Here is a 72,089-nt window from a genome sequence, read left to right on the forward strand (position 1 = left end):
TTAGGCTACTGTACCAAAGTATCTAGAAAGAGAAAGCCATAAATTCAAGTGCTCGTCAAAATGGTAATTATGTTTTATTTTTACAAAAATAAAACGTACAATATGTCTAGCAATTCCTTTTTCTTAATTGCCTCACATGGTAGGGATTCCAAATGCAGCACAGACATGTTTTACTGGCACAAATTATGTTTACTAGTCAAATCTCATTTTAAGGATAAACCCTTTTCAGTCTCAGAAAAAAGTAGAAATAATACACACATTAGGTTCCACGAGGCAGTTATTGCTGTATAATTAATAATAGTTCAATTTTATTGATGAGTATATTTAAAAATATGCTCATCTACTAATGGATAAAGACAAACACTTCAGCAGTTATTTTGTCCCGCAAAAACTCATACAGGCGCCTGATATGATATGATGGCTCTGTACTTCATTAACACTCATATACAATTATCTTTCATATATGTTTCTTTTGACATTATTCCTTCAATAACTTTGTACAAATGGAAAATGGCAGATTTGAAAATACAGTTATACTATAATTTTATAATTTGTTTGAATTTTAAGCCCTTGAATATTGTAGTCACTTGGGCCCTCATTCTGACCCTGGCGGTCTTTGACTGCCAGGGCGGAGGACCGCGGGAGCACCGCCGACAAGCCGGCGGTGCTCCAATGGGGATTCCGACCGCGGCGGTAAAGCCGCGGTCGGACCGGCACCACTGGCGGGGTCCCGCCAGTGTACCGCGGCCCCATTGAATCCTCCGCGGCGGCGCAGCTTGCTGCACCGCCGCGGGGATTCTGACCCCCCCTACCGCCATCCAGATCCCGGCGGTCGGACCGCCGAGATCCGGATGGCGGTAGGGGGGGTCGCGGGGCCCCTGGGGGCCCCTGCAGTGCCCATGCCACTGGCATGGGCATTGCAGAGGCCCCCGTAAGAGGGCCCCTACATGTATTTCACTGTCTGCTGCGCAGACAGTGAAATACGCGACGGGTGCAACTGCACCCGTCGCACAGCTTCCACTCCGCCGGCTCGATTCCGAGCCGGCTTCATCGTGGAAGCCTCTTTCCCGCTGGGCTGGCTGGCGGTCTGAAGGAGACCGCCCGCCAGCCCAGCGGGAAAGTCAGAATTACCGCCGCGGTCTTTCGACCGCGGAACGGTAACCTGACGGCGGGACTTTGGCGGGCGGCCTCCGCCGCCCGCCAAGGTCAGAATGAGGGCCTTTGTCTGCTGAGCTAGGCGTGTCCATTTTATTGGTGCATTGATAGAACTTTTCCTACTTAAAAAATCAGATTAGTCACATACCTACAAGTAGTCAATTAAAGAAGTGTTTAAGTGTGGTAGGCAGCACTGGCTGTGGTATAAAGGGACACTTGTGGTGCTAACAGATGTCCATGAATACCTCAGAGATTCGACTGCAGTTGGAAGTCCTTGGAAGCCAACTCAATAACCCAAGCTGCATGTCAGATGTGTGCAAGATAGGGACTCATCATAGCACTCTCTTAAGGTGATTGTGCCTAAATTGATAATAAATCTGAAAGCTTGCATCTCTGTGAGTCTGAATTTTAGAATACCCAGAGGGTGATTTGGATTCCAGCATGTCTTATTTTTTTGTCTTTTTTTATTTCAAAAACGTGTTATTATGTTTATGAACAAGCAGTGCTTAAATTTCGGAGGGACTCACCAGTGGTAGCTGGTGAGTCCCTCTGGCAATCCATTTTGCACCCCAGCACTTATTTTTCACCATTGGACATTTCCTGAGAGCAAGAGAGGGAAAAACAAATAAAGTGGAAAGAAGGAGAAAGGGAAAGATGGAAAACACTTCACAAAGGGAGAAAGTAGGAAATTGCAAGAGTGAGGTAAAAGGGGAGGAAATGTCTGGTAGTGACTTAAAGAGCCATGAGAAGAGGATTACAGCTTTGGTATTCGGCACTGTGACATCTATGAGTGTTAGTCACAGGTTTTACAAATTAAGCTCTGTGAACAAGGGCATTACATAAACAACATTAGCCAATATAACCAATCATCGAGATCTGCCTTGCAACTCATGCAAGTCAATTTTGCACCACTACATGTACAACGAGAATTTTATGTAGGGCAGACTGATATTTCTAATTTTTAAATAATTATTGACAAAGTCAATCTTCTACTTCCATCACTAATTTTTAGGCCTACATGCATTTCATTTTCTTCATCTCCTATGAACAGAAATTCCTCTGGACACCGTTTCTATATAGAGGTTCAAATTATTTCTAGTAAATTATCCCATTCTTAGCATTATTTCAGTCCCTCCTGATAGCAGACTCCTTCTCATGGATAATGGTTCATCCAATATTAACCTGATTAAAACAAAAGGAGAACTAGAGCACCGCTGGCCTCATGTCAACTTTGACAAGATAGTGATGCTCTTTATAGAGAGAAGAAAATCCCTTATAAAAATCAAGCTTACAACGTTGGTCAGCTTTTTGCCTCTGACAAAATCACCAAACCTCCAGAAGACTTTCACACACAGACCTATATAAAATATTAGGCAATAAAAGCCCAAGTGATTCCATAAATCCATGCATCCCTAATGCATCCGGCATTAATAAGTATGAATGCCTTGAGGCAGTAATGGACCTCAAAGGCCCAGATACTAATAATGTTAACACATTTAGACTGTTATCTAACACAATGGCCATTGGCAGTAACAAACATCTTTGGTTCCAGACAGTAGTTCAATTGGACCAGCCAGTCAAGACATGCCTTATTGTTCATACATCCATTCCTGCTCTGCTTTAGGTGGACAATGCTCTACTAAAATTATAGATCCTTTGTATTATTCATAGATGAAGTTGATTTGAATTGAAATTATTCTAAAATGTATGTGATGGTCTATGGCTCAAAATCCATCAGATCAAGGGCTAAAGTTATCAAGAATAAATTGATTGAGAAGATGCACACTTTCCTATATGTTGGTATATGACCTTTGATTCCTCTGGCACCTGATATTCTTACTTTCACCCAACAGAAAGCTATTTTGCAGTCTTTATGGGTTGTAATTAATATAGCCTCTAAACTAGGAAACAAGTCACAAAAACATTATATTGAAATCTATAAAGGAAAATATTTACCTGTAGTTTATGATGTGTTGGCTATTTGGGGCACATCTATATTGGCATATTACAGCACAGGGAAAATTATTTCTTTCACCAACTTTTAAGCCTCTCCTAAAAGTCCCCCTTTTTCTTGTTATGAGCCATTGGGCCTAAATGGTAAGGTGGACCTCAACAAATTATCTCCTTTACAATTATGGCTGTCAGTTGGACTTCGCCCTTTCTGCAGGGTCATCCCCAAAAGTTTTTACTTCTATTGTTGCTGAATTTGCCTTAGGACTCTGCGTCCTTTACCACTGCTGACTGGTGCTAAAATGCTTGCGGTCTCTTCTTAAAACATGGTAAGAGTGGCTCACACTCAAATGGCATATTTACTTGAATTGTAGGTCCCTAGTAAGGTACACTATTGTTGCCCAAGACCTAGAAATTAAAGGCTACTAGTGGGCCTTCACACTGGTTGTGCCACCCACTTAAGAAGCACTTTAAACAAGTCTCTGGCCTGCCATTGCAGCCTGTATATGCAGTTTTGCCATGCCGAAACGTTCCTTTTTAATACATATAAGTCACAACTATGGAAGGTCCTAGGTAGCCCATTGGGCAGGATACAGTGTTTTAAAAATGTTGGACATGTACTTTGCACATCCTGGGAGTGACAAACTCTTAAAGACTTTTAAAGTAGATACTGCAAGCCTTAGCTCTTCCATTAGATAACTTGGGAGTTGACTTATTACATTGTAAGTATAATTTCCAAACGGGAGCAGGTAACCTCTTCATGTTTGGAGTCTCTGGGGTTGTAATGAAAAATCTTGTTGGGCCTGTCAGCCTTAGAGTGGTGTTCCCTCAAACATTTTGCTTACTTACCTCCAATGTTTGCTGGATTTTTTATTATTTTGGCCTTAGGACTCTGTGTACTTTAGCACTGCTTACCATTGCTAAAGTGTTTGTGCTCCCTCTCTGAAACAGATGGTTTGATTGGCATATGCGTAATTAGAATATTTAATTTACTTATACATCCCTTGTAGATTAATATACCATAAAGCCATGGCCTGAAAATTAAATGCCGTAAATGAGCCTGCAGCACGTATTGTGGTATTCACTTTTTTTTTTTTAAACATATTTTATTGAACTTTATTAATAACAATCAGGCACTTTCAGAGCTCTACATTGATAATCTTCTTTTAACATTATCAAGATATTATTGATACCATTTATAGTATTTACAGCTTAGGATGTTTGAACAATGTGACTGTTGGTGTGAGGGATCTGTGCTTCAACAGTTATGGAAGAATATTTGCTCCATAGTTCCCTGCTTCCTCCCCCTTGCTGATCATCATGTTTTCATCTGTTGTAATTACACTTCAGCTCAGGCGTCTATCCTCGTCTTCCCACTCCCTCCCCATGTGTCCTCCACCACCCCAATTCTCTTGTGTTCCTATTATGTCTAACTCCCTGTGTTGCTGGAGATCCCCCAGTGTGTGCCATTCCTATTTTCCTGTCTGTCCCCTCAAGGTATACTTCGCAAAATATAATTATGTACTCACTACTTAACTCAGTTATGCATTAGATCATGGTGATCAAGGGGGTAATGTATCGTCACTTGGTATATTATCGGAATTTTCTAAGAGACATATTAAAACACTCCAGGCCTGGGCACTCTCAATCAAACACTGACCTTGTTTGACCTCTCTGTCCCTCACCATCTCCTCAGCCTTTGCCCACCTTACTACTTCCCTTTTCCAGGCCGCACACTTGGGGCCTCAGGCCTGTTTCCAATTCCTAGTTATCTCTCTTTTTTGCTAACAATAGCCCTAGGTCCTGGAACTGGTTGGTCACTTTCTGTCTGGACGTGAGTGGGTGCTACTCACTTTAGTAGCACTTTAAACATGTCTCAAGCTTGCCAGTATAGCTTGAATGCAGTGCCACACTGCCATGTTGACTTGACTTAAGCCCCCTTTTATTACATATCAGTCACCCTAAGGTACGCCCAGGTAGACAGTAGGGCAGGGTGCGGTGTATTTAAAAATGTGGATATGTACTTTTAAGTTTTCATGTCATGGGGGTGAAAAACCCTTAAATTCATTTTTCGCAACTGAAAGTCCTACCTCTCCCAGAAGATAACATAGGAGTTACCTTAGTAAATTGTATAAGTGCAATTTCCAAATGGGAGCAGGTAAGCAGTTCATGTTTGGTGTCTATGGAATTGTAATGAAAAACTGTTAGACCTGTCAGATGTAGGGTGGTCCTCCTCCAAGCTTTCTGTCTACTTACCTCCAATGTTTGCTGCATTTTTTTTTTGGCTTTAGGACTCTGTGCACTTTACTACTGTTAACCAGTGCTTAAGTGCTTATGCTCACTCCCCAAAACAACATATAGTTTGATTGGCATATACCTAATTGTAATACCTACTTTACTTATAAGTCCCTTGTAGAGTGGTATACAAGATGCCCAGAGCCTGTAAATGCTACTAGTATTCCTGAAGCACTTATTGTTCCAACCATTTAGGTAGCACTTTAAAACAGGTCCCAGGCCTGCCATTGCAGCCTGAATACAGTGTTACACAGCCATGTTGATTTGGCATTCAAACCCCCTTCCCAATCCTTAATCTCCCCTTTATTGCTTATATGTCACCGCTAAGATAGGCAGGTGGCCCATAAAGCAGGGTGCTGTGAAATTAAGAATTTGGGCATGCACTTTTAAGTTTCACATATGCTGGTAGTGACAAATTCATAAATTCCTTTTTCACTATTGTGAGGCCTACCCCTTACACATGTTAATATTGGGGATTCCTTATTACATTTAATACCAGTAGGCTGCATAACTTATTGTTCCACCTACTTAAGTAGCATCTTTAAACATGTCTCAGGCCTGCCATTGCAGTCTGAGTGCAGTGTTACGATGACATGTTGACTTGGCATTTAAACCCCTGTGCCAATCCTTAAATTCCCCTTTTATTGCACATAGGTCACCCCTGAGATATGCCCTGGGTAGCCCAAAGGGCTGGGTTCTGTGCAATTAAAAGGTTGGGCATGTACTTTTAAGTTTTACATGAGCTAGTAGTGAAAAATTCCCAAATTCATTTTTCACTACTGTGAGACCTACCTCTCCTGTAGGATAACATCGGGGATCCAGTATTACATTTAATGGACTGTCTTCTGATTAAATATGTCAATCCAAAGATAGGCACCAGGTAGCTCATAGGGCAAGATGCTGTGTAATTAAAAAGTTGGACAACTACTTTTAAGTTTTACATGTGCTGGTAGTAAAAAATGAAAGCTTCCAATTCGACCTGGAAAAAGAAACATTCTGCCAGGTTTAAACCTTCCTTTTAAAACATATGTTACCCCCAAGGTACACCCTAAACAGCACAGTGGGCAGGGTGCATTGGGCTATGTGTTTTTACATTTTGCTTGTACTGATATTGAAACATGTCCTTTCTTGTGCTGGTGGTGAGAACCACTCACCAATTGTTTGGTGCACTTTATTAGGCATGTAGGTTTAAACCACTTACATAAACTCCAAGTGGTCAGATATTTATCAATTTCAAAATGTTCTTGCTGAATAGGGTTCATTAATATTTATATGCATTCATTAATTCTTCTTTATATACATTCACCAATATCTGAATGAATCAATGATTGATGATATGTGTTGAAATAACAATATCATCATTATGGCACAGACATTCTCTGGACCCAATGCATTTCAGGTCAATAGACCCCTCATCAGGGGTTTCTAAAAATGATAGAACGAATGATGCTAAACCACACCAAACGGAATTGTAGCAGTACTCTTTCATCAAGTGCCAGTTTCTTGAATACCTCATGTGAAACTAAACAGTGAATAAACCATAACTGAATCATGCAAAAAAAAATCGTACAGAGATGCTGCCAAAAATTAATTAAAAACAATACAATTGCCTCTATTTATCCACAGCCGCGAAACAAAACAGTGTGAAGAAAAAGGTGCAAACAAAACAATTACCTGGAAGTGCTTAATTACCAGCAGTAAGATGCGGAAGTGCTGCCAAAGACTGTGCAAATCAAACATTGTGATTTCTTAATTTGTGTACCCACATGCTTTATGCCACAAGCCGAAGGCAATTAATAAATGTGCACCAATCGAAAGGTATTGAAACACCTCATAAATGTGTTTTTCATTAATGCAAGACCTATTTCTCCTATTGCATAACATTGAGTTACCCTCAATTAGTAAGTGCTTACTTGTATTTGGGAACAGAAAGGGATATCAAGCTTCTACTCAAATGAGTTGTAATTTAAAACCCTATTTATTGGCAAGGTCAGGTTGTAAGTAACAATCTGAAATGTCACTTTTAAAATGTTTCTTGTCCTAATCATTTACTGTGTGCTTCCTGTGCCATGGGTCACATGACTGTGAATACCCTGGCACTTGGCCTTTGTGCATTCCACCCAGACAGTGATACAAAAGAGGACCAGATATTGGCAGGATGAGACATCCTGCCAAGGTAGCTGTTCCCTGACCCATTTACATTTTAAAGGGCTGCCTGCAGCACACACACACACAAAGGGACCTGGCACCAGTCATTTGTCATGCCAGACTATTTTGAGCCTTGGCAGGAACAGGGAAAGCTTTCTATAAACAAATGTGGGGGTAGCCAAGATGTCACCCCTCTTAAAAGGCTGGCACTAGATATTAAGCAAGACTTCAGCACACTTCTAGACCTGTGGACTACAGAAGAAGAACTACCTTGTTCCCCAGGGAACAGACCTGCTGGCTGCTTGAGGCCTGCCTTTTTCCTTAAAGAACTACCCTGCTGCTATGAGAGAACTGCCCTGCTGTTTAAGGCCTGCCTTGTTCTCAGGAGGAGTGCCCTACTGCTTGAGGCCTGCCCTTCTCTCTGTGAAGGAAGACTAGACCTACTCCCTTCATCCTAGGCCAACCAGAGTGACCCCAAGGGCCAGGGACAGAAGAAGCTCCAGGGGCATTCTTGCAATTACCCAGCTGAGCTGCTGCACGTAGACCTGCCTGAGGCCTGCTGGCCTCTGTTAGAGTGAGCCCCTGATCCCCAAGAGGTGCCTCCCTAGATCCTGGACCTTTGGCTAGCATCAGAATGCAGTCCTCTGGAAAGAAAGAAGAAATGCTGAAGTTTTGGGTTTTTCGTGACTGCGAATGGGCCCATTTGTGTTCAATGTGACCACTGTGTGAAGCTCTTATGAAACCAATTTCTCATACTTCAGTGACCACCAGCGAAGACTGGAAATGTGAGATATGTGCTTTGCGCTACAGCAACTACAGCTCACAATTATTGCCAATGTGAAGCTCCAGAGTGGCCATCCACCATTCTCAACTGGCACTTCTTGCTACAGCAAAAGCAGCCGGCACCACCCAGCCTGCTCTTAAGTCTATAGCGATTACCATCAATCAATCAGGGATTTGTAAAGTGTGGCTATTTACCTGTGAGGGTCTCAAGGCATTGGAGTGGGTAGGGGGGGTGATAAGGATTAGTCAAAGAGCCAGGTATTGAGGTCCTTCCTGAACTTTGACAGGGTGGGGGATTGCCTAAGGTGGATGGGGAGGGTGTTCCAGGTCTTGGCGGCGATGTGGGAGAAGGATCCTCCTCCGGCGGTGGTTTTCCAGATGCAGGGGAAGTTGACAAGGGCCTGGTCTGCGGAGCGGAGTTGTCTGATGGGAGTGTAAAGGGAGAGCCTGTGGTTGAGGTAGGCTGGTCCGGTGTTGTGTAGGGCCTTGTAGGTGTGGGTCAGGAGCTTGAAGGTGATTCTCTTGTCGAGCCAGTGTAGGTCTGTTAGAATGGCGGAGGTGTGGCTGTGTTGTGGGGCTTTCTTGATGAGATGGGCGGAGGTGTTCTGGATGCGTTGTAGTCTTTTCCATGTCTTGGCGGTGGTTCCGGCGAAGAGTGCATTGCCGTAGTCGAGGCGGCTGCTGACAAGGGCCTGGGTGACTGTCCTTCTGGCTTCGGTGGGTATCCACTTGTAGATTTTTCAAAGCATGTGCAGGGTGTGGAAGCAACCCGATGAGACTGCGCTTACCTGTTGGTCCATTGAGAGCGATGAGTCTAAGATGACGCCAAGGTTGCTGGCATGGTCAGTGGGGATGAGGGCACTTCCAAGGGCAGTGGACCACCAGGACTTGTTAAAGGTGGAGGGTGTAGAGCCGAGGAGGAGGACTTCTGTTTTGTCTGAGTTCAGATTGAGGCAACTATCTTTCATCCAGGCAGCGACTGCTTTCATTCCTTTGTGGAAATTGTTATTGGCGGTGGTCGGGTTGTTGGTGAGGGAGACTATCATTTGGGTGTCGTCGGTGTAGAAGACGATGTTGAGTGTGTGGCTTCTTTCGGTGGCGGCCAGTGGGGTCATGTAGAGGTTGAAGAGGGTGAGACTCAGTGAGGATACTTGGGGGACGCCGCTGCTGATCTTGGTGGCTTCCGAGAGAAAGGGGGGGAATCGAACCTTCTGTGTTCTTGCGGTGAGGACAGAGGGGAGCCATTGCAGTGGTGAGTCTTGGATGCGGTCGTCGTGAAGACAGGTGCGTAGCGTATCGTGTGAGACTGTGTCAAAGGCAGCTGAAAGGTCCAGGAGGATGAGGGCGATGGTCTCGCCTCGGTCGAGGAGAGTGCGGATGTCGTCTGTGGCGGCAACGAGGACTGTCTCGAAGCTATGGTTGCTTCTGAATCCTGACTGAGAGGGGTCCAGGATCTTGTTTGCTTCCAGGAAGGTGGTGAGTTGTTTGTTGACTGTCTTCTCAATGACTTTGGCCGGAAAGGGGAGCAGGGAGATGGGACGGTAGTTCTTGAGGTCTGTCGGGACAGCTGTGGGTTTCTTCAGAAGCGATTTGATCTCAGCGTGTTTCCAACTCTGGGAAGGTGGCAATTTTAAAGGAGCGGTTGATGGTATGCCGGAGTTTGGTTGCGATAATGTTGCTGGCTTTGTTGAAGATGTGGTGAGGGCAGGGGTCTGTGGGTGCTCCTGAGTGGATGGTTGTCATGATGTTGCGGGTCTTATTGTCAGTGATGTTGTTCCAACGGAGGAGGGCAGGGGGCATGGTGAGGGTCAGTTAACGGGCCGGTGGTGAGAGTTGTGGGGGGGCCCTGGGTGGTGAAGGTGTTGTACATGTCTGCGATCTTGCAGTGGAAGTAGTTGGCAAGGTTTTTGCAGAGTTCTTGCAACGAGGGGATCTCGGTGGAGTTGGATTTGGGGTTGGTGAACTCTTTCATGACGGTGAAAAGTTCCTTGGTGTTGGGGCCATTTTTTTGTTGTTTCTAATGAGCTGGTGGTGATGTTTGACGGCGTTTTTGAAGGTTTTGTAATCTGCCATTTCCTCTCTGGACGTCTGTAGACCTGCTTCGATTCTTTGAGTGCGGGGGTGAACCAGTTTGCTTTCTTGAACAAAATTTGCCACAGCACACAGGAAGTATAGTCCAAAAGTATGGCAGGGATAAGTATCCCTGGTAGTATGATGCTGAGGTACACAGTTGAAAGAAGTCTCAAGTCTTGTATGTAGATGGTGTCTTTATTTAGTAGATACTAGAAATCATAGTGCCATCAGCGAGATACAGCCAACACGTGTTTCGTCACACAAGTGATGAGGGAGCCTCGTGATCAGTTGAATAGGCTTTGTACGTACAAACAACTCGGTGCCACGCGTCCCTATGCCTTTTCAGGTTCCGACCACAGGTGTATCAGGGCCTGTCTACCTGCCTTTTCATACTTGTCCAATTTCTTACTCAGCTACACTATTGATAGATCTACTTCAAGAAGTTACCACTGACGTTTCAAAGCCTATTCAACTGATCACGAGGCTCCCTCATCACTTACCTGCGTTACGTACCATCCTGGCCGGACGGCCCAGCCTTGATTTTGTCTTTGGGTACTCTGATACCCATTTTGGTGCCTACAGGGTAGTAAGGCACTGGGCCAGTTTGCACCAGACTCTTCGGTCACCTTGATACTTGTCTACCATTATTGTTTTACTGCCTAGATGTGCGGCTCCTTTCACCCTTACTACCCTATTGTGCTTTGCCCACAGTTTGCTTTCTTGGCTGTGCTTCTGTAGTGGGGTGTTTTGAGGGGGGTGAGGGTGTTGGCACAGTCGGTGATCAATTCGTGGAGGTTGTGTGCAGCAGTGTTGACATCATCGTCGGCTTGGGGGGATGCTGCATTGAGGCTAGCGGTGAGCTAGACTTCAGTGACCTTGTGCCAATTTCTGCGGGGAAGGTGGGGAGCGTGGTGGCAATCAACGGGTTTGTTGAAGGTGAAGTGAATGCAGCAGTGGTTGGTCCATTGGAGTTCGGTGGTGCGGCAGACGGAGACGTGGTTGCTGGTGGACAAAATGGGGTCCAGTGTGTGACCGGCCAAGTGAGTGGGTGCGGTGATGAGTTGCTTGAGTCTGGGGTTGGAGAGGCTTCGATCAGGGTGATGGAGTTGTTGTAATTTGGGTTTTTCAGGTGGAAGTTGAGGTCCCCCAGTAGGATGTAGTCCTTGGATTTAAGAGCGTGGGTGGTGGTTAGGTCAGCAATGGTGTCACAGAATGGGGGAAGGGGGCCTGGCAGCCTGTAGATAAGAGTGCCCCGCAAAGTGGTATTAGGGTTGGTTCCAATCTGGAAGTGGAGGAGTTCCATGTTGGTTGTCGAGCCTTCGGTGCTGGTTGATAGGCGTAGGGACTCTTTTTGGACGTTGGCGATGCCTCCCCAGGGGGCGGTTTGTGCGTTCTTTGCGGATGATCTTGTAGACATCTGGGATGGCGATGGCGATGTCTTGAGCCAAGGAGGGGTTAAGTCGTGTTTCTGTGAGAAAGGTGACATCCGGGGATGTGGTGTCAATGAGGTTCCAGAGTTCAATGGCATGCCTGTAGATGGAGCGAGTGTTGATCAGGATACATATGAGGCTGTGTTCTGCTTTGAGGGTCCTCGAGGGTGGGCATGAGTGATGGAGGCTGATGAATTGGCAGTGGCAACAGGTGAAGGGTCCCTTGGTGTTCCTTGGAGATGTCTGCTTACAGTTGTTGTCGTGCCCTTGGTTGAGTGCTATGAGAGCTGCTGGCATGCAGGGGTGGTGGATGAGAGGTCCAGGAGTCCTGGCGCTGGTTGCGGTTGGGTTTCAGATGGGCACAAATGGGCTTGCCTTAGGCACGCTTTTGGTGCACCAGTGGCGTGGCAGCCATTAATTAGGGAGGGGGTAGGAGAGGACAGCTGGGAGGCGAGAGCGGGAACGGTGCAAAAAAGGGGGCAGTGCTGTGGGGGCAGCAGTGGTGGGAGAATGCGAGAGAGGAGGGGGGAAGGGCCGCAGGGGCAGCAGCACTGGGGAGAATGCAAGAAAGGAGAGAGAGAGAGAATTTGAGGAGTGAGGAGAAAAATGAGGAAAAGAAGAGAGAAGCACAGAAAGCAAAAAGGCCCAGAGACATCACACTAAAAGAAAAAGGAGGAGAAAAGGAAAAGAGGCAAAGAAAGAGGAAAAAGCCAAAGCAAAATACACAAAAACAGCACACTAAAGAAAAAGGAGGAGAAAAGAGAAAAGAGGCAGAGGACAGCCCAGCAGAAGAGCAGATCTCTCCCACTAGCCACCAGGAATGAGGCACAGGCAGAAGCCTGCGGGTAGAGGAGGGCCTCGAACTTCTGACTGAGGTCAGAGTTCCAGTCAGGATGTACTTCCAGTTACTGGTGGAGCTATGCGGAGGCAGAGCGGTTTACTAACCAGGTCAGCAACATCTTCCTTGCTCCTCATGACCTCCTCCACTGCAAACTCAACTTTTCATGCCAGACTTTCAGAAGGTAACTTTTTCGGCTTGACTAACAGGGTTCCTGTATCAGGCCTGTGCTCCATTGTGATCTGCCTGAACTTGTGACTTTCCCCCCAGCTAGCATGACCAGATGACCACAAGTGTCACTTTGTGCTTTCAGGGGCTTACCTTAAAGTTTGAAATTGCATATGTCCTGTTCTACTGATTGGAGCTTTTCTCATTCTGGAATCATTTTTTAAAATTAAAATGTACTCTTTTTTTCTAAATTGGTGTAGGATGTTTCTTGTTTTGAGTTTTCACTTTGCTACTGTGTTTGTGCTGCATAAATACTTAAAACATTGCCTCTAATTTAAGCCTGACTGCCTTTTGCCAAACTACCAGAGGTTTATTTCATGGCTTCAGTGGTTCACAATGACAAGGACTGTGGTTCTTGCTTGAATAGGGTTATCCCCCACCGTCAATCAATGACCCAATTTCTTACAGGTTGTATCCTTTATGGGTTTGTTTTTCAAAACTAAATAAAGAATTGGTCAATTGATTGATTGATCAAGAGACAATGAGGACTCAAATATGAGTGCCTTTGAAATTAACAACCCCACTAAGGCCCATATTTATACTTTTTTAGCACCGCATTTACACCGCTTTTTGATGCAAAATCGGCACAAACTTACAAAATACCATTGTATTTTGTAAGTTTTTGCCGCTTTTGCGTAAAAAAAAGTTTGTTACTCTACCTTCCAGGTTTGTTTTTCAAAACTAAATAAAGAATTGCTCAATTGATTGCTTGATCGAGAGCCACCGAGGACTCAAATATGAATGCCTTTGAAACTAACAACCCTACTAAGTTTGTTACTCTACCTTCCAGGGTGACTTTGCATTTTGTACCCTTATCAAAACCCTATGGAGGCCACATATTCAGGAATCTTCAATCTACACTTTTTAGACTCAACAAAAAAATCCTTGTCCCAAGTGGAATGCTTCAAAGAGTAGAGGCCAGCCAGAATTGATGTCAGCAAAGAAACACATGTAAAAAAAATAACTATGATCTTTACAAGTAATATTTAATTGGTTTGATTCTGATCACTGCTCCCTTTACTTTGAGATTGTCTGTGCTTTTTCAACATGAGTGACGTTTTCATTCCAAGTTTGTTGTAATGTTTTTTGTGGATTAACCTCATGGTGTATCAGTTTATTTTGTTGCCTAAAAGTGTCATCAGGGATCGTGGTCTTAATCTTGAAATTATTAGTACTGTGTCTTTTTCCTTCCTTGCAGGCCATTGTAGGCATGTGTGTTTGTGGGTACGCTCTTACCTGCTGGGTACATCTTTAGCAGATTTTCTTCTGTGTGATACTTCTGTAAAGCAGGTGTGGGTGTTAATGTCATCTCATGGAAAACTAAACTAATCTGAGTTTGCCATTTTGTAGGGGACCGAATAGAATCTCCGGGTTACCAGGAACAGACTGTTCATGATACCATCAGCAAGTTAATATGCTTCATTTGTCTGAAATAACTGAATTGCAAAAACAGGTCAGCCAAATATTCCGTATTTCAATAACCTATTTCTCTGTATCCCTCAGTGGTTGGTTTCTGTAGTTTGAAAAAAGTCCTTTTATTCATTCTACAGTGCACTGGGAGTGTTGCTTCACTAGTTGATGTTCAAATGCCTTCTCCACCTATCTCTACAAAATATCTACAAGACCATAAAGTGTATCAAACTTTTATTCAGCTACTACTTTATCAATCCTCCCCACTTGACCTATCGAAAACCAATAGAGAGAGATTATTGAATCAGTCAGTAATTCACACTCTATTAATAGTTTCTTGTGTGATGCTGCCCCTTCCTGTGCTTAGCAAAGTCCAGGCTCGCCTCCAGTGAAAAGTCTCTGTGGAACATACACCTCTATACCTCGAGATTGAACCACAGAAATAGCTGTCATTGATTTTGGAGGAAGCACATTTAGGGGGTCATTACATCCCTGGCGGACGGTGTTAAAGCGGCGGTAAGACCGCCAACAGGCTGGCGGTCTTTTTTTTAGTATTATGACCATGGCGGTGACCGCCATGGTCATCCGCTGCTTCCCCGTTCCGCCTGCTAGGGCGGAGACGACCGCTGGGCTGGAGACCTGGGTCTCCAGCCCGGCGGCCGTGACAATACCGCTGCCGGTATTGTGACCCGGCTTACCGCCGTGAATTTCCAGCGATTTGAACCGCCATGAAATCCATGGCGGTAAGCACTATCAGTGCCAGGGAATTCCTTCCCTGGCACAGATAGGGGTCTCCCCCACCCCGACTCCCTTCCTCTACACCCCCCACCACCCCTGCCATCCCCCAAAGGTGCCAGGGCCCCACTCCCCACCCCGACCCCCGACATTACCCTACACATACACACCGACACGCACGCAGGCACCACCAACACACATACACGCACACACACCGACATACATGTCAACATCCACACACACACTCAGACACCTACACCCACATTCACACATTCACGCACACATCCATACAGACATACATACAGACAGACATGCACACATTTCCGAAACATGCAATACCCCCGCAAGCATACACGCACTCACACACCCCCCTACATACACAGACGCTCACCCCCATGCACCCACACAACACACCCCACCCACCCCTCCCCTAACGGACGATCAACTTACTTGTTCCGTCGATCCTCCGGGAGGGGACGGGAGCCATGGGGGAGCTCCGCCAACACCACACCGTCAACAGAGCACCGCCTCACAGAATCACAGGACGTGATTAGCTCGGCGGTGTTCTGTTGGCGTGGCGGTGGAGGTGGAGCAACCTCCACTTCCACGCCACCCGCAAGTATGGCTGTTGGCGGCTCTCCGTCGGAAAAATGACGGAGGGCAGCCAACGGTCATAATACGGCGAGCGGCAAACCGCCACTACTGGCAGTCTTCCGCACGGCGGTCCCTCAGTGGTCTTCTTAAAAGACCGCCGAGGTTGTAATGACCACCTTAGACATATGTAGAAAGTATATGTTTGTTTCATTGTTTATAATTAAAGCCCTATATTGCTTCCTGACACTTTTAATGGAAAATGTTAGGTGCTGTTGATACCAGCCTATATGGATGCTGGGGGATTTTAAAAAGATAAAATCGTAACTCTCGAAACCAAACATCTAAAGGAGAGGGACTCCCCCCACCAGATCGATAGTGGTGGTTAGGAGCGTTTGCCCAACACACATATTGACGAAAATGATGCTGAGGACTTGGATAAAGGCCCTAGTGTTTTGTTTTAACTATTCGTCTTGTTTTAATAAGTAACAAAAAAAACCTAATCTGAAATGTCCTGTTTTTAAAACAAAAAGTGGCCAGAATATTCTTTCCTGCATTCCGTATTTCCCAAATCAACTCATACTCAGACTGGACATTGATTTGTATATGTCTAATGATGCCGTTAGCGTATGCCAGTTTTTATTTTTTATATTAAGCAAATCAAATTGATTCTTCAAAATATATTTTATTTTGTACATTTAATCTTTGATTTCAAGCTGATGTTATTTCCTATCAACTACGCTCAAATATGACACTGTTTTACAAATGTATTTAAATATGCACGTGAACTATATTTGCACCATTAAGCACATCACTCGATCAATTACCCTCCACTACTAGTGTGAGCAACACACCCCCTCAGAAGATGGAAAAATACTCTTAAAGTATTTATTTTTCAGTTGCTAAACTGCACCTTTCTACTTAGAATATGTTGGTCTTAACTTGAAATCCTCCTCAGTTTTTCTAAATTATATCAGGCATTTCCATTTTGTAAATCAAGAGATCAGGGTATCCACAAAGGGATACAAACAGAACGCTCAGAATGTATAACAAACAAGAAATAACTGAATGCTTCATAAATAAGACCACAACCACATGTGTGAGAAAGGCATCTAATTGCGTGGTCACCCCATTTTTTGCTGACTGTTTTTCACTCTTCACACTGGGATACTGCTGTCAAGTTCCCAGTGTAATTGCTCTAAACTCTGAAACTTGGTAAAATTGGCATAACCCCAATTGGCATGTTTACCTTTCCAATAAGGCATTGGTATATTGTTCTGGAAGTAGACCACTGCCATGGTAGTTAAATGTCACTTGTGGACTGTTTTATTCAGGATCACATTGACACCTGACAGACAGACAGAGAAGGCCGCCGTGATGGAATACAGAAGCACCAGATGCTGAGAAACGTAAGACGCTGCAGGGACGTAAACGCTGCTGGTCCACCCTCGTGGTTTTCTCAGCTGGCAGGCTGCCTTGCGGCTTCCCTGCCCCTGTACCTCATGGCCCCCCCGTGGCTTCCGGCTGCCTCGCGGCTGCCTCGCGGCTGCCTCGCAGCCCCTGCTGTTTACTTGGCTGGCTGGGCCTCACTGCTTACTTGGCCTGCCACGGCTGTCTCGCAGCCCCTGCAGCCTCCAGCTGCCTCACGGCCCCCATTGCCTCCAGCTGCCTCGTGGTTCTCCAGCCTCAGGACGCACCTTCAGTAAGGTTAGGAGGTTTGGAGACTTGGTGACTGGCAGGAGGCAGTAAGGAATCTTGCCTCACATCACACCAGCACACCAGGGCACACCAGGGCTTCAGGCCACCGCCGAGAACAAAAAGGATGGGGCAAGTAACTGGCTAGAGGGATGGAAGAAGATCCTCCCAGGTCTGCGAATGTAGCTGTTAGTGTGGTGAGTTCCATCGTCCATAATCCTGGCAGAGCAAGATGTGTTCACATATACCTGCAAGAAGCTTGTGAATTGTTTCTTGTGGCGGGTGTGACTTGCGCTTTGTCGAACAAAGCATAAATCGGATTTCAGATTGCAGCTACGGTGCTCATGCCCGCCACCTGTGTGTGTATCCCCCCGTACGACAATGCTAGTATTTTAGGAAACCTGCGAGAACCCTATTTGAACCTTATTTGAAGTCTGTTGAAGACTGCTAAGGCCATGGAGGGGGTTAAGTTACACGGTGTGTGGAGTGTCGGAAGTGGGAGCTGGAGGAAAAATTCCCTAATAAAACATATAGACCATCTGCCCCCAGGAGGAAGATATACAGCATGCCAGTGAGCAAAATTTGGTCACATGGAGCATGAGGCACCAAGAAGGGACTGAAGGGCATTTCTAGAATAAAGGAGGTCCCGAATGAGTGTCATATTCCGGGGTAACATCTATCAGCCAAGAAAGAGGTAATTTGCTTCCAATAATGCTGCAGGAGGATGCCCTGAAAGACAATGGGGAAAGAGCTGTTGTAACACCACTGGGTTCATCAATTAAAGAATTTGTGGGAACATATTTTAAAAGGACTCCTAATGTGTTGCAGGTGATAAAAGGGAAAAATACACTTGATTCCAATCAGAGTGAAATTGAACAGTGCATAATGAATTACTTTCATACTTCAGACTCCCTACAGATTGAGGATTTAATCCTGGGGGGTCAGATGAGCCTATTAGGGGGAGGCTCCCGTTGGAACCAAGGCAATCCTCATCACCATTGGGGGTCATTCTAACCCTGGCGGTCGGTGATAAAGCGGCGGCCAACCTGCCAACAGGCAGGCGGTAAAAAAAAAGGAATTCTGACCCTGGCGGGAACCGCCAACACAGCCCGCCACTTTAACACTCCGACCGCCATGGCGGGACCGACAAACAGCGCGGCGGTCACCGCCAACAGGCAGGCGCAGACAATGTACTGCCTACCCTATCACAACTCACCAATCCGCCACCTTTTCCAGGGCGGGAGCCCCGCCGATAAAAACACGGCAGAAACAGACTATGAACGGGAAAACGCTCACCTATACACACTCCACGAGGAAGGAGGACAGCATGGAACCCGAATTAAACATCCTACCAGCTATTGTCTACCTGCTCATCTACCACGAGTACGAACGCCGGCGCAGACGACAACGGTGAGTACTGCACCTACGACACAGGGGAGGGGGGAGGAGGAAAGCTTACGGGCACACACATACGCCATACACCCCCCACCCCCCCAACTACCTACACACCAATGCAGAGCAACAACTCAGAGTGACACCCCCAAACCCCCCGGAAAAATGCAAAGACATGATGAAAATGATAATTAAAATTTAGTTATAAAATAGGTTCATTGAAGTCATGGAAAATTATCTATATGAAATATAAAAAAAATTTAAAAAACAGTGCGAAACCTAAATACATAGGCAATAAGTCCAGCTCATTTTGTTAAAGTTCCACAGTCCGTGGGCCAATGTCCACAAACACATGGGCAAAGCCCACACAGGAGACCAGATACCGTTGGAGAGAACACTGCTGGGGCATCAGATGATAAAACTACAGGCACCTCAGGGGGAAGGGAAGGGGGGGCACCTCAGCCACAGGAGTCCACAACGCCAGATCCACGAGGGGCCTCCATGCCCACTGTACCATCCTGGGGAGTGCAAAGCCACAGTCTCTCAAGTCTCTACAGTGGGTGGCTTGCCCACTGCTTTATCCTGGGGAGTGCAAAGCCACAGTCCATCAGATGGATAACCGACTCCACTGGTATTGGAGGAGGCAGGGTGCCCAGAGTGCAGCATGAACACCAGCTCGACACAGAACCGGCACTGTCAATGGGCCAGCGGTGCTTGACAGGTGGGGCCCAGCGGAGCGGTGCTTGACAGGAAGGGCCCAGCGGAGCGGTGCTTGAGATGAAGGGCCCAGCGGAGCGGTGCTTGACAGGAAGGGCCCAGCGGAGCGGTGCTTGACAGGAAGGGCCCAGCGGAGCGGTGCTTGACAGGAAGGGCCCAGCGGAGCGGTGCTTGAGATGAAGGGCCCAGCGGAGCGGTGCTTGAGATGAAGGGCCCAGCGGAGCAGTGCTTCTCACGGCGGGGCCCAGCGGAGCGGTGCTTGAGATGAAGGGCCCAGCGGAGCGGTGCTTGAGATGAAGGGCCCAGAGGAGCAGTACTTGACAGGAAGGGCCCAGCGGAGCGGTGCTTGACAGGAAGGGCCCAGCGGAGCGGTGCTTGAGATGAAGGGCCCAGCAGAGCGGTGCTTGAGATGAAGGGCCCAGCAGAGCGGTGCTTGAGACGGCAGGGCCCAGCGGAGCGGTGCTTGACAGGAAGGGCCCAGCGGAGCGGTGCTTGAGATGAAGGGCCCAGCGGAGCGGTGCTTGAGATGAAGGGCTCAGCGGAGCGGTACTTCTCACGGCGGGGCCCAGCGGAGCGGTGCTTGACAGGAAGGGCCCAGCGGAGCGGTGCTTGAGATGAAGGGCCCAGCGGAGCGGTGCTTGAGATGAAGGGCCCAGCGGAGCGGTGCTTGACAGGAAGGGCCCAGCGGAGCGGTGCTTGACAGGAAGGGCCCAGCGGAGCGGTGCTTGACAGGAAGGGCCCAGCGGAGCGGTGCTTGAGATGAAGGGCCCAGCGGAGCGGTGCTTCTCACGGCGGGGCCCAGCAGAGCGGTGCTTGAGATGAAGGGCCCAGCGGAGCGGTGCTTGACAGGAAGGGCCCAGCGGAGCAGTGCTTGACAGGAAGGGGCCAGCGGAGCGGTGTTTGACAGGAAGGGCCCAGCGGAGCGGTGCTTTAGATGAAGGGCCCAGCGGAGCGGTGCTTGAGATGAAGGGTCCAGCGGAGCGGTGCTTCTCACGGCGGGGCCCAGCGGAGCGGTGCTTGAGATGAAGGGCCCAGCGGAGCGGTGCTTGACAGGAAGGGCCCAGCGGAGCTGTGCTTGACAGGAAGGGCCCAGCGGAGCGGTGCTTGAGATGAAGGGCCCAGCGGAGCGGTGTTTGAGATGAAGGGCCCAGCGGAGCGGTGTTTGAGATGAAGGGCCTAGCGGAGCGGTGCTTCTCACGGCGGGGCCCAGCAGAGCGGTGCTTGACAGAAAGGGCCCAGCGAAGCGGTGCTTGACAAGAAAGGCCCAGTGGAGCGGTGCTTGAGACGGTGGGCCCTGTTCAGCGGTGCTCTTCACGGCGGGGCCCTGTTCAGCGGTGCCTGTCTTGGCGGGGCCCTCTTCAGCGGTGCTCTTCACGGCGGGGCCCTGTTCAGCGGTGCCTGTCTTGGCGGGGCGGGCCCTCTTCAGCGGTGCTCTTCACGGCGGGGCCCTGTTCAGCGGTGCCTGTCTTGGCGGGGCCCTCTTCAGCGGTGCTCTTCACGGCGGGGCCCTGTTCAGCGGTGCTCTTCACGGCGGGGCCCTGTTCAGCGGTGCTCTTCACGTCGGGGCCCTCTTCAGCGGTGCTCTTCACGGCTGGGCCCTGTTCAGCAGTGCCTGTCTTGGCGGGGCCCTGTTCAGCGGTGCCTGTCTTGGCGGGGCCCTCTTCAGCAGTGCTTGTCCTGTCTTTCAAGGGAGCCAGACCTGGCCAGGACTCCCCGCTTAGTCGCCCTCCAACCGTGTGGTTGCTGGCCCCTCCTGTGATGAAGTCCTGGGCCCGTGGGTGTCCTCCGTCACACCCGGTATGGGGCTGGTGGGGCCCTCATGGTCCGCGCGCCTGCTGGCTGACTTCTCCGCCCTGCTGCCCTTGCCCTCCTTCGATGAAGCTCTCTGGCCCCTGCCTCCCCTTGATGTTGTGGCAGGTGACGGGCCACGACTACGCTCCTTGGTGGCAGCCGTCTCAGCCTTCTCGCGCCGGCCCTTTGTTTTTCGGGTTCTCTTCCCAGGGGGTGGCTGTCCCCTTGCTGCTGGCCGATGTATCTGCACTAGGAAAAGGTGGACTCCAAAACCCGTGCACAATGGTCGCCCTCGATGCAGGGCTGGTGGTGGCTGAGGTGCTCTTAGGACTCTTACCAGATGGAGGGGGTGGGTCAGTGTTTGGAAAGAGGTCAAGGTTGGAAAGGAAAATCAATTTGGAAGGACAGGGACGGGTAGGTGTAGTGGTTATGGGAGTGGAGGAAGAGGATGTGGTTGTAGGAGAGTCAGGTGTGCTGTATTTGGGTGCAGGTGCTTGTGACGTAGGCTGTCGTGAGGTGGATGGCTGTTGGGTGGGTGGCTGCCTGCGTTTGTGTGTTTTGGAAGAGGGGGTGACAGGCACACTGGGAGAGGACACAGGGGACGTGTAAATGGCAGTGGGGGTGGTGACTGCACGTGTGCGGACTGTACTGGAGGGTGTGCTGGTGATGGAAGTACTGGCTGATGGCGGTGTGCATGCAGGTGTGAGTGGAGACGTCACAGGGAGGGAGGAGGGAGACGAGGAGGAGGGGGACACAGAGGTGGTAGTGACTGTTGGCATGTCTGCATCTGGATGTTGCTTGGGTGAATGCTTGTGGGATCTGTGGTGCTTATGTCTGGATGAGCTGCCCTTGGGTGTTGAGGTGTGTGCAGGCTGGTCAGATGGTGTCGATGGGATAGGCTGAGGAACAGGAGACTGGGACTGGGTGGAGGCAGTTAGAAGAGGGAGGGTGGAAACAGGGACAATGGCTGCCGTCAGTGCTGAGGCCAGAGCATTGAACGATCGTTGATGGGCAGCCTGACCCGAATGAATGCCCTCCAGGTATGCATTGCTCCGATGCACCTCCCTTTCTACACCCTGGATAGCATTCAAGAGGGTAAACTGCCCAACAATGAGTGTCCTGAGGAGGTCAATTACCTCCTCACTGAGGGCAGCAGGGGTAACTGGGGCAGGGCCTGAGGTGCCTGGGGCGAAGGAGATGCCCGCCTTCCTGGGCGAATGGGCACGGAGCGAAGGCTGAGGGGCTGCTGGGAGGGCGGGGCTGGTGCACTGGGTGGCGGCTGTACCTGTTGTGGCGGTGGGCACGGATGTTGCCGCCAACGCTAGGGAGCTCCCTTCCGAGGATGTGTCGGTGTCGCTGACGTCTCCATGGGTCCCCGTTGTGGAGCTCCCCTCGCCCTCCGTATCACTGGTGAACTCGGTGTCTGTAGCATGGCCTTCCGGGGCCATGTGAGTTGCAGCTCCCTCGTGCTCCGATGCCAATTCTCCTCCGCCTGATGATGCTAATGCACACATGCACAGGAAGATAAAGAAAATGGGTGGGGGGAGAAAAAAAGACAGGTTGAGTGCATGCATTGGCAACTCCGTTGGCGGAGAGGACAGACACAGAAGCCCCCTGCACTACGCCGTGCAATCGGGGTACACTACTCAGTACTTGTGACTAGGCCTACAGGTCTATGGACAACAAATGCACACATGGGTAATGCAGGACCATGGATAGCTGTACTTGGCACCCTACAGAGGTGGGGGGCGGGGGCACAGGGCCATGCCTAACGGAGGGGACTAGCCTACAGAAAGCACCCTGGCCTAAAGTCAGCCACAGCCCTCCTCCCCAACCCAGACACCTCCACTGCGCGCAAAGATAGCAGAATGTGCTGATACTCACCCCCTTGTGTCTGCTGTGATGTCCTCACGCGCCCATCCAAATCGGGGTAGGCCACCGCCAGGATCCGGGACATCAGGGGGGTCAAGGTACGACTGGCACCCCTCCTACGTTGGGAGGCCATCCCCAGCAGAGACTCGGCGGTCTTCCTGGTCCCGCGGCGAATGTCCTCCCACCTCTTTCGGCAGTGGGTGCCCCGTCTGCTGTGGACCCCCAGGGCCCGGACGTCCTTGGCGATGGCACGCCAAATCTCAATTTTCTGATGGGTGCTGACCTATTTGACATGTACAGGGTGGGAAAGGAAATATCATAACTTTTCTGCATGGTAGATGTGAGTGGCCCCCCTCCCCAACCTTGCCATGTGGCACATGCTCTCATCTGTCGTGCGTTGCACTCCTCATTCGCTCCCCTCCCCACCATCTTACATACACCCCACTCAACACAGGCATAGCCCATTCAACGTGCACCCAGTGTACTCACCTGTTGGTCTGGAGGACCGTAGAGTAGCGCATACTGGGGGAGGACCCCATCAACAAGTTTCTCCAACTCTTCTGAAGTGAAGGCAGGGGCCCTTTCCCCAGTCGCAGCAGCCACAGTATCTCCCAGACCGAGGTCACAGCAGCACTGGCAGTATAGGTCCTCTCCTGTGGATGATCAGGTCTCGAGTGATTAAGCAGCTAGAAAATGGCAGTCACGCCCGCGGCGGTGCGTACCGCCGCGGTGCGTACCGCGCCCGCCGGCGCACATCGTCATTGGCTCCTGATACCCATAGGGTTCAATGTTAACCAATGCGGCTTCGCACCGCGTTCTTCGACCGCCTACCGCTACGGTGTGCCACGCCAGCACATTGACCTCACATCCCATTGTCACACTTCACAGGTCAGGCAGCCGCCATTTCAAAGGCCCACATGGCTTAATTTCTACTGCGTCACACAGGCCTAGGCCGTGCATTGCCACTCATACACGCCTTTCACTGCATTGCGATTCATTTACTGTGCAAGCTGTGTGAACGAACCTGTGGCTTGCTTGACTCTGTACTCCATGTTGTCCTTCCTAGGCACCGTCGGCTGGGACTTGCGAGGAGAAGGATGAATCCTCCCGTGTACCGACCGCTGGTGGACCTGTCGACAATGGAAGAACGACATATTATACTTCGTTACAGACTTGACAGAGCCACTATTCATGAACTGTGTGCCCAGCTGGAGCCAGACCTGATGTCCCCCATCCGCCAACCCACAGGGATTCCCCCTCTGGTGCAGGTGCTGTCAGTACTCCATTTTTTGGCAAGTGGGTCTTTTCAGACAACAGTGGCCATGTCATCAGGGATGTCTCAGCCTATGTTTTCTAAGGTTTTGTCCAGAGTGTTGTCTGCCCTGATGAAATACATGCGGAGCTACATTGTTTTCCCTGAGGAGGAGGATTTGGCTACAGTGAAGGGTGATTTCTATGCCCTTGGACATATCCCCAACATCATTGGTGCCATTGATGGGACCCATGTGGCTTTGGTACCCCCCAAAGGCAGTGAGCAGGTGTACAGAAATAGAAAAAATTATCATTCGATGAATGTCCAGGTGGTCTGTTTGGCAGACCAGTACATCTCCCATGTAAATGCCAAGTTCCCTGGGTCAGTGCATGACGCGTATGTTATGCGAAATAGCAGCATCCCCTATGTGATGGAACAGCTACAGAGACACCGTGTGTGGTTATTAGGTGACTCTGGTTACCCCAACCTCTCCTGGCTATTGACCCCAGTGAGGTATCCTGGACCAGGGCAGAGGAACGGTACAATGAGGCCCATGGGCGAACTAGGAGGATAATAGAAAGGGCCTTCGGGGTCCTGAAGGCCAGGTTTAGGTGCCTGCATATGACCCTAATGTACTCACCAAATAAGGTGTGCCATATCATCGTGGCCTGCTGTATGCTTCACAATCTTGCATTGCGACGCCAGGTGCCTTTCCTGCAGGAGGATGATCCAGATGGTGGTGCTGTAGCAGCTGTGGAGCCTGTGGAGAGTGAAGAGGAGGAAGACGACGGGGACGACACGGACAACAGGGATATAGTTATACAACAGTATTTTCAGTAGCACACAGGTAAGATTCACCCACGCCATTTTACATTTACTTCAGGCCTCCTGCGTCTCTACTTTCTGTGTTTCCCCCCATTTCCTTTTAACTGAATTGTGACTTTCCCTTCACTTTTCAGAGCTGTTTGACCAACTGCGTGACTTCTGCTTTGTTTGCCCATGGACTACAGCTTGTTGTCATTGGTATGTTGTCATCACAATGTAACAGAACATAATTGCACCGTTATGTGTGATACATAATAGTAAAATACAAGCAGACTCCTGTTATTATAAGTGCAATAAGTGATTTATTTTAAGTGCTACATATAGGTACATGATAGTAAAACGGTGATGGGTGGGGGTGGAGTAATGTCCATGGCAGAGTCCAGTTCTCAGTTTCACAGGTGCATTGTCCATATGCCTGTGGAAGGATGGAGCAGGGGCAGTTCAAGGTTGGACAGGGTGACAATGTGGGACAGTGGGATGACATCAGGGGGTATCTTATGCTGGCGGGGGTCTTGCAATCCTACTCTGTCTTCTTGTGTGATCTCAGGTTCCGCTTGCGGGGTGGTTGTTCTTCAGCAGGAGGTGGGGTTCTGGTGGCCTGTCGCTGTGTGGGGGCCTCCTGTCCACTAGCGCCGGCGGAGGTGGTAGGCTGTTCGTGGTCCAGGCTAGTGACAGGAGCCCTTTGGGGTGCCACATGGTCCCGCAATGTGGTGACTATCTGGTTAAGGGCCAGGATGATGGTCCCCATTGCGGAACCGATGTTCCTCAGTTCCTCTCTGAACCCCATGTACCGTTCCTCCTGCTGTGCCTGGATCTCCTGGAACCTGGCCAGTACCGTCGCCATTGTCTCCTGGGAGTGATGGTATGCTCCCATGATGGTGGTGAGGGCCTCTTGGAGAGTGGGTTCCCTGGGCCTGTCCCCCCCCTGTCGCACAGCAGCCCTACCAGTTCCCCTGTTTCCCTGGGCCTCTGTCCCCTGGGCGGTGTGCCCACTACCACTGCCCCCAGGTCCCTGTTGTTGGGGTGGTGGGTCAACCTGGGTGCCTATAGAGGCGGACACACCGCTGATTGATGTGTCCTGGAGACAGAGGCATGGGCCCGCTGGGTGGGAGCTGTGCTGGTGTTCCCAGAGGGGGTTAGGTGTGGTGTAGCCTGTGGCTGTGTGTGGGGAACCGACTGTCCAGATGTCCCCGATGGGCCGGGCTGGTCATCTGGGTCCAGGTCGTCAGAGCTGCTGTGATCGCTGGGGGCCTCTTCTGGGGTTGGGAGGGACATCTCTGTACCCTCTGTGACGGTGTGGTGGCGTTCGGGTCCTGCAGGGGTATAAGGGTATGGTTATTGGTTCTGTGTGTGGCATTTCGTGGGATGGATGGGTGTCCGTGTACCCAAGTGCAGGCATTCCCGTGTGGGGGCTTTTGTGAGGTTGGCTTGTGGGGGTGATGTGCGTGTGCAGTGGGCATGCTTTGGTGATGGGTGTCCATGCTTTGTGGTCGCATGCAGGTCTAGGTGTTGGGATGGGTGGGTTGTGATGGTGGTACATTTGGAAGGAGTTGGTGTGATGGGGGTGGGGGTGAGGGTGGGGGTATGTGCTGGCATGCAGGTGGGGTGGGGGTGGGAAGTAGTAGTTTAGATTTGACTTACCAGAGTCCATTCCTCCAGCTTCTCCTGCGAGGCCCTCAGGATGCAGGATGTGCAAGACTTCCTCCTCCCATGCTGTGAATTCTGGGGGAGTACGTGGGGGTCCGCCGCCAGTCTTCTGCACCGCAATGTTGTGCCTTGATACCATGGAACGCACCTTCCCCCGTAGGTCGTTCCATCTCTTCCTGATGTCCTCCCGATTGCGTGGATGCTGTCCCACCGTGTTGACCCTGTCGACTATCCTTTGCCATAGCTCCATCTTCCTAGCAATTGTGGTGTGCTGCACCTGTGCCCCGAAGAGCTGGGGCTCTACACGTACTATTTCCTCCACCATGACCCTGAGTTCTGCGTCAGAGAACCTGGGGTGTCTTTGGGGTGCCATGGGGTGGTGTGGATGAGGTGAGGGATGTTGTATGTGTTGTGGAGTGTGATGTGTGTGGTGGTGTATGGTGTTTTGTGCGTTGTAATTGTGTGGGTGATGTTGTGATTAGCCTCTGTGTGATGGTCTACTCTAAGCAGTGCTGTCTCTCTCTGTCCTTGATTCGCAATTGTGTTAGTAAGGGTTTGTGGGTAATGTGGGTGTGTGTTTTATATTGTCTTAGGTGTGTGGGAGTGGTGTGTGTATGTGTGTCAGGTGTGTGTATTTCAAATTGTCCAATGTGGTTGTGTTTTGTAAGGGTGTGTGTATTTTGAGCGCGGCGGTGTGTACCGCCAATGGAATACCGCGGTTGAAAGACCACCGTGTGGATTCGTGGGTCGTAATGGCATGGGCGTATTTCTGTTGGCGTGGCGGTGGAGGTTTGGTCATCGCCAGATTTTCGCTGACCTTTGCTGTGGCGGACTTTTGTGGATGTTGGGTTTTTGGCGGTTTGCCAGTTGCGGGTCAGAATGACCGTGGCGGTTTACCGCGGCCGCGGCGGTGTTATGGCGGTCTTCTGACCGGCGGTAAGCGCCTTTTACCGCTGAGGTCAGAATGACCCCCATGTCTCTTTCCTCCACTAAGGGGTAGTCCCATCTTTGAGGAAAAACTCCTGTTTTGTTCTGCAATAGAGAAGGAGAAAGAGAATTTTGGGGGGGCAACAGAGTTTCAAGTAAAATGGGGAATGCATGTCAGAACAACGCATGCTCGAACCACACATGCCTGAACAACACTGTTGGAACAACGACCACGTTGTTACCACTAATGCCTTTACCACGAATACCTTAACAACGATTTTTAGTTGTAAACGCATTCCTGGTAGAGGTATTAATGAACAGCATGCATAGTTCCAGCATGCGAACCCTGTAGCCCTCAACCCCGCCCCTAAAGATTACTGTGACCATCCACCCCGTCCCTAAAACCTAAAACCACCCCAACTCCCCATCCCTGCCCCTAAAACTACCCCAACCCCCCACACCGCTCCTAAAATTACCAAGACCCCAACCCTGCCCCAAAACCTAAAACCACCCCAACCACCCACCCGCTCCTAAAACCACCCCAACCCCCCACCCTATCCCCAAAACCTAAACTTCCCCAAACCCCCACCTTACCCCTAAAACCTAAAACCACCCCAACCCTGCCCTACAAATTACCCCAACCCCCACCCCATCCCTAAAACCTAAAACCGCCCCAATCCCCCACCCTGCCCCTAACATTACCGCTACCCCCATCCCTGCCCCTAAAACTCCCAAACCCCACCCGTCCCTAAAACCTAAGCTACCCCAACCCCCAACCCCAAAAAGTAAAAATACACCAGACCCCCACCCCACCCCCAAAAGTGAAAAATACCCAACCCTCCACCCCCGCCCCTAAAACAAAAAATGCCCCAACCCCCCTCCCCGCCCCTAAACCTAAACCACCCGACCCCCAAAAACTAAAAATACCACAACCCCCCACCCCGCCCCTAAAACTAAAACATGCCTGACCCGCCTCCCCTGCCCCTAAACCTAAACCACCCTGACCCCCCACCCCCTAAACCTAAAAATACCCTGATTCCCCCACCCACTCTAGAAGGTTGGTAACAAGAGGGAAAAGTGGAGAAGAAGATAATTTAGATTGTCAGGAGAAGGGTAGCCCCATACCATCACCAAATGGCCCCAGAATTAAGAGGAAGATGGAACATACAAATGGAAGCAAGAGTAGGTGGGTATATTTGAAACCCTGGGGAAGGGAGATTTGGAGGAAACAGCGAGGGAGCTTAAGCCCTTGAATCGTTTGCGCCTTCTAGAAGTTATGGCCTGTGCCCATGTTTATGCGAGATTGGGTTGGAGGACATAAAGCAAATGGGGTTTACCTTAACTCAGAAGGGGTGGAGGTGACAAGGGCTCTCTTTTACTCAGAATGTGTCAGACAATTGGTATTGCGAACAGAGATGGAGTTAGTGAAGAAGGGTATAGGATTGGTCCAAATAAGAGAACCTGAGTTTGGAGAAAGAAATGGTAGAGCCCTCAAATGCCATGCAGGCCTGCTCCCCAATCAAGTGGTGAACAACTTAGCAGATTCTAAAAATCTAAGAACGTGTGTGGACGGAAATAAGGGCAGAATAAGTGTAACCATGGCCACCAAGTACAAAGACCTAAAGTTGAGGAACCGCTTTGAGCCCCTTTTAAACCTCCTTGATAACTACAGTGGGGGTGAGATGAGTGATTTGGGCAAGGAATTAATCTCTTCACACAGCCATCATTTTTCCGGGAACTTAGGAGGCTATAAAAAACACTTAAAACAAGATCTATTTAACCGGTTCTGTGCCGCGGATGTAACGGTTACGTCCCGCGGCACAGTGCTTATGTGCCGAGTACGTAACCATTACGTCCTCAGCACTGAGCTCAGAGGGAGCGCTAGTGCTCCCTCCGTGAGCTTCCCTCCCACCACCCAAGGCAGGGATGGAAGGGGAAGCCCTTCCCCTTCCACGCCGACCCCCGCTGACCCCCCCAGTGACATCTGATGACGTCAGCGCGAAATGCACGCTGACCTCATCAGAGGCCACTTCCCCATCGCGATGGAAGCTCAGCTTCAAGCGCGATAGGAAGAGAAATGCAAAGCAATCCGGCTTTTGAAATGCCAACTAGACACCAGGGATTTATTTATTATTTGAAATTGACATAAGGGGAGCGACCCCTTGGGCAAGGGTCGCTCCCCAGGGGGGGCAAAATATTTTTCAAGGGCAGGGGGGCGGAATCCACTAGGCGCCAGGGATCATTTTTTTTTTTGTTGGGGAGCGACCCCTTAGGCAAATTATATTTAGGCCATTTCTGCCCCCCTTGGGTGCAGATTGGCCTATTTTTATGAGGCCAGCCTGCCCCCAAGGGGGGCAGAAACCACTAGACACCAGGGAGTTTTCTTTTTTTACGCCAAATTCACAGAAGGGCGCTCCCCAGGGGGGCAAATTTATTTTAGGCCATTTGTGCCCCCCTTGGGGGCAGATCGGCCTATTGTTACTAGGCCGATCTGCCCCCGGGGGGTCAGAAGCCTCTAGGCTCCAGGGACACACTTTTGTTTTTGGGTTTGTTTTTCAGAGGTGGGGAGCGACCCCTTAGCCAAGGGTCGCTCCCTGGGGAGGATGGGGGGCATATTTATTTTAGGCCATTTCCTGCCCCCGCGGGGGAAGATTGGCCTATTGTTATTAGGCTGATATGCCCCCGGGGGGGCAGAAGCCTCTAGGCGGCATGGATGCATTTTTTGTTTTTTTGTTGTTTTTTAGAGGTGGGGAGCGACCCTTTAGGCAAGGGTCGCTCCCAGGGGGAGAGGGCGGCACATTTATTTTAGGCCTTTTCTGCCCCTTCTGGGGGCAGATCGGCCTATTGTTATTAGGCCGATCTGCTCCTAGGGGTGGCAGAAGCCTCTAGGCGCCAGGGATAAATCTTTTTTTTGTTAGTTTTTTTGTTTTTTAGAGGTGGGGAGCAACCCCTTAGGCAAGGGTCGCTCCCTGGAGGTTGGGGGGCAAATTTATTTTAGGCCTTTTCTGCCCCCCCTGGCCATACCCCCACCCCAAATAAATGGGGCCAAAGTTGTTCTGCCCACCAGTGGGCAAATGGGCAATTACCCCTGATCCGCACCCCGGGGGCAGAAAGTCTACTAGATGCCAGAGAATTTAAAAAACACAGAAAATATTGGGGTGGTGGCTACCAACCAGTATGAGCCTAGTTACGCCCCCACCTCAACTGAAGGGGGTAACAGTCTTTCAGCTCTCCCCGCACTCTAAAACATCTTACCCCACAGCAAGCAAGAAGACATTTGATTATTTGGGGTTTTAGTTTTACATTTGGGCCATGAGAGCTTGGCTTACTCTCAAAATCGTCCCACTTGGAATGGTGAGGGCTGCACTTTATGGACTTTGGGACGCTGCCATGTAGAAAAATCCACAAGACCTAGATACATCTGAAAACTAAACATCTGGGTGATTCCAGGGTGGTGTGTTTCACATGCACCCGCACCATTTTTGTACCCACAATCCCCTGCAAACCTCCAACTTTGCTGGAAATCACACATTTTTCCGATGTTTTTGTGATGAAACCTTCCAGAATCTGCAGGAATCCACAAAAATCCTACCACCCAGCATTGTCTCATCTATACCGATAGAAATTATGCTGCACTTGTCAGCCTAAAAATGTTTTTTTGCAAACTGCCCTTTTGGACCCTTTTTGGTTCCCCCTCAATATCAACATGTTTTTAGCTCTTCCCTTTCACAAGCACTTGGCCCACCTACAAAATGAGGTATAATTTTTACCGGGAGACTGAGGGGAACATTGGATGGTATGAAATGTGTCCCAGTGGGGTGATCCCACACAGAAATGTGGGAAAAATGTGATATTTTAGCTAAATTTGAAGTTTGCAGCGGATTGTGGATAAGAAAACATTAGGGGATCCACGCAAGTCACACCTCACTGGACTCCCTCGGGTGCCCAGTTTTCAGAAATGTCTGGGTTTGGTAGGTTTCCCTAGAAGGCTGCTGAGCCCAGGACCAAAAACGCAGGTGCGCCCGCAAAAACAGGTAGTTTTGTATTTGATAATTTTGTTGTGTCCAGATAATGTTTTGGGGCATTTCCTTTCGCGGGCACTAGGCCCACCCACAAAAGTGAGGTACCATTTTTATTGGGAAACTTGGAGGAACGCTGGGTGGAAGGAAATTTGTGGCTGCTCTCTGATTCCAGAACTTTCTGTCACCGAAATTAGAGGAAAAGGTGTTTTTTCAGCCAAATTTTGAGGTTTTCAAAGGATTCTGTGTAACACAACCTGGTCAGAGCCCTACAAGTCACCCCATCTTGGATTCCCCAAGGTGTCTAGTTTTCAAAACTGCCTAGGTTTGCTAGGTTTCCCTAAGTGCCGGCTGAGCTAGAGGCCAAAATCCCCAGCTAGGTGCTTTGCAAAAAACAGCTCTGTTTTCTTTGTGAAAATTTGATGTGTCCACGTTCTGTTTTGGGCTTTTCCTGTCGCGGGCGCTAGGCCTACCCCCACAAGTGAGGTACAATTTTTATCGGGAGACTTGGGGGAACACTGGGTGGAAGGAAATTCGTGGCTCCTCTTTGATTACAGAACTTTCTGTCACCGAAATGAGAGGTAAAAGTGTTTTTTGGGCCAAATTTTGAGGTTTGCAAAGGACTCTGGGTAACAGAATCTGTTCAGAGCCCCACAAGTCACCCCATCTTGGATTCCCCTAGGTGTCTAGTTTTCAAAACTGCGCAGGTTTGCTAGGTTTCCCTAGGTGCCGGCTGAGCTAGAGGTCAAAATCCACAACTAGGTGCTTTGCAAAAAACAGCTTGTTTTCTTTGTGAAAATTTGATGTGTCCATGTTGTGTTTTGGGGCAGTCCCTGTCGCGGGCGCTAGGCCTATCCACGCATGTGAGGTAAAAAAATTATCGGACATATGGGAACACAGAATAGCAAAACAAGTGCTGTTGCCCCTTGTCTTTCTCTACATTTTTTCCTTCAAATGTAAGACAGTGTGTAAAAAAGACATCTATTTGAGAAATTCCCTGTAATTCATGCGGTATTATGGGCACCCCGAAATTCAGAGATGTGCAAATAACCACTACTTCTCAACACCTTATCTTGTGGCCATTTTGGAAATACTAAGGTTTTCTTTATACCTATTTTTCATTTTTTATATTTCAGCAAATGAATTGCTGTATACCCGGTATAGAAGGATGCAAGATGCAGCTCATTTATTGGCTCTGGGTACCTAGGGTTCTTAATGAACCTACAAGCCCTATATATTCCCACAGCCAGAATAGTCTAGCTGACGTAATGGTATATTGCTTTAAAAAATCTGACATCGCAGGAAAAAGTTACAGAGTAAAACATGGAGAAAAATGGCTGTTTTTTCACCTCAATTTCAATATTCTTTTATTTCAGCTGTTATTTTCTGTAGGAAACACTTGTAGGATCTACACAAATGACCCCTTGCTAAATTCAGGATTGTGTCTACTTCTCAGAAATGTTTAGCTTTCTGCGATCCAGCATTAATTTCTCACCCATTTCCGTCACTAACTGGAAGGGGGCTGAAAGCACAAAAAATAGAAAAAAAAGTATGTCCCAGTAAAATGTCAAAATTGTGTTGAAAAATTGTGTTTTCTAATTCAAGTCTGCTTGTTCCTGAAAGCTGGGAAGATGGTGATTTTACCACCGCAAACCCTTTGTTGATGCTATTTTAGGGGAAAAACCATAAGCCTTCTTCTGCAGCCCTTTTTTCCCATTTGTTCGAAAAAAACAAAAATGTTGCTGTATTTTGGGTAATTTCTTGATCTCCTTCAGGGGAACCCACAAAGTCTGGGTACCTCTAGAATCCCTAGGATGTTGGAAAAAAAGGAAACCAAATTTGGCGTGGGTAGCTTATGTGAACAAAAAGTTATGAAGGCCTAAGCGTGAACTGCCCCAAATAGCCCAAAAAAGGCTCGCACAGGAGGGGAAAAGGCCTAGCAGGGAAGGGGTTAAAGGAAGGCTGGAAAATTGTGATATAGTGTGTCTTCGGGAAACTTTGTTGTGCGAAGAACCCAAACCAGTAGATGGCTTTATGAGGCTCTTTATGAGTGCCGCTCGGCAAGGTCCAGGTCGGCTCTCGAGGGGTCTAATCACTATGACCTCAACTAGAATAGCCAACAGACTCATAGAGGTAAAAACTAAATGCCGCTGGCTACTTGCGGGTCAAGTAGACCTTTATAATAATATTAGAGGGTCTAGACAGATCATGATAATCAATGTATATGTACAGCCAGGGATGACATTTCAATATGATATTCAGCAGGGTCTATTTGAGGAAGATCTGGAAGCGATATGTATAGGTAAAGTAGAACATCTGATCTTAATATTGAGAGATTTTAATCATAAACTTGCCCCTACTAGTAGTGATAAATTGTATAAGGAGCTGGTAACAGCTGCACATATTCCACATAGTATTTTTCCAAAGACGGAAGATACGTCCCGGGACAGGTCCCTAGTAAGAACCTTAGGATCTCTAAGTCTGTTCTGTATTAATGGACGCATGAACACAGATCACCCGGCAAAGCAAACTTTTCAAATAGGCAACCAGGCATGTCCTACTGATTATGCCTTCATAAACACTTGGCATTTTGAAGAAGTATTGGACTTTGGAATCATGCGCCTAGAGTGCAGTGATCATTGGCCCCTACAGATAACAATCAGGTCAATAAATAACACCCAAAGAGAAAGAGAACAAGTGTTGGCACTACAGGTAGAGTACCCACGAAGGATAACTACCCGAATCAAAGAAAGTAGCCTAAAAGTGCTTAATGAATTGATAGTAAATGATAGAGATCAATTATGTTTTTAGGGGATACGATAGGGTAATTGAGGTAACAGTAGATTGTTTGAAAGTAAAATTAAAAACAAATCAGTAGAAAAAGGCAAAGGGAGAAGTAAGCAGGGACAATTAAAATACCTGGTTTAATCAGGAGTGTAGGAGCCATAAGCAGAAGGTGTGGAAATTAGAAAGGGAACTCAGGAAAAGATGCACTATTGAAGTAGAACATGGTTACAAGCAAGGTTATAAAACAATCTTAAGGCTGAGGAAATGGGAGTACATAAATATGAATTGTGGGGTAATGGTAGATGTGATAAGAATTCAAATCAGTGTAATATATATAGAGGAAAGGATGCTGATGGAGAATGTGCAACTAATTTGAAGAAAGGTGGGGGTGTAAGATCAGCTTTTTCCTTGCAAAAGATAAAAGAAACAATTGCAGTGCTTCAACTAACTAAAGCAGCGCACCCAGACATCCGTCCAGCGATGATAATAAAAAATAATATCGACTGATGGGCCAAACTCTTTTATGTCACTTTTCATAAAATTCTTGATTCCGATTCTTTCCCTGAGAATTGGAAGGGTGCCATAATTAGGCCGATCTATAAAAAAAGACATCCCAACTCAACCAAAAAATGATCGGCTAATTAGTTTACTGGATGAAGGCAAAAAATATTTTTCAAAGTTATTGCTGGGTCAAATTAAGGCCCTCGTTATTACATTGGCGGTAAATCCCACTTATCGCCATGCCGATTGCTGCCAGCATAATGCTGTGGCAGGGGATAACCGCCAACCATATTATGTCACACACATACCAATCCGTCACTATACAGCCACACACACAAGTCCACCAACCCAAAGGTCTGTGATAACCTGGCAGTATCCAAACCCACACCGATACGCCAACAGAACTCCGCCCACAAAATTATGACCCATGAATCACGGCGGTAAACCATTGGCAGTACATACTGCCATGCTCAAAATACACATACTCAAACAAAACAACACCACATTGGACAATTCATACTACACACACCTGACACACATACACCCACACCACTATAAAACACACACCCACACTACCCACAACCCTTTCTGAATGCAAACCATTACCAACAGAGAGAGAGAGACAGCAAGAGCACCCACACAACCAGAGCCACATACCATCATCACCTATACACCACACACGCACCTTACATCACACACCCCAACACATCTCCCCACACACCCTCACCCATACCACCCACACCACACTCATGGCACCATAGCGACACCCCAGGTTCTCGGAGGAGGAGCTAAGGATCATGATGGAGGAAATCATCCTGGAAGAGCCACAGCTATTTGGATCACAGGTGCAACAGATATCCATTGCTAGGAAGATGGAGCTATGGTGCAGGATCGTGGACAGGGTCAATCAACGCTGTGGGACAGCACCCAGGAAAAAAGGATGACATCAGGAAGAGGTGGAATGACCTACAGGAGAAGGTATGTTCCATTGCAGCTAGACACCAGCTCGCAGTACAGAGGACTGGGGGTGGACCTCCACCTCCTCCCCCACAACTTACAACATGGGAGGAGCAAGTCTTGGCAACCATGCATCATGTGGGCCTGGCAGGAGTAGGAGGGGGACTGGACTCTGGAAAGTCAAATCTCTATTACTATCACCTCGCGACCTGCATGCCATCACATACCCGCACCCCTACCCTCACTCCCATCACTCCACCACCTCCCACATACCCCACCATCACAACCCACTTATCCCAATACCAAGCCCTGCATGCAACACCAATGCATGGACACCCCTCACAGACCTGCATGGACACCTATCACCACAGCATGCACACTAGAGAGAAACCCCCAGTCGCCACTAGTCGCTCCAAGTCCGCCAATGTGAAGTCAGGGGCCCTTTCCACAGTTACACGAGCCATGTTCGGTTCCAGACACAGGTCACAGCAGCACATGCAGTTGAGGTCCTCTCCTGTTGAAGGTCAGGTAGCAAGTGAATGCACAGATAGAAAATGGAAGTCACGTCCGCGGCAGTTCGTACTGTCACTTCCGGCATACATCAACATTGGCCACTGTACCCCATAGGGCGCAATGTTAACCAATGACGCCCTTTCAGAGGGGGTGCAGGCCAAGGATACTAACTGCATCACAGTACACAAATGCACCATTTGGACCTCTCCAATAAAATACTGTTAATATCACAATATGCATTGAACTGTAGTGGTTGGAATGTAGAGATAATGACCGGCTGCTCACTATTTTACCCCATAGATTGCAACTGCTGCGGAGGAGTAGGAGATGGAGACATCCCCCTGTGTACAGACCCCTGGTGGACTTGGCAGCAATGGATGACAGGCACATTATCCTCAGCTATAGACTTGACAGGGCCACAATCACTGAGCTGTGTGCCCAATTGGAGCCTGACTTAATCTGTGCTAACCGTCACCCCACCGGGATCCCCCCTCTTGTTCAAGTGCTATCAGTGCTGGCAACTGGCTCCTTCCAAGTGACAGTGGGCTTGGCAGCAGAAATGTCACAGCCTATGTTCTCAATAGTGCTGTCCAGAGAGTTGTCTGCCGTGATTAAACACATGTGCAGCTACATCGTTTTCCCCCAGGTGGAGGATTTGACCACAGTGAAAGCTGATTTCTATGCAAAGGGACATATCCACAACATTATTAGGGCTATTTATGGAACATATATTGCATTTGTCCTCCCCCCCCGGCGAAATGAACAGATGTTCAGAAATCAAAAGAGCTTTTAGTGCAGATGGTGTCCCTGGCGGACCAGTATCCTGGGTCTGTGCATGATGCCTTTATCCTGAGGAATAGCAGCATCCCAAATATAATGGTTCAACTCCAGAGGCACAGGGTGTGGCTAATAGGTGAACCCTGGTTCCCACCCAGAATATGTTGGTGTATGGGTATGGTGTGGGCCCTAACAGTAAGTGTGTGGCTAACAGTTGTCCCTCGATATTTGCAGGTGACTCTGGTTACACCAACCTCTCATGGCTACTGACCCCTGTGAGGAATCCGAGGACAAGGGCAGAGAAACGTTAAAATGAAGCACATGGGCAAACAAGAAGAATTATAGAGAGGACCTTTGGCCTCCTGAAGGCCAGGTTTTGTTGCCTCCATCTAACAGGTGGATCCCTGTGCTACTCACACAAGAAGGTCTGCCAGATCATCGTGGCATGCTGTATGTTGCACAACCTTGCCTTGCGGTGCCAGGTGCCTTTTCTGCAGGAGGAGGAGGAGGCTGGAGATGGCTGTGTGGCAGCAGTGGACCCTGTAGACAGTGAAGATGAGGAGGCAGAAGATGAGGACAACAGAAATGCAATTATTCGTCAATACTTCCAATGAGACACAGGTAAGACATTGTTGATACAGATATAATTGACAGTTTGATGTGTGACTTTGTCACTGGCAGGCTGTGTATTCCTACTTCTATGCCCACTCACTGTACCCTTTGGTATCTCTTTTTGCAGATGTTGATGCCCCACTATTGCTCCGGGTGTGTTCGGTGCAGCCAACTATAGGTCTTTCCAATGTGAACATTACTGTACAGTTGAACTGCAATGTGTGAACCCTTGTTAAATGAATACCTTTTGAAAACATCTGACATACGCCATACTTGTATTTCATCAAAGTGTGTTCATTGCAGTGCTCTGAAGAAGAGAGTGCAATCGGCTGGGGTGATGATGGAGGAAAGTCCAGGATAGAGTCCAGTCTATTTGTATCACATGTGCATTGTCCAAGGAGGCATAGGAAGTGGAGCAATGGCAGTTCAAGGTGGACAGGGTGAGAGAGTGGGACACAAGGGTGAGTCTTAAGACAGGAGAGTCTTATTTCCTGGCGGGGGTCTTAGCAATAGTCTCTGGCTTCTGCCTGGATCACAGGGAACGTTTGCGGGGTGGTTCTCCTTCTGCAGGGGGAGGGGTGCTGGTGGCCTGTTGGTCCTGGGGTGGGGCCTCCTGTCCAGAAGCGGCAGCGGAGGTGGAGGGCTGTTCGATGGTTTGGCTAGTGTCAGCGGCCCGGTGGTATGCCACTACCTCCCTCATACTGTTGGCCATGTCTGCCAGCACCCCTGCAATGGAGACCAGGGTGGTGTTGATGTCCTTCAAGTCCTCCCTGATCCCCAGGTACAGTCCCTCCTGCAGCCACATGTTCTCCTGCAACTTTTCCAGTATCTGGCCCAGCGTATTCTGGGAATGTTGGTATGTTCCCAGGATTGCGGTGAGTGCCTCTCGGAGAGTCGGTTCCCTGGGTCTTTCCTCCCCTGTTGCACAGCAGTCCTCCCAGCTTCCCTGTTGTCCTGCGCCCCTGTCCCCTGAACTGTGTGACCACTGCCACTGACCACAGGTCTCTGTGTTTGTGGGGTGGCCTGGGGTCGCTGTAGTGGTGGATACACTGCTGATTGACATCTCTTGGGGATAGAGGTATGGGCTCGCAGGGTGAGTGTTGTTGTGGTGATTCCTGAAGGGGGAGGCTCTGTGGTGGTGTGTGACTGTGCCTGGGTAACCGACTGTCCGGAGACCCCTGATGGGCCAGGTTGGTCATCCAGATCCAGGTGACCAGAGCTACTGTCATCACTGTGGGCCTCTCCTGTGGGGGGACTGGATGTTGCTGGCACCCCTTCGCCTGTGACATTGGGCGGGTTACCTGTGGGGATGTAATTGCAGTGTTATTTTTTCTGGGTGTAACATATGGTGCCTGGGTGTGTTGCCCTCTATGGTTGTTATTGCCCTGGCAGCTTTGCCTTGTGTGAGTTCTTATTTGGTGGGCTAGGTGATTCTCTTTAGTGTGCATGCTGTGGTGATAGGTGTTCATGCAGGGGTCTGTGGGTCTCAGGTATGCTGTAATTGGCGTTAGGTGTCGCTATCCAGGGGCTGGTGACTAGCATTGTGAGTGGTAGTACATTGCCTAGTGCTTAGGGCTGTTCCCTGTGTGTGAGTGTGTTGTGTACGCCAACGGTGGTGTTCCTGGCAGCATTGACCAAGTATATCCTTTGTCTCCCCCCCTTTTTGTTTTGTCACCCTGTCCTTATGTGCATTAGCATCATCTGGCGGAGAAGCAGAGGCACTGGCGATGGAGGGAGCTGCATCCCACAGGACCCAGGAGGCCAAATCCACCGAAGGTGAGGGCACCAGTGGGACGGAGGGTGAGGGGAGCACCACGGCGGAGACAGGAGGGGACAGTTCAGACATGGATACCTCCTCTGATGGGAGCTCCCTGGTGGTGGCAGACACCTCAGTGACCACCCCACCTACAGATATAGCCGCCACCCCCTGTACTAGCACTGCCCTCCCAGCAGCCCCTCAGTGAGTTTCCCATGCCCACTCACCAAGGAGGGTAGGCATCTCCTTTGCCCCAGGCACCTCTGGTCCTGCCTCAATTAGCCCTGCTGCCCTGAGTGAGGAGGCTATTGACCTCCTGCGATCCATCTCTGTTGGGCAGTCAACCATTGTGAATGCCATCCAGGGGCTGGCAGCCCAAATGCCACAGACAAATGCATTCCTAGAGGACATTCACACTGGCTTGGCGGCCCAACAGAGATCAATCCAGGCTCTGGCCTCCTCTCTGATGGCAGCCATTGTCCCTGTTTCCACCTCCCCCTCAAACTTTATCTTCCCAATCCCATTCCCCTCAACCCCAAAACCTATCCCAAGCACACAGTCAGATGAGCATGGACCCAGGACAACAGACAAGAGTGGACATGGCTAACACAAGCACCACACTTCATCTCACAGGCACTCACACAAACACCATCCAGAAGCAAACACACCAACATCCACTGCCTCCAATGTGGCCCCCTCCTCCTCATCATCCACCTCCCTCCCAGATGCGTCTACACTCACACCTGCATGCACTACATCCTCATCCACTACCACCATCATCAGCACACCTATCAGTACACACCCCTCACTGGCAGTCACCACCCCCACATCAATGCACACAACCCCGGTGTCCTGTCCCACTGTGTCTATGCCCCCTCCTCCCAAAGTACACAAATGCAAGCACTCAGACAGCCAACAGCCATCCACCTCACAACAGCATCCAGCCCATGCACCCGCACCCAAATACAGCAGACAGACACCTCCTACCACCACTCCCTCTTCCTTCACTCCCAAACCATCTCTCTCTTCCCTCCCCAATGTCCCTAAGAAGCTATTCCTCACCAACAGTGACCTCTTCCCTACCCCTCCCCCTGTCTCGCACGTCAGGCCAGGGCGGTCAAAACCCAGGCAAGCACCTCAGCCACCCAGTCCACAGGCACAGTAGTGTCCCCGACTACTCCAGGTGGGAAAGGATCCTGGCCACCAGCCAGCCAGATGGGTAGGATGCAGCCCAAAGTGCGTCAAGGAAGAGCAAGGAGTCAGCACCAGCTGCAGGAAGGAAGGGCAAGGAGGCAGCTCTAGCTGCACGACGGAAGGGCAAGGAGGCAGCCCCAGCTGCAGCAAGGAAGGGCAAGGAGGCAGCCTCAGCTGCAGGAAGGAGAGGCAAGGGGCCTGCAACAGCAGGCAGTAGAGACAAGGGGCCAGGTGGAGGGACTCAGTCGGAGCCCTTACCACCAACCATGGTGGTGAAGCCATCCGAGGCTGCAGGGGAAGGGCTGGGACCTCCCCCCACCACTGCCAGCACCGCCACCAGCACCACCATCAGCATCAGCAGCCTCAGTCGGCAGCCATCCAAGGCTGCAGGGGAAGGACTGCAGCCTCCCCCCACCATTGCCAACACCTCCACCAGGACCGCCACCAGCAGCAGCAGTCCCAGTGGGCAGCCATCGGAGGCTGAAGGGGAAGGGCTATAGCCTCCCCCCACCACTGCCGGCACCGCCACCAGCACCGCCTGCAGCAGATTATCAGCCCCAGTGGGGAGACATCCAAGGCTGCAGGGGATGGGCTGGAGCCTCCCCCCACCACTGCCAGCACCGCCACCAGCACCAGCACCGCCAACAGCACCGCCACCAGAAGCAGCAGCCCCAGTGGGCAGCCATCTGAGGCTGCAGGGAAAGGGCTGGAGCCTCCCCCCACCACTGCCAACTCCACCATTAGCAGCACCACTGTCACCACTGAGCAGCCGTCACCACCGGCGGACAGTGTGTAGTCCTGCGTCCATGGGCTGTTGCGTGGCCTGGCCCTTCAAATCCTGTGGTTCTGACTCCCAGGTGAGAGACTGTGACCTTGCACTCCCCAAGGTCTGCATCACTGGGCACAATGCCCCCTCCAGAACCAGTGGAAGAAGCCATCCACTCACCCCATCCTCCACAGGATGAAGATCATTGGGCACAATGCCCCCTCCAGAACCAGTGGAAGAAGCCATCCACTCACCCCATCCTCCACAGGATGAACATCACTGGGCTCAAAGCCCTCTCCAGAACCAGTGGAGAAGCCATCCACTCACCCCGAAACCTCCACAGGATGAAGATCACTGGGCACAATGCCCCCTCCAGAACTAGTGGAAGAAGCCAGCCACTCACCCCATCCCCACAGGATGAAGGTCACTGGGCACAATGCCCCCTCCAGAACCAGTGGAGGAGCCATCCACTTACCACATCCTCCACAGGATGAGGATCACTCGGCCCCCTCCAGAACCACTGGGCAAGTCACCCACTTGAGAGACTGTGGCCTTGAACTCCCCAGGACCAAGCACAGGGCATGTTGCCCCCTCCAGAGCCAGTGGGAAAGTCACCCACTTGAGAGACTGTGGCCTTGCACTCCCGGGGACCAAGCACAGGGCATGTTGCCCCCTCCAGAGCCAGTGGGCAAGTCACCCACTTGAGAGGCTGTGGCCTTGCACTCCTGGGTACCAAACACAGGGCATGTTACCCCCTCCAGAACCAGTGGGCAGGTCACCCACTTAAAAGACTGTGGCCTTGCACTCCCAGGGACCAAGCACAGGGCATGTTGCCCCCTCCAGAGCCAGTGGGAAAGTCACCCACTTGAGAGACTGTGGCCTTGCACTCCCGGGGACCAAGCACAGGGCAAGTTGCCCCCTCCAGAGCCAGTGGGAAAGTAACCCACTTAAGAGTCTGTGGCCTTGCACTCTCCAGGACAGAGTAATGGCATGTTGGCCTCTCCAGGACCAGTGGCGTTGTACCATCTTCCGGCTGAGGTGCTCCCCATTCCCCGTTCCCCTGAGGTGCCTGGCTATTTTCGACCTGATGCCCCTGCAGTGTTCTCTCTGTGTTGATGCAGGAGTGAGGTGAGGCCTTGGACTATGTGATGTAGCCCTGTGGCCCACGGACATTGAGGACTAGGCAGTGTCCCTACATTTGTAAATATGTATATACTTGTTGATTTGGATGTACGTATTTATACTATTTTATCTTATTACACTCACTTTAATCGATTCATTTTGTCCTTGCATTATTCCTGAAGGGTAGAGGGTGAATATGTAATGTTACTGCATCTGGTTATGTGTATGGTGTTGGGGGTGAGGGTGTTGTGTGTTGTGTGTCTGTGTGTCACTCTCTTTTTGGTGGATTGGTGTGTCATTATACAGTGGGCGGAACATTTTCTTCTGCCTGGCTGTAGGAGGTTACCGCCGTGGTGCCTGTTGATTTTGCCCTGGTTGTCGGTGTGTTAAAGTGGCAGTCTGTCTGAGCAGTTTCTGCCATGGTCATGATTTCATATTTATTTCCGCCGGCCTGTTGGCGGTATTACGCCAATATTTCACTGACCGCCAGGGTTGTAATGAGGGCCTAAATCCTGGGCAGAGACAAGTGACTTGATCCCAGTAGAGCAAGGCGAATTTAAAGGTCACTCAACAATTGACCACTGTTCTAGTCTTTGGTCATAGGCAGAAAAGTCAATTGAAATGTGAGGGTGTCTATTCTGCTACTTTGTTGATTTTCGTGCCTCTTTTGATTTGGTGGATCGAAATTTGTTATGGGATATGTTAAAATGCCTGGGAGTCGATCCGGATCTACTGTTTCTCCTTTAGGGTCTGCATTCACAAAATTGGGCCCAAGTAACTTTAGATATGAGTGGTTCGCTCTCAAAGAAGATCCCTATAAGGAATGGATTGCACCAAGGATGTGTCCTGGACCCATTATTATTTGCTATATTTCTGTTAGACTTACCAGGTTTGCTAAAGGAGGCTAAAGGCCTGTACCCAAAAATGGATGGGGTTCATATTTCTTGTCTTTTATACGCAGATGATCTGGTGATAGTCGATATGACTGAGTTGGGGCTGCAACGAAAATTAGATGCTTTTAATTCTTACTGACAAAGGAAAAAACTTATTATAAATATGATTAAACAAAAGTAATGGTAGTTGGGAAAAAGAAGAGTGAATATTCCTGGTTTCTGGGACGAGAAAAAGTAGAAATAGTGGAAAAATGCAAATATTTAGGCATGTGGTTTGACTCTGAATTAAGATGGAAAGAACATATTGCGGCTCTAAAAAACAGAGCTTTAACATCAGCATGGGGTTTAAAACAGTTTAGCAGGAAATATGGAAGACCGTCCCTTCGTCCTGTTGTGTCTGCTCTTAATGCTATGGTACATCCTCAATTTCAATATGAGAAATTTGGGAAGTTAAGTTGGGAGGTGGAAGAAAGCAAATGTGTAAAATGCTTGCTATCGCTGCCTCCCTTAAGTATGATACAAGCTATAAGGGTATAGTGCCAAATGATGGCATGGAGTTCTCAGGGAACGCAAGCCGCATTGAAATTCTGGTTGAGCCTGACAGATGAAGGAATTTCTAAGATTGCAAGATTATGTAAAACTGAAATAAAGACAAGTGAGTTAAATTAGGCATCCCAAGTGAAAGAACGGTTAGGAAAGATTTGTGTCCTCTTAGGCTTAACCGTTAACCAGTGGCGCGGAGAACAAATTGTGAAGCAGGAGCTGCATGCCATGTCAAATGAAAGTGCAAGAGAAGCAGATTTAGAGTACCTGGAGAGAATAATTTCCACCCAATTTATGGTGGGTGGGTGGAGGAATGCCTAAAATGTTATTTTATATAGAGGCCCTACCTAACCTGAAATTGAGAGACGTGGTGTTAAAGTTCAGAGTTGGGTTAAATCAAAGCTATATGGATTCCAAAGTAAAAGCCATGATTAGGGATGACCAGGGCCTATGTACATGCGGCGTACAACAAAAAGGTAGTGCCCAACATATTTTATTGGATTGTTTATGGTTTTTAGAAGTGCGTAAGAAGTTTTTAAAACCAATCTTTAAGGAATATAATATTAATAACGGGGTCAAGCGCTTAAACTACTGGTAAATATGAGATTCTTGAATGTGACTTGTGCACTAGGCTGATTTTTTATTGAAATACGAGGTGTCTTAGCGGGGCTCACAGGGCCCTTGCAAAATGTAAGAATGTATTATGTGAGATTTAAACTAGAGATGGCACTTTTTAAGATAAATGAAGATATTATAAATTGACTGCTTTTATATTTATACCGAATGATTGTAAAATGTTTCTAAGTTATTGTTGTTAGTCTCCCGAGAAATATAGGACAACTATTTTATTATTACATGTAGGTTTAAAGTAAAAGCACCGCCACTTTATGTAGACTTGCGCCATATGTAAATTATTAAAACTCTTGTTTTATTAGGAATATAATCGGGTTAGGCTGGTATGCACAACGCACTTTGTAAAATATGAGGTAAAGGAAACTTGAATATGGGGTTAGTAAAATAATACTGATCTACAGCAAGAGGGCATTGTAGACATGAAATGTTATGAATTAAGAACAACTGTGCGGGTATACACTATGGCCCTCATTCTGACCTTGGCGGGCGGCGGAGGCCGCCCGCCAAAGTCCCGCCGTCAGGTTACCGTTCCGCGGTCGAAAGACCGCGGCGGTAATTCTGACTTTCCCGCTGGGCTGGCGGGCGGTCGCCTTCAGACCGCCAGCCAGCCCAGCGGGAAAGAGGCTTCCACGATGAAGCCGGCTCGGAATCGAGCCGGCGGAGTGGAAGCTGTGCGACGGGTGCAGTTGCACCCGTCGCGTATTTCACTGTCTGCGCAGCAGACAGTGAAATACATGTAGGGGCCCTCTTACGGGGGCCCCTGCAATGCCCATGCCAGTGGCATGGGCACTGCAGGGGCCCCCAGGGGCCCCGCGACCCCCCCTACCGCCATCCGGATCTCGGCGGTCCGACCGCCGGGATCTGGATGGCGGTAGGGGGGGTCGGAATCCCCGCGGCGGTGCAGCAAGCTGCGCCGCCGCGGAGGATTCAATGGGGCCGCGGTACACTGGCGGGACCCCGCCAGTGGTGCCGGTCCGACCGCGGCTTTACCGCCGCGGTCGGAATCCCCATTGGAGCACCGCCGGCCTGTCGGCGGTGCTCCCGCGGTCCTCCGCCCTGGCGGTCAAAGACCGCCAGGGTCAGAATGACCACCTATGTAACAGATTCAAATTATGAACCATTGTATTGTGTATTTATGTGTTATGCTTTTATGGTTTTAAGCCAATTAAAAAATGTATACAACAACAAAACACTTGTTCACCGTAGCACATAGTGTTCAATAGTGAAACATGTAGGAATTTAAGGTTGGCAATGTTTCTACAGTGACCAACCTCTTAAAGCTATTTTCACTGTATTGGGCTGTTGATGTTTCTATGAGAAAACTGATAAAAAGTACAATTGAAATGCTATTTTTGGTAACTATGGTTTGTAATAATCTACATTTCAACTACTATTTTAATATTTATTATAAATCAAATTCAGTGGTGAAGTAGTCATTTTGATAACCATGTAAGTACATTAGCTTTTCAAAAGTTTGACTTTCCCTCCTTGAAGCTCTAGTTGGCTAATCAGAATTTATCCTGTATGTAGCTGTTCTCCTTGTGCTGTCCCCTTGATGAGGTGGGGGGCCTGTGTGGCAGGCCATGTCAAAGTGGAATTCTTTTGCCTGGTGGTCCTTCTGAAACCCCGGTCTTAGAACTCAAATGCTATGTCACCAATTTCTCTTTCATCACCTCACTCTTACTCAAATTTAACACATTACAGAAGTATTCTTCTTTCATGCAAATCCACTCCTAGCTGGCCAGCTATTGTGCCAAGCTGATGATACTCCACTCTTGTCCTCCTAATAACCTTTGCGACCAAATGAATCAGATAATTGCTGCTTAATCTTTTAACGCCATCTACCTCTTTCGCCATTTAACACAGTATTTTAATGGTTTCTTTTGTTCTTCCAGGAGTTTCTTGGCACCACTTTAGGCCCACAAGGCTGTGTGGACGAATGAACATTAAACACATTTTTAACAAAATAATCCTCGTCTTCCTACGGTACCTCAGGTACTAAAGGTGTCACTAAACGTGATATAACCCAGTCTCTTTCACTACACCCTAACATCAACACTCTTTCTACTTCTGCAAAGCTTTTTTCATACCAGCCAAATCCTTGCACAGCTGTCCTTTTACCTTGCTCTCCTGAGCTTTCTCGGTTCCACATTGCTCCCATTCATTCAGCACCGTAACCTCTGCTGGTCAAGCTGACTTCTCTCATTCATGTATGTAACTGCAAATGTTCCATTTCAAATGAACCCTATTTTTATTTTTTTGTTTTTTACATTTTTATTGATTTTAGCCATTATTTAATTTGGTGCATACATGAGCAGGAGTGCATATTGTTTGATTCAATATAGTGCCACAATTAAATGTAATGTTACAATTTCCACTCCCTGACTGGAGTCCTTCACTTTTCTTTCCCCACCATTTCGACTTTAGACTGACCGTCCTTCACAGATATTTTGATATTTTAATAGCGCCTCCACCCTTTGGGTGCACAGTTTTTTTCTGTGTTGAACCTGTCACATTTTCTAGCTCCACCCCTCACAGGAAGGAAGTTCCGTGGTTTTCCAAAACTGAAAGATCAATGATTTTACCACTAATGGTGCGATAAAACACCATTGCCGTTTTGTTAGCCTGCATTCAGACTAATTCCGAACAGGGCTCCAAGGGGATCAGAGGCCAAGAGAATCTGAAGCTTTTCGCTTAGTCACTTAAAAACTTTTGCCCAGAACCCAGCCAATTATGGACAAGTAAAGCTTACAAGCAACCAATCTCCTTTACAACGCCTACATCTAAAACAAATTTCTGGGGCAGAGGGAAACATTTTATTTAATTTTGCTGGGATGTAGTAGAGCATCCACTTGCAAAAAACACCATTCTTTTAAAGTCAACACCTCTTATTGCCTTATATGCCCATACGTTTTATTGCCTCTAAAGAGAATGCTCGATCTTACTTCCTGTAACTTATTCTATCTTTGCCAGAAGGCTACGAAATAGCTTTGCTGGCAGCTGCTGCAAAAGTATAAGATACCAATGACCAATTCCTACTTTTCGTCTTGCATAGATGGCTTGGGAATTGGCAGTGGTGAAGTTGCCATCTGGTGAAGGAATTGATTGAAAGAAATGGAAAATATGAAGATAGGAAAAAAAAGAGCATAGATGGCATTGCTGATTTATTTTCTAACAGCTGCTTCCACGATCTAATCGTCCCGGAGGAGAGAATATCACTGAATTGTATGATTCCAAGCTTCTCCCAGCTGTTAACATTCCCTGCACTTACTTCCAAGACCAAAACTTCGCACTGATCCAATGCCATAGCAGGATGGAAATTGGGAAAGTGAAATATTTACAGGAGCTGTCTGAATTTAACACTTATTATGGGGGTCATTCCAACCCTGGCGGTCGGTGATAAAGCGGCGGCCAACCCGCCAACAGGCAGGCGGTCCAAAAAATGGGATTCTGACCCTGGCGGGAACCGCCAACACAGCCCGCCACTTTAACACTCCGACCGCCACGGTGGGACAAACAAACAGCGCAGCGGTCACCGCCAACAGGCAGGCGGCAGACAATGTACCACCCACCCTATCACAACTCACCAATTCACCACCTTTTCCGGGGCGGGAGCCCCGCCGATAAAAACACGGCGGAAACAGACTTCGAACGGTAAAACGCTCACCTATACACACTCCACGAGGAAGGAGGACAGCATGGAACCCGAATTAAACATCCTACCAGCTATTGTCTACCTGCTTATCTACCACGAGTATGAACGCCGGCGCAGACGACAACGGTGAGTACTGCACCTACGACACAGGGGAGGGGGGAGGAGGAAGGGTTACGGGCACACACATACGCGATACACCCACTCCCCCACCCCAAATACCTACACACCAATGCCGAGCAACAAGTCAGAGTGACACCCCCCAAACCCCACGGAATAATGCAAAGACAAAATAAAATGATCATTGAAATTGAAGTATATTATAGCACAAATGAAGTAATGTGAAATATGAAATATGAAAGATACAAAATAAGGAATGAACATAGTTAAAAATATATACATATGCAATAAGTCCTGCCCATTCTGTCAAAGTTCCATAGTCCGTGGGCCAATGTGCACAAACACAGGGGCAAAGCCCACACAGGAGACCCAAATCCATTGGAGAGAACACTGCTGGGGCATCAGATGACAAAACTACAGGCACCTCAGGGGGAAGGGAAGGGGGGGCACCTCAGCCACATGAGTCCACGACGCCAGATCCACGAGGGGCCTCCATGCCCACTGTACCATCCTGGGGAGTGCAAAGCCACAGTCTCACAAGTCACTACAGTGGGTGGCTTGCCCACTGTGCCATCCTGGGGAGTGCAAAGCCACAGTCTCACAAGTCTCTACAGTGGGTGGCTTGCCCACTGTGCCATACCCTGGGGAGTGCAAAGCCACAGTCTCACAAGTCTCTACAGTGGGTGGCTTGGCCACTGTGCCATCCTGGGGAGTGCAAAGCCACAGTCTCACAAGTCTCTACAGTGGGTGGCTTGCCCACTGTGCCATCCTAGGGAGTGCAAAGCCACAGTCCATCAGATGGATTATTGACTCCACTGTTAATGGAGGAGGCACGGTGCCCAGAGTGCTACATGAAGCCCTGCTCGACACAGAACCGGCACTGTCAATGGGCCAGCGGTGCTTGAGACGGCGGTGGCCAGCGGAGCGGTGCTTGACAGGAAGGGCCCAGCGGAGCGGTGCTTGAGATGAAGGGCCCAGCGGAGCGGTGCTTGACAGGAAGAGCCCAGCGGAGCGGTGCTTGACAGGAAGGGCCCAGCGGAGCGGTGCCTGAGACGGCGGTGGCCAGCGGAGCGGTGCTTGACAGGAAGGGCCCAGCGGAGCGGTGCTTGAGATGAAGGGCCCAGCGGAGCGGTGCTTGACAGGAAGGGCCCAGCGGAGCGGTGCTTGAGATGAAGGGCCCAGCGGAGCGGTGCTTGAGATGAAGGGCCCAGCGGAGCGGTGCTTGACAGGAAGGGCCCAGCGGAGCGGTGCCTGAGACGGCGGTGGCCAGCGGAGCGGTGCTTGAGATGAAGGGCCCAGCGGAGCAGTGCTTGACAGGAAGGGCCCAGCGGAGCGGTGCTTGAGATGAAGGGCCCAGCGGAGCGGTGCTTGAGATGAAGGGCCCAGCGGAGCGGTGCTTGAGATGAAGGGCCCAGCGGAGCGGTGCTTGAGATGAAGGGCCCAGTGAAGCGGTGCTTGAGATGAAGGGCCCAGCAGAGCGGTGCTTGAGATGAAGGGCCCAGCGGAGCGGTGAATGACAGGAAGGGCCCAGCGGAGCGGTGCCTGAGACGGCGGTGGCCAGCGGAGCGGTGCTTGACAGGAAGGGCCCCTGTTCAGCGGTGCTTCTCACGGCGGGCCCCTGTTCAGCAGTGCTTCTCACGGCGGGCCCCTGTTCAGCCGTTAATCTCACGGCGGGCCCCTGTTCAGCGGTGCTTCTCACGGCGGGCCCCTGTTCAGCGGTTCTTCTCACGGCGGGCCCCTGTTCAGCGGTGCTTGTCCTGTGTTTCTGGGGAGCCAGACCTGGCCAAGACTTCCCGCTCACTCGGCATCCGACATTGCGGTCGCGGGGCCCTCCTGTGATGGAGTCCTGGGCCCGTGGGTGTCATCCGTCACAACCGGAATGGGGCTGGTGGGGCCCTCCTGGGCAGCTCGCCTGCTGCCAGACTTCTCCGCCCTGCTGCCCTTGCCCTCCTTCGCTGAAGCTCTGTGGCCCTTGCCTCCCTTTGATGATGTGGCAGGTGACAGGGCAAGGCTACTGTCCTTGGTTGCAGCCGTCTCAGGCTTGTCGCGCCGGCCCTTATTTTTTTTTGTCCTCTTCCCAGGGGGTGGGCTGGCTGGCCCCTTGCTGCTGGCCGATGTTCCTGCCCTAGGAGCTGGTGGACTCTAATAGCCCTGCACTATGGTCACAGTAGATGCAGGGCTGGTGGTGGCTGAGGTGCTGTTTGGACTCTTACCAGGTGGAGGGGGTGGGTCAGGTGAGGCAAAGAGGTCAATTTTGGAGAGGAAACGTTTTTTAGGAGCCATGGGAAGGGTAGGTGCAGTGGGTATGGGAGTGGAGGAAGAGGATGTGGTTGTAGGAGAGTCAAGTGTGCTGTCTTTGGGTGCAGGTGCTTGTGACGGAGGCTGTCGTGAGTTGGATGGCTGTTGGGTGGGTGGCTGCCTGCGTTTGTGTGGTTTGGAAGAGGGGGTGACAGACACACTGGGAGAGGACACAGGGGACGTGTAAATGGCAGTGGGGGTGGTGACTGCACGTGTGCGGACTGTAATGGAGGGTGTGCTGGTGATGGAAGTACTGGATGATGGTGGTGTGCATGCAGGTGTGAGTGGAGACGTCACAGGGAGGGAGGAGGGAGATAAGGAGGTGGGGGACACAGAGGTGGTAGTGACTGTTGGCATGTCTGCATCTGGATGTTGCTTGTGTGAATGCTTGTGGGATCTGTGGTGCTTATGTCTGGATGAGCTGCCCTTGGGTGTTGAGGTGTGTGCAGGCTGGTCTGATGGTGTGGATGGGATAGGCAGAGGAACAGGAGACTGGGACTGGGTGGAGGGAGTCAGAAGAGGGAGGCTGGAGACAGGGACAATGGCTGCCGTCAGTGCTGAGGCCAGAGCGTTGAACGATCGCTGATGGGCAGCCTGACCCGAATGAATGCCCTCCAGGTATGCATTGCTCCAATGCACCTCCCTTTCTACACCCTGGATGGCATTCAAAAGGTTAGACTGCCCAACAATGAGCGTCCTGAGGAGGTCAATGACTTCTGCTTTGTTTGCCCATGGACTAAAGCTTATTGAAATTGGTATGTTGTTGTCACAAAGTTACTGGACATTATTGCACCGTTATGTGTAATACATTTGTTAACAATACAAGCAGACTCCTGTTATTTTAAGTGCAATAAGTGATTTATTTTAAGTGCTACATATTGGTACATGATTGTAAAACGGTGATGGGTGGGGGTGGAGTAATGTCCATGGCAGAGTCCAGTTCTCAGTCTCACAGATGCATTGTCCATATGCCTGTGGAAGGATGGAGCAGGGGCAGTTAAAGGTTGGACAGGGTGACAATGTGGGACAGTGGGATGACATCAGGGCTTATCTTATGCTGGCGGGGGTCTTGCAATCCTACTCTGTCTTCTTGTGAGATCTCAGGTTCCGCTTGCGGGGTGGTTCTTCTTCTGCAGGAGGTGGGGTTCTGGTGGCCTGTTGTTGTGTGGGGGCCTCCTGTCCACTAGCGCCGGCGGATGTGGTAGGCTGTTCCTGGCCTGGGCTAGTGACAGGGGCCCTTTGGGGTGCCACATGGTCCCGCAATGTGGTGACTATCTGGTTAAGGGCCACGACGATGGTCCCCATTTCGGAACAGATGTTCCTCAGTTCCTCTCTGAACCCTATGTACCGTTCCTCCTGCTGTGCCTGGATCTCCTGGAACCTGGCCAGTACCATCGCCATCGTCTCCTGGGAGTGGTGGTAAGCTCCCATGATGGAGGAGAGGGCCTCTTGGAGAGTGGGTTCCCTGGGCCTGTCCCCCCCCTGTCGCACAGCAGCCCTCCCAGTTTCCCTGTGTTCCTGGGCCTCTGTCCCCTGGACCGTGTGCCCACTACCACTGCCCCCAGGTCCCTGTTGTTGTTGGGGTGGTGGGTCAACCTGGGTGCCCTGTAGTGGTGGACACACCGCTGATTGACGTGTCCTGGAGACAGAGGCATGGGCCCACTGGGTGGGAGCTGTGCTGGTGTTCCCAGAGGGGGTTGGGTCTGGTGTAGCCTGTGGCTGTCTGTGGGGAACCGACTGTCCAGAGGTCCCCGATGGGCCGGGCTGGTCATCTGGGTCCAGGGAGACAGAGCTGCTGTCATCGCTGGGGGCCTCTTCTGGGGGTGGGATGGACATCTCTATACCCTCCGTGGCGGTGTGGTGGCGTTCGGGTCCTGCAGGGGTATTAAGGTATGGTTATTGCTTCTGTGTGTGGCATTTCGTGTGATGGGTGGATGTCCGTGTACCCAAGTGCAGGCATTCCCTTGTGGGGGCTTTTGTGAGGGTGGCTTGTGGGGGTGATGTGTGTGTGCAGTGGGCATGCTTTGGTGATGGGTGTCCATGCTTTGGGGACGCATGCAGGGCTAGGTTTTGGGATGGGTGGGTTGTGATGGTGAGCCATTTGCAAGGAGTTGGTGTGATGGGGGTGGGGGTGAGGGTGGGGGTATGATTTGGCATGCAGGTGGGGTGGGGGGAATGAAGTAGTGAAGATTTGACTTACCAGAGTCCATTCCTCCGCCTACTCCTGCGAGGCCCTCAGGATGCAGGATGTGCAAGACTTCCTCCTCCCATGCTGCGAATTCTGGGGGAGTAGGTGGGGGTCCACCGCCAGTCTTCTGCACCGCAATGTTGTGCCTTGATACCATGGAACGCACCTTCCCCCGTAGGTCGTTCCAGCGCTTCCTTATGTCATCCCGATTGCGTGGATGCTGTCCCACCGCGTTGACCCTGTCCACTATCCTTTGCAATAGCTCCATCTTCCTGGCAATTGTGGTATGCTGCACCTGTGCCCCGAAGAGCTGGGGCTCTACACGGACTATTTCCTCCACCATGACCCTGAGTTCTGCGTCACTGAACCTGGTGTGTCTTTGGGGTGCCATGGGGTGGTGTGGATGAGGTGTGGGGTGGCGTTTGTGGTGATGAGTGTGGTGCGTGTGGTGGTGTGTGGTGTTTGGTGCGTGGATTCTGTGTGGGTGATGGTGTTGTGTGCCTCTGTGTTGAGGGATTGTCTATTCTGTGCTCTCTCTCTATCCTTCGTCAATATTTTCGGGTCGTAGGGGTTTGTGGGTGATGTGGGTGTGTGTTTTATATTGTGTTGGGTGTGTGGGAGTGGTGTTAGTATGTGTATCAGGTGTGTGTGTTTCAAAATGACCAATGTGGCTGAGTTTTCTATGTGTGTGTGTATTTTGACCGCGGCGGGGTGTACCGCCAATGGAATACCGCGTTTGAAAGACCGCTGCGTGGATTCGTGTGTCGTGATAGTGTGGGTGTATTTGTGTTGGCGTGACGGTGGAGGTTTGGTAATCGCCATTTTTTCACCGACCTTTAGTATGGTGGACTTTTGTGGATGTCGGGTTTTTGGCGGGTTGGCAGTTGCGGGACAGAATGATCGTGGCGGTTTACCGCGGCCGCGGCGGTGTAATGGTGGTCTTCTGACCGGCGGTATGCGCCTTTTACCGCCGAGGTCAGAATGACCCCCTATGTGCCTTATATCTGGTTCCCTTGGGCAACTTGGGCATTTTCAAAAAGTGGGTAAGCCTAATACTGCTTTCCTGAAGCATTAGCCTAAAGTAGAAATTGTTGTGCATCCGAAGGGGAAAAGATGCCTCAATCAACCAATAAAAGTAGGCAGCCTGACAGTACATTTCTAAAATGGGGTAGAGACAGGCCACCATAGTAAACATTTAATTGCAAAGTTCCTAGACTTTTGCGGGGCTTCTTGCCTGACCAGAGAAAATGAGATAGCATCTGGTCGGTCTCTCTAAAAAAAGCTCCGGGGAACCTTAATAATAATAATATGCGAAAAGAGAAAACGAAATAAAGGGAGGATCATCATTTTTACCAAAACAACAGGTCCTATAGTTGTAAGTGGAGCTGCTTGCCACTGCTGCAGCAATAAATTGGCCTTATTCAAAACTGGTAAATAAATCCATTGGATCATATTAAAATCTAGTTTTTCAGCATATGTTCCCATAAAAAACACTTTCAAGTTTTGACTTATCAATCGTGCAGGCTCACTGAGTCTTCCAATGCCAGATTCCCTCGTATTGTCCTGGTACATTTTGGGGACTTCAGACTTAAATAACAAATTCTCGCGCATGCCATCAAAGTCATAAGCTACAACTCTTAAGAGACAAACTAATATTTTGGTTTTTTTTCAGACTTATCCATCATGGCAGCACGACGCCAGAAGGCGTTCCAGGGACTAATTGGTGATTTTGAGAGTCAAGGGGCACCTGCGGGAATCATCCAGCAATCAAAGTTTAAAGTTATTCATAAGTAATGAGTCCATATGTTACATTCAGTGGTCCATGCAAAGGACTTTCTTCATACAATAAAAGATAGGGCCCGTACTATGCACTAAAGATTTAGAGTTTAGTGGACAGGGTACTCTGTTGCAATGGTGACAGAGTGGCCCGCCTGCCAAACAGTTGGTCCGACTGCCCTATTTTCATTAGAGTGGACTGCCAGGTTTAATGTGACTTAGTAAAATTAACTCTATCACGTAAACATTCCTCCGAAATCCAAAGGGAGTTTGAGCTCTCAGAGGTAAACCATCGGACCACCTGCCCTATTTAGAGTGGGACCGCAGAAGAGGACAGGAATGCACTGTTTTTATAGATACGACCCATTACTGCCCTTTTCTTTTGATGCAGGGCAGCACAACAAGAAATCAGTTTATAATTATAATACCATTTCTATTGGTATAGCTGATTTGAAGCTCATTTAGGCCCTCATTATGACATTGGCAGTAAGTCCCGCTCACCGCCATGCCGACAGCTGCCAACAAACTGTGACTGCGGCGGTATACTGCTACCCATATTATGACCCACAAATTGCAATCCGCCACTATACAGAAACAAACACAAGTCCACCAGCCCAAAGATCAGTGATAAAATGGCAGTACCAAAACGCACACCATTACGCCAACAGAATTACCCCCACAGCATTATGACCCACGAATCACTGCGGCAGTCATTCAACTGCGGTAAACCATTGGCGGTACATACTGCTGCACTGAAATTACACACACACATATACGGAACAACACCACATTGGACAATTCAAACTACACAAACCTGACACTCATACACACACCACACCCACACCACTATAAAACACACACACACATTACCCACAACCCTTTACGACTCAAAGAAATTGACAACTGAGAGAGAGACACACCAAGAGCACCCACAGAACCAGAGCCACAGAACACCATCACCCAAACACCATCCACGCACCTCACAGCACATACCCCAACACATCACCCCACTCACCCTCACACACTACACCCATGGTACCACAAAGACACCCCAGGTTCTCAGAGGAAGAGCTAAGGGTCATGGTGGAGGAAATTCTTAGTGTAGAGCCACAGCTATTCGGATCACAGGTCCAGCAGACATCCATTTCAAGGAAGATGGAGCTATAGAGGAGAATCGTGGACAGGGTCAATGCCATGGGACAGCACCACAGAACAAGGGATAACATCAGGAAGAGGTGAAATGACCTATGGGGGAAGGTGCATTCCGTGGTTGCAAGACACCAGATAGCTATACAGAGGACTGGCGGTGGACCCCCAACTCCTCCCCCACAACTAACAACATGGCAGGAGCAATTCTTGACAGTATTGCATCCTGAGGGCCTGGCAGGAGTAGCAGGAGGACTGGACTCTGGTAAGTCAAATCTCTATTGCTATCACCCCCCACTACCTGCATGCCATTGCATAACCCCACCTCTACCCTCACCCCATCATACCACCACCTCATATACACCCCACCATCACAACCCACCCATCCCAGTACCCAGCACTGCATGCACCACCAATGCATGGACATCACTCACAGCCCTGCATGGACACCCACCACCACAGCATGCACACTAGAGAGAGCCAGCTAGCCCACAAAATAACTACTCACACAAGGCAAAGCTGACATGGCACTCACAACCATACAGGGCAACACACCCATGCACAAGATGTCACACACAGAAACATTAACACTGCATTTACATCCCCACAGGTCTCACACCCAACGTCACCGGAGAGGAGGTCCCAGCAACAACCAGTCCCCCCCCCCAGAAGAGGTCCACAGTGATGACAGCAGCTCTGGTCGCCTGGGTCTGGATGACCAAACTGCCACAGTCCTATACCACCACAGAGCCTCCCCCCTCAGGAAACACCACCACAGCATCCACCCACCGGGCCCATACCTCTATCCCCAGGACACGTCAATCAGCAGTGTGTCCACCACTACAGGGACCCCAGGCCACACCACAAACACAGGACGATGAGGGACCTAGGATCAGTGGCAGTGGGCACACAGTTCAGGGGACAGAGGCACAGGACAACAAGGAAGCTGGGAGGACTGCTGTGCGACAGGGGGAGGACAGGCCCACGGAACCGACTACCCAGGAGGCACTCTCCAACATCCTGGGAGCATACCACCATTCCCAGGAGATGATAAGCCAGATACTGGCCAAGTTGCAGGAGACCCAGCGGCTGCAGGAGGGACAGGACCTGGGGATCAGGTAGGACCTGAAGGACATCCACACCACCCTGGTCACCATTGCAGGGGTTCTGGCAGACATGGCCAACACCATGAGGGAGGCAGTGGCACACCAAAGGGCCCCTGACACTAGCCACACCGTTGAACAGCTCTCCACCTCCGCTGACGTTAGTGGACAAGAGGCCCCGCCATAGGACCAACAGGCCACCAGCACCGCTTCCCTTGCTGAAGGAGAACCACCCTGCAAATGGTCCCTGCGATCCAGGGAGAAGCCGGAGAACATTACCAAGACCCCCACCAGGAAATAAGACTCTCCTGATTGTCACCCTTGTGTCCCATTCTGTCACCCTGTCCACCTTGAACTGCCATTGCTCCACTTCCTATACCCCCAAGGATAATGCATCTGTGAAACAAAGAGAATGGACTCTATTCTGGACTCTCCTCCACCATCACCCAAGCCCACTGCACATCCCCGTTAACTTTTCAGCAATTAAATAAACACCCTTTGAAAAAATACAAGTATGTAGTATATCAAATGATTTAAGTATGTATTCCTTTAACAATTTGTAGACATTGCAATGAGACTGTACATTATTATATACATAGGTATGACCTTTATGTGCTGCAGTCAATACGCCAGGAGCCAGAGTAGGGCACAGATATCTGTGAATAGACATGTCAAAGGGTACAGTAAGTGGCCATAGTAGTGGGAACAGCAGCCTGCCAGTGTAAATTTACAACACAAAACTGAAAAGGAAGGTGAAGTTACAGTGTCTTACCTGTGTGTCACTAGAAGTACTGTCAAATGATAGATGTTCTGTTGTCCACATCCTCATTCTCTGCCTCCTCTTCATCACTGTCCACAGGCTCCACTGCTGCCACACGCCCATCTCCAGCCTCATCCTCCTGCAGAAATGGCACCTGGCGTCTCAAGGCAAGGTTGTGCAACAAGCAACATGCCACAATGATCTGGTACACCTTCTTGGGTGAGTAGCACAGGGAACCACCTGTTAGATGGAGGCACTGAAACCTGGCCTTCTAGAGGCCAAAGGTTCGCTCTATAATTCTTCTTGTTCACCTATATGCCTCATTGTAACGTTCCTCTGCCCTTGTCCTGGGATTCCTCACTGGGGTCAGTAGCCATGAGAGATTGGGGTAACCAGAGTCACCTGTAAATATCGAGGGATACCTGTTAGCCAGACACTCAGCCTTAGGGCCAACCCCCACCCATATACCTGGGTGGGGACAATGGGCTCACCTATTAGCCACACCCGGTGCCTCTGGAGTTGAGCCATCACATGTGGGATGCTGCTATTCCTCAGGATATAGGCATCATACACCAACCCAGGATACTTTGCATTCACATGGGAGATGTACTGCTCCGCCAGTCATCGAGTGAGAGCGCTTTCGATTTCTGAACACCTGTTAATTTCTCTGGGGGGGGACAAAGGCAATATGTGTACCATCAATTGCCCCAACAATGTTGGGGATATGTCCCATTGCATAGAAGTCATCTTTCAATGTCGCCAAATCCTCCTCCTGGGGGAATATGATGTAGCTGCGCATGGGTTTCATCAGGGCAGAAACACTCTGGTCAGCACGTTTGAGAACATTGGCTGTGACATTCAATCAATCAATCAAAAAATGTATAGAGCGCGCTACTCACCCGTGAGGGTCTCAAGGCGCTGGGGGGGGAGAAGGTGCACTGTTCGAACAGCCAAGTCTTGAGGTTCTTTCTGAAGAGCAGGAGGTCTTGGGTCTTGCGAAGGTTGGTGGGGAGTGAGTTCCAGACCTTGGGGGCGATGTAGGAGAAGGATCTGCCTCCTGTGGTGGTGCGTTGGATGCAGGGGACTGTGGCGAGTGCGAGGTCGGTGGATCGGAGGTGCTGATTGGGAGTGTGGAAGTTAACTTTTTCACAGAGGTAGGTTGGGCCGGTGTTGTGGAGGGATTTGTGTGCGTGGATGAGGATTCCTGCTGCCAAGGCCACTGTCACTTGGAAGGAGCCACATTACAAGAAATGGAGCACAGATAGTACTTGCACAAGATAGGGGATCCCGGTGTGCTGACAGATAGCAGTTCTGGCTCCAATTGGGCACACAGCTCTTGGATTGTGGCCCTATCAAGTCTGTAAGTCAGGATAATGTGCTGTCCTCCATTGTTGCCAAGTCCACCAGGGGCCTGTACACGGGGGGATGTCTCCATCTCCTAATCAACCTCAGCAGTTGTAATCTAGGGGGCAAAACAGTGAGCATCTGGTCAGTTTTCAACATTTCCTCAACGTACAATGCATTGCATGTTGTGACAGAAACAGTATGTTGATGTTTATTCCCAAAATGTGCTTATGTCTGCTGTGACGCAATTAGGTGCCATGGCCTGCCTCCCCTGAAATGGCGACGCCTGTCCTGTGAGGAGGGACAGGTTGAAATTAGATAATGCCGCTCACATTTTGTACCATTGCGGGAGGCCTCATTGGTTATCATTGGGCCCTATGGGTTACAGTAGCCAATGGTGATGTACTCCAGTGGTGATGGTACGTACCGCCGCGGGCGTGACCACCATTTTCTATCTGTTCTCTCACTTGCTACCTGACCTTCAACAGGAGGGGACCTACACTGCAAGTGCTGCTGTGACCTGTGTCTGGAAGCGACCATGGCTCGAGTCAGTGGGAAAAGGGCCCCTCCCTTCACCGCTACGGAGTTGGAGAGACTGGTGGACCGGGTCCTACCCCAGTACCGATTGCTTTACGGGCCTCCAGACCAACAGGTGAGCACCCTGTGTGCACGATGCCTTGGCCATGAATTCATGGAGTGCTGTGTGTGAGGGACTCGTGTAAGGGGGGGTGGTTGAGGGGTCCTGGGCAGCGTGCTGCATGTATGGTGGGCAATGTATGTGTGTAAGGGGAAGGGAGGGATATGGTGGGCCATGAGTGTAACAGACCGTTTTTCTATTTTTGAAAGGCCCGTCAGCACCCATCAGAAAGAGGGTATATGGTGTGCCATCACTAAGGACGTGTGGACCCTGGGGTTCTAGTGCAGGCGAAGGACCCACTGTCGCAAATGGTGGGAGGACCTGAGACGCTGGGCAAGGAAGACGGCGGAGGCCCAGCAGGGGATGGCCTCCCAACGAGGAAGGGGTGCCCGTCGAACCCTGACTCCCCTGATGTTCCGCATACTGGTGGTGGCCTATCCAGAGCTGGATGGGCGCTTGAGGCCATCACAGCAGCCACAAGGGGGTGAGTACAGTTCCCAATATACTACTTACACGTGGAGGGGTGGTCTCTGGGTGGGGTATGTGCGCCTGTGGGTGGCCCTAGGCCAGGCCAGACATTGCAGGGTAGGTTCCATGTTGGGCAGGGGCTGAGGCACTCCAGCCCCAAACATGCTAGTGGGCATCCACTACTGGGCAGGGATCTGTGGGTCTCAGGTATGCTGCAACTGGCATTAGGTATTACTGTCCATGGCCTGGTGTCTAGCATTGTGACTGGTGGTGTATCGCCTAGTGCGTAGGGATGTCCTCTGTGTGTTGTGCACCCCAATGGTGGTGTTGTTGCTGGCATTGGCCAAGTGTATCCTCTGTCTCCCCCCCACCCCTTTTTGTTTTGTCACCCTGTCCTTCTGTGTATTAGCACCATGGCGGAGGAACAGAGGCACCGGCGACGGAGGGAGCTGCATCCCACAGGGCCCATGAGGCTGAATCCACCGAAGTTAAGGGCACCAGTGGGACGACGGGTGAGGGGAGCACCATGGCGGAGACTGGAGGGGACAGTTCTGAATGTGATACCTCCTCCGATGGAAGCTCCCTGGTGGTGGTGGACAGCTCTATGGCCACCCCAACTACAGGTACAGCCACCACCCCTCATACCAGCACCACCCTCCCAACAAACCCTCAGTGAGTTTCCCATGCCCTCTCACCCAGAAGGGTGGGCATCTCCTTCGCCCCAGGCACCTCAGGCCCTGCCCCAGTTAGCCCTGCTGCCCTGAGTGAGGAGGATATTGACCTCCTGTGATCCATCTCTGTTGGGCAGTTAACCAGTGTGAATGCCATCCAGGGGCTGGCAGGGCATTTGCAACATACAAATGCATTGCTGGAGGCCCTTCACTCTGGCGTGGCGGCCCAACAGAGATCATTCCAGGCTCTGGCCTCCTCCCTGATGGCAGCCATTGTCCCTGTCTCTAGCCTCCCCCTCCAACGTCCTCTACCCAGTCCCCTTACCCTGAACCTCAACCTATCCCAAGCACACATTCAGACCAGCATGCACCCTGGAGAACACACAGGAGTGGTTCAGGCAAACACAAGCATCACACATCATCCCACAGGCACTCACACAAACACCATCCAGAAGCAGACATACCAACATCCACTGCCTCCACTGTGTCCCCCTCCTCCTCGTCATCTACCTACCTCCCAGTAGCATCTACACTCACACCTGCATGCACTATACCCTAATCCACTACCACCATTACGCCTATCAGTACACGCCCCTCACTGGCAGTCACCAGCACCACATCCATGCACACGTCCCCTGTGTCCTCTCCCACTGTGTCTGTGCCTATCAGGAGGGGTCTCTGACATCACCTGCTGGCACTGGCCACTCAGAGGCCTCCAGAGTGCCCTCATACCTCTGGATCCAAGATAGCAGAGGTCTGAGACACGTGGGAGGAGTTCTGGGCACCACCCCTGGGGTTGTGATGGACAGGGGAGTGGTCACTCCCCTCTCCTTTGTCCAGTTTCATTCCAGAGCAGGGACTGGGGGGGTTCCCTGAACCAGTGTAGACTGGCTTATGCAAGGAGGGCACCATCTGGGCCCTTCAATGCATTTCCAGAGGATGGGAGAGGCTACTCCTCCCCAGCCTTTAACACCTATTTCCAAAGGAAGAGGGTGTAACACCCTCTCTCAGAGGAAATTCTTTGTTCTGTCTTCCTGGGACCAGGCTGTCTAGAACCCAGGAGGGCAGAACCCTGTCTGTGAGGTGGCAGCAGCGGTAGCTGCAGGGAAAACCCCAGAGAGCTGGTTTGGCAGTACCCGGGGACCATAGTGGAGCCCCAGGGATGCATGGAATTGGCACCCCAATACCAGATTTGGCATGGGGGGGACAATTCAGTGATCTTAGACATGTTACATGGCCATAGTCGAAGTTACCACTGTGAAGCTACATATAGGTATTGACCTATATGTAGTGCACACGTGTAATGGTGTCCACGCATTCACAAAGTCCAGGGAAATGGCGCTGAACTATGTGGGGGCAACTTTTCTAGTGCAAGGGTGCCCTCACACTCAGTAACTTTGCACCTAACCTTCAGCAAGTGAAGGTTTAGACATATAGGTGACTTATAAGTTACTTAAGTGCAGTGAAAATGGCTGTGAAATAACATGTGTGTTATTTCACTCAGGCTGCAGTGGCAGTCCTGTGTAAGATTTGTCTGAGCTCCCTATGGGTGTCAAAAGAAATGCTGCAGCCCATAGGGATCTCCTGGATCCCCAGTACCCTGGGTACCTAGGTACCATGTACTTGGGAATTATAAGGGCGTTCCAGTGTGCCAACTGAAATTGGTAAAAGTGGTCACTAGCCTATAGTGACACATTTAAAGGCAGAGAGAGCATAAGCACTGAGGTTCTGGTTAGCAGAGCCTCAGTGACACAGTTAGGCACTACACAGGCATACACATTTAGGCCACAAACTATGAGCACTGGGGTCCTGGCTAGCAGGGTCCCAGTGAGACATATAAAACACACTGACAAATAGAGTTTTCACTATGAACACTGGGCTCCTGGCTAGCAGGATCCCAGTGAGACAGTAAAAACACCCTGACATATACTCACAAACAGGCCAAAAGTGGGGGTAACAATGCTAGAAAGAGCCTACCTTCTCACAGCAGCCGTCCGAGGCTGCAGGGGAAGGGCTGGAGCCTCCCACCACCACTGGCAGCACCGCCACCAGCACCGCCACCTGCACCGCCACCAGCACCACTGGCAGCAGCAGCAGCCCCAGAGGGCAGCCGTCCGAGGCTGCAGGGGAAGGGCTGGAGCCTCCTCCCATCACTGGCAGCATTGACACCAGCACCGGCACTTCCACCACTATGCATCCATCTCGGCCGCTGATGGACTGTAGTTCTGCCTTCATGGAGTATTATGCATCCTGCCCACTGCAAATCTTGTGGGTATGACACACAGGTGAGAGACTGTGACCTTGCACTCCCCAAGTGCTGCATCACAGGGCACACAGCCCCCACTAGAACCAGTGGAAGAAGGCATCCACTCACCCCGTCCTTGCCAGGATGAAGCACACTGGACACAAGGCCAGCTCCAGACCCAGTGGAAGTAGGCATCTATTAGAGACTGTGGCCTTGCACTCCCTAGGACCGAGCAGTGGGCAGACCACTCACTTTACAGACTGTGGCCTTGCACTCCCCAGGACCAAGCAATGGGCAAACCACCCACTTGAGAGACTGTGGCCTTGCTCTCCCCAGGAGCAAGCAGTGGGCAAACCACCCACTTGAGAGACTGTGGCTTTGCACTCCCCAGGACATCGCAGAGGGCAGGTAGCCCCCACCAGGACCAGTGGTGTTGTACCATCTTCCAGCTGAGGTCCCCCTCTATTCCCCTTCCCCCTGAGGTGCCTGTGTATTTTCGACCTGATGACCCAGCAGTGTTCTCTCTGTGTTGACGTAGGAGTCAAGTGGGGCCTTGGCCTATGTGATATGGCCCTGTGGCTCACGGACATTATGGACTGGACAGTGTCCCTCCATTTGTATATATGTAAATACTGTTTTGATTTTTGAGGACGTATTTCAAGTATTTTATCTTATTACACTCACTTTAATCTTTTCCTTTTGTCCTTGCATTATTCCTGAGGGGTACAGGATGGAAATGTAATGTTGTTGCATCTTGTTGTGGGTATAGTGTTGGGGTGGGGGTGTTGCGTGTGTGTGTCACTCTCTTTTTCCTCCCCCTTCCTCTGTGTGCTAGGTGGCAGTTCTCACGGTGGTCGTCATCACTGGCGTTGGTATTCCTGGTGTAGGAGGAGGTAGACCAGCATGGGGAAGATCTGCAGTTCGGGCTCCATGGAGTCGTGGTTCTTCCTTGAGTCTCCAGAGGTGAGCCCTTTGCCTTCTGTGTACTGTTTCCTCCGTGCTATTGATGTCGTTGGTACTGCCCCGGAAAAGGTGGCAGATAGGCCAGTTGTAATACTGTGGGTGGTACATTGTCTTCTGTCTGGCTGTTGGCGGTTACCGCTGCGGTGCTTGTTGCTACCGCTGTGGTGGTCGGTGTGTTAAAGTGGCTGTCTGTGTGAGCGGTTTCTGCCGTGGTCATAATTCCTTTTTTTTACCGCAGCTTGTTGGCGGTATTACCGCTGCTTTACCACCGACCGCCACGGTTGTAATGAGGGCCTTAATGTTTAAATGATACAGGGAAACTTTTAATGCCTTTAGCCAGAGTGATCACTAGATACAATGCTTCTTGGGCCTTTTTTGTATTCTCTGAGAATAAGCTCTATCTCCTTTTAATGTTATAATTTGCCCTATATGACACTGCCAGGGGATCGAATGCTAGAATGCACAATAAGGGCAACAGGTGGTCACTCTGGTTTGGTACCTCTGTAGGAACCAACACTTTCAGAAAGCATTGCATTCATATTTTCCTTGGCTTTGGATTCTGTGTAAAGTGCCAATATGAATTCTCCAAGTACTTTAAACAAGTAATTCTAGTTCACATTGTCAAACAGCATTTCTGTTTCTAAACTGACTAGTAAATGTTCCAATCTGTTCATAGCAATGTGAATGAAATAAACTACTTGTCTCATCTTATTTGAACCCTTTAGCTTATTTATGTAACCTGACTCATCTTGCTACAGAAGTTAATTAAAATTTAAGTTGCTCTGACCAGCTTTTAGTTAGGAGTGTTGTATCAAGATGTAAAAGTGGAATAGGTCAATAGCTAACAAATTATATGGGTTCTTTCACAGATTTGTGAAGTAAAATAATGTGTGACTCATTCAGTTACCTAGGGAATGTAGCACAGTAGACTGAAGCTTTGAATAGCTTTCCCAGAAATGATAGCAGCTCCCTTCAAAATTTGTAATCCAATTTGGATGTCAGACCATTCAGGCTTGAATATTGGTTCATTGAGAGATTGTCTACTATCTTGGCTTAATCTCAGAAGTGTATACCTGTTAATAAAATTATCTTTCTCTAATTGAGAAGCTTCTGTATTACTATACTATATGATCATATGAATAACTTTAAAATAAGGATTGATTTGTTTACTACTTATCTTTACTATAACATGTCAGTCTTTGAAATGTAAGAATCAATTCAATATTTTTGTTTTTTTTAAGCGTTTAACTCAATTTGATCCCTTATCCCTGTAGTCAGCTTAAAATGGAGCAAGGAAAATCTTTTTTTGTGGAAGGTACTTGTTCAATTCGTATTTCACCTTAATTAGTTTTTGCCTCACCTGAAATAATGCTCAGTGAGATTGAGCTTAACTGTGTAAAGTTTTTTGGGGGGATTTTGCAATGTATTTTATTTCGTAGTCTATTAAATAATTTTTTTATAGTTTTATATGTATTTTTATAATGTATGCCATGTCAATAAACATGATGCCAGAAAACTATTACCCTCCCCCATCTTCATACATGTATCCATTTATTTCAGAATAAATCCAGTTCAATGCATCCCAGTGTTACACCCTTTATCAAAGTTTCAGCGCTCCATGGACCCGGCCAAGGGCATCCTCTATTTTTAGCATTACAAACTTCACATTAGGTAGCAAGGTTCCCCCCATAGATACCCAATTCACTCGAACACAGAGACCCAACCACCACAATGTTTTTCATATTTCTGTTCACAAACTCTACCTCAAAAGACTTTCTTTTCCAGTATTGGACAATGATCCATACCATCTAACCATTTTTGGTGCTGAGGAGCAGTCCCTCAACCCCATTTCCTAGCAATTTCTTGCTTTGCCACCATGCAGCCTAAATTAACCAGTAGTTTGTGATATTGTGTGTGATCCGTATGTCCCCAAATACCCAGCAGTGCCAGTCTTGGTTAAAGCTCTAGGGGCACTCCCACAATCTCCTCCAGTGTTTCCCTCACCATCTCCCAGAAAGTCTTGAGTTTAGGACAGCTCTATTGCGCATGATAGAACATACCCGCTTGGCCTCACCCCCAAAAACAATCAGCGTTTGTCACCCTGCTCAATCTACAAAGCAGCATACAAGTGTAATAGTCTTGATGTAAGAATTAAAGTTGGATAGGGCAGAGAGACACTGAAAAGTGCCTTCTGCCAATCTACCTTGTCCAGGTCTCCACAGTCCCCCATCCATCTATACCACAGACCAGACAAGGGAGGCTGCATGTTTCTTTCCAATGTCCCATACTTTAGGGAAATCAGTTTTTCCTTTACTAGCTCATCCAACAGTCCTCCTGTGCCTCCAAGTCTGTGGAAATGCTCAGCCAACGAGGGGACCTTAACTGGGCATATTTCAACTACTGTGTGGCAGATATCTGATATTCCATTTGCAGATTCGTAAAGGGGATCACTATGTTACCATCCCACACCTCCGTCAGGATTGAAATACCTATGTTATCCCAACCTTGAAAACCCTTCAAAGGCATCACCCTTAGGAACCTAGATCCCTCCCATAGTGGTGTTTTTTGGGTCAATCAATTGCCCCATCCCATTTTCTTGCTTAACTTCCTCCATATCCTAACCACCAATCCATAGCCAGGCACAATGTTGAGTCTAGCTTACCCCATACAGCCAGTGTAGGTGGCTTCTGTTACCCAGATCCTGTCAGTGAGGCCAAAATGCTAGGCCCCCCCCATTGCGCATACTCCCATATTATTAAACAGTGACACCTGCACAGCCTAATAGTACTTTTGAATATTCAATAATGCTATCTCCCCTTATATTTATTTCTTTCAAGGGTATAAAGGGCCGCCCTTGGCTGTCCGTCCACCCACAGTAGGGTATGCATCAGCACCTCAATTCTTGCAAAAAAGTTATTTGGGAGTCTATAAGATAAGTTCTGAAGGATATATAGAAAGTAGGGGATAGCCAGCATCCTAAACATTGCTGCTCTTCCCAACAGGGAGATTGGTAATGACTATCAATGCTGCAAATCCTGAGTGAATTGCCCAACAAGGGAGGCAGAGTAGCATCATAGCTCAAATCTCTACTTATGGTAATCAGATCCCCAAGTGTTTAAATTTAATCATCTTCTCTCTGAATGGTAAGGCCAATGAACCACCCTATCCCAGCTGTGTATTGGAAACAATACGGATTTGTCCCAGTCTACGGCACACCCTACGACCCCCCCCCCACCCAAATTTCTGAAAGATGCCCTTCAGCCTCTGGATTGTTGTAGGCACTTGGGTCAAATACAACATAATATCATCCTTATACATGACGATTTTTTCCTCCTCACCTGAGCCACCCTGCACATCCACCCTGATCCACTTAACCAAGCCCTCTATCGCCAGCATGAATAGCACGAGGGACAAAGAGCAACCCTGTCTCACGCCCCGGGGTGTGCAGTCATTGACACTCACTCTTGCATTGGGTCAATCATACAACAGATTGTTCCATCTCCGGTACTTGGGGCCAAAACCCATCTTCTCCAGGACTCCGAAACGAAACAGCCATTCTACAGAGTCAAAAGCCTTATTGACATCTAACAAGACAATAGTTTGACAATGGAGGAGGACCCCACTATTGCTAGATTGTTATGGAGCCTACGGAAATTCAGCTCAGGTGGACGGACAGGCAGAAGCCTGTTCTGATCTAAGTGGACCAGTGTTGTCACAACTTTCCTCAACCTGTTGTTGAGCATTTAGGCCAGTATTTTAAGGTCACGTTTAACAGAGATATTGGGTGGTAGGAGTCACACCTACCTCTAGGATTCAGCAGGCTTAGGGACTAGGATGATCGTTGCTGAATACATATCCAGCAGAAGGTCCCTAGTCTTAAATGCCTCTTGAAGGCTACACACGGGGGGAGGGAGCTCTATTTATTAAGTTACCAAGGAACTCCACCAGGAACCTGTTAGGGCCTGGGGCCCTCCCCGCTTGCAAACACTTCACTATCTGATATGTCTGCCTCCAACTCAGACATTTGGTGTGGGTCTAGTCTGTTCATAGGGCAGTCTGCTATGAAATCCGAAATTTCCCCCTCCTGGACTGTCAGCCATGTTTCGTAGAAGCTAGCAAGTTGAGATGCTAGTTCTTCCACTATACCTTGACTGTCTTGTACCACCTCTCTGTTGGACATGCGGAGTTATCTAATAAACATACTATCCTTCTTACTGCTCTCAACCCATGTGAGCAGCTTACCAGCCTTATTTCCAGCCTCATATATGCATTTCTCTACTGACAGATACATTGTCCTGACTTCAAAAGTAGCTACCATCCTATAGTCCTCCTGTTTTTCAGCCACCACTGTCTTCCACTCAGAAGTCCAGGAGGCTGCATAGGGCCTCTCTAATGTCATCAGTTTTCCCTCTAATGTGGTCAGTCTCTGTTGTTGTTTTCTCTGGTCCCCGACCTCCCCTGTGATGAGAATCCCCTAATAGTGGCCTTATATGCTTCCCATACAACTACGCGGCTTTGCACAGATTGTCCAATGTCTACAGAGTAGTGCTGGGAGGCCTGTTCCAGCCTGCCGACAGTCTCTTCATTCATGAGGTGCCATGTTTCCATCCTCCAACCACCTTGGGATACGTATGCCCCTAGGGTCAATCTTACTCTCAGTGGGGATTGATCACTGATACAGTGGGTGAAATACTCAGCCTCTCCAAACCTAGGCAGTAAATCATTTGTTGTGAAAAAGTAATCTAACCGGGGTAAAACACCATGAGAGCCTGGGTAGAAGAAGTATCTCCACAATCCCACTGCCTTTGCAAAGCCCTAAAATCGACCTTTCATTGTCCCCCCTCCACTTTTTTACTAGTCCTATCCAGGTGAGTATCCAAAACCAAATTGAAGCCCACTCAATATTGTGTGTCCATGTGGTGCCTCAGTCAGGACAAATTTCACATGCTGAAGTGTACATCCTTATCACCCAGGTGGTATATAAACATTCATTAGTAACAAGGGTACACCATCATATTCACAGAGAATTGCCATATAGCATCCCAGTGAGTCAGTCTGTGAGCTGAGCATGCAGAATGTAAGGGATCTTCAAATAAGTACCAATACACCCCTGTAGTGTATGTGATCTGTGCAGGGCCAATTAACTTATAATTTCCCCTTTCTATACCACAGTGATGTGCATCCATAAGATGAGTCTTCTGCAGGTTAGCAATATCAGATTGGTAGAGAGATAATGCTCTTTTAACCTTGTTGTCCAACCCATTAACATTTCAAGTTACTATCAACTGATGCTTGGATTGTACCATTGCTTGTCGCCGTTCTCCCACCCCTCCACTTCTTCAGGCCCCCTGAACAACTGAACCAAGCACTTTCTTATACTATGATGGAACAATAAACATAAAGTGAAAAAAGGAAACCATAACCCAATTTCAGAACTAACCACCACAATTACACGGTACGTATGGTCCCCAAACCAGAAAAACAAACCAATATAATGTGAGTCCATTGCCGGAGCGTGGCCAACTGTCACCATCATCTGGGTAAGTCCAAAGAGAGTCAAGTCCCCAGTCTGGAGTGAGCAACAAGATTCCTTTCCCCGCCAGAGACCACCACCAGTGCTAGGGCATCCTCTGTAGATCCAGTCACAGGCTGATCCACTGTCATTTGTGTCACAAATGGCAGTTGTTTGTCATCAAAGCCCCGATCTGTCACTGTATGGTCTGACCGACTGCCGCTTCCCTCCGGCGCCATAGTTTGCCACTCAATGCTGCTCAGTATGTCACTGTTGCATTTAATTTCCAGCACTGTCTTGTCCTGTGCAGCTTTCATCTGTTCCTGAGTCAGGGCAATCTTGTTGAGTTTCTAGTTATTTCTGCACTTGCCCAGCTGCCCCAAGCTCCACATCTAATGGTCAATCGTGGTTCAGTTTCTGTGTTTCAAGCAAGTCCCATCCTTCCTGGGATGTAGACATGAAGTGTGCCTTCCCTCGATGACCCACTCTCAACTTCGCTGGATACAGGATTTCACTGGCACAGAACACTTTTCACTGGAGCATATGCCCCTATCTGTTAGACTAGGTTAGTGTAGTAGGCATACAAATTGACGTATTGGCCTTCTATCCTCCAGGGCCCATGCTTCCTCCCAGTCTGGAGAATCATATCCCAGTGTCGGATGTTAATCAACCATGCAATGATTGGACGGGGTTCATCCCTGGCAGAGGGAGGCACACCCAGACTCTGTGAGCAAGTTACACAGAATAGAATTTCGAAGGTGCTCCCCCCAAAATTCTTCCAGCCAGCCAATCCCCGCATTGAGCACCAATGATGTCCTGGCCCGTTTTTCAGGAAACCCCACCAGGCACACATTATAGCAAAAAGATCTACCCTCTGTACCTTTCCATCTGTTAGCCAAGATCTTCAATTCTTTCTCCATGGTGGAAACCCTCTGGTTAAGGTCCAGCAGCCACTGCAATTCGTGCTTCCAGGCTAGTCCTATTGTCCTTTATCACCTCAAGAATTCCAGCTCTAAGCTCCAGCTTCATCCACTGTTCCCTGGGACCCCCCCTAGGCACTCCCTCTGCGGGCCCGTCCCTGGTCCCTCATGGTTTGACCATGGTCACTGTCAGACTCGCCACCCTAGTCAATTGCATTCAGTTCCTCCATAAAGCTCCAATGTCCAACATCGCTGTGCCATAGGCTCTGCACAGCATGGCCCCCCTCCAACAGGTCCCATCTATTCCTTCCTCCCTGGAGGGCATAGCTGCCAGGCTTGTCCCACCGCCTGATGGGGAATAGGGAAGGGGAGGTGCCAGAAGGATGTGGTCTCTATCCCCAAAATTGTTTTCAGCACGCTATTGGGCATATTTCTAATCCCCTAGCGCCACCTTGCACCACATTAGCATCATTATTATTGATGTTAATGTGGGCCATCGAGGCCGAAATACCTGGGCCTTATTTACAAAATGGCGCAATACATGCACTACTTCCCATACATCTGCCACTATGTGTCAATTCTGTAGCTCTCCCTTTCCAAGTTTTCAGATGCAGTGACCATAGTAGGGCAGGTCTTGGGGCCTCAGCAACACCTCCTTCTCCGAGCCCCCCTTCTAAAATGTACCTTATTACAGAGTCTGTGTCTCATCATGCACAGGAGGCACTCCAGTCGGGAGTGCTCGGCTCAGGCCAGATTAAAAATTGTTGCCCTCAGTTGCTTCCACCGGGTCAGGAGCTCAGGACTACACATCTGACTCCATTACAGGCTCGGCTATGCCCTCTAACGGCATAAAGTTTTTAGTTCACTATTTAACTTTTCAGTTTTGGAAATCAAAGCTTTTATCCTTTAAGGTTTCCGAAATGAAGAGCACACTTAAATGCATTTCAAACTCTCCTACCCAGTGTTCAAATCTTTAATGCTGTCTAGGTTAGTGGATATAAATTGTTTAAACTCCCATGTGGATTTTAAACTTGCACTGCTAGATTGTTTTGTGAGCTCGAGAAACTGGTGTTTACTAAGCATGTGTAACATTTCCTATACACTTGTGTAGTTTGCATGATGGCACATTGCACAATGTCAGAAATGTCACCAAATATACTTGTGCGAGATTTCACTCAGATTTTTGCTGTACAGCAGTGGTTCAAGTAGAAAATGTCTCATAGGAGAGAGGTTTTTCTTGAAGCAGTCCGCCGTGCAGTAGCTTGAGTCACTTGTAAATGCAAGGTAGGCCCTTGTCCTCACTTTTCACTTAAGAAACCCTAAAGTTGATTTTGACAAATTTCCCTCACATTTTGAGTGGTTTTAGGAAAGACAAAGTACACAATTTTTTAGATTATATTTAGGCCACGATATTTTAGTTCTGGACCTCATATAGGTTAACCTATCATTCCAGAAAGGT

Source organism: Pleurodeles waltl, chromosome 1_1 (assembly GCF_031143425.1).
Source record: "Pleurodeles waltl isolate 20211129_DDA chromosome 1_1, aPleWal1.hap1.20221129, whole genome shotgun sequence".
In the NCBI taxonomy this organism is placed as follows: domain Eukaryota; kingdom Metazoa; phylum Chordata; class Amphibia; order Caudata; family Salamandridae; genus Pleurodeles; species Pleurodeles waltl.